Below are 72089 nucleotides of genomic sequence, written 5' to 3' on the forward strand. Positions count from 1 at the left end.
GGGTTTAATTTACTCAGGAGGTTATCTAGTCATAACAGGAAATTCCCGGGGGTGGTTAAAGGATTTGGTGATTGGTAGATCTGATGTACGCTAGCAAAATCGGGGATGAGAGGGATTTGGTGATTGGTAAAATTCGGACATGAGGTCATGCCGAGAAATTCCCTGGGGGGGTTTAATGTTATCGGGGGTTAAGACATCAGGGGGTTTATTTTACTCAGGAGGTTATCTGGTCTTACCAGTAAATTCCCGGGGGGGGGTTAATGTTACCGGGGGTAAATGACACACTGGGGTCTATTTTTGAGGGTGTTGTGTCTGTGAACAAAACAAAACTTCACTCTGTCCATATCTACTACTGACGCTTAGCTAACGCTCAGCTAATTTCTAATGTGGGGTTGTATTCACTCGTTAACCTAGCAAAGCAAGTGCAGTCTGAATCTGGAATGAATTACACAAATATTTATCGCACATAAATTTAAAAACTCAAAAAATTGCCAATCCCACGACAAATATTTTACCATTTATAGAGTTTTCCAGGCTTATTAAAGGATGTAAACTAGGGTGTTTGCCTAATTAAGGGATAAGAGTGGTTTATTGATAGGTAAAATTCGGACATGAGGTCCTACAAGGAATTCCCAGGGGGGGAGGGGTTAACGTTACCAAGGGTTAAGACATCAGGGGGTTATCTGGTCATCCTGGGAACTTCCCAAAGGGGGGTTAAGAGATTTGGTGATTGGTAAAATTCTGTCTAGTTATTGAACATTTAGGATTTAAGTTATGACCAATGGTTCGGCTGCTACTGCCTCCAGAAACAAAATGTTCATCTAAAAATAATAAAACATTTCCTTTTAAACAGGTTTTTAGGCCAGACCACTTAGGATAAGGCAAAAAGTTACTGGACTTTTTTTATAGAACACGTCGTTTACTAAAAGTTGTTAAATGACGTGTTTTGAGCTACGACCAACCGTTTAGCCGCTATCAAGGCTGGAATGAAAATTTTTAGGCGAAAATTTCCAAATATTTTCACTTAATCGCGTTTTGCGGTCAAAATAATGGAGATATAGTAAAAAGTAACTGAACCTTTTTTGTAGATCATATTATTTACTAAATCTAACCTTTGTTTTATTTTGACCTCCGACCAATTGTTTCGCCGCTATCGACCCCAAAAACAAAGTTTTCACGTAAAAAAAAATTACATAAATTTTGCACATAATCGCGTTATTGCGGTCATACCGATGGAGATAGGGCAAAAAGTCACTAGACCATTTCTGTAGATCACGTAATTTGCTAATTTGATGGGTCAATCAGATTTGAGCTACGACCAACGGTTCGGCCGCTATCGGGCTCGAAACATTATTTTTATCAAAAAAATCTCTGGAATGTCAAATGTTCGAGCGTTTTGTCGCTTAACCATGGAAGATAGAGCAAAAAGTCACTGGACCTTTTTTGTTGTTCACTTCATTCCTGACTAACGATTTTTCGTCAGATCGAAGCTAGCTCCAACGGTTCGCCCGCTATCGGGCTTACAAGAAAGGCTTGCAAGGGTAAAGAATGCGCGATTTTTCGGGAATTTTTTTGAGGGGTTTAAAAGTAAAAATTCCCGGTTTTCAGACTTTTCCTGTTGGTTATACGGCAAAAGGTACCTGCGTGCAAAATTTCAAGTTTCTAGCACTTCTAGAAGTAGGTTAGAATTTGTATACATATATCAGTCAGTCAGTTTCACATGCGGCTGTATATATAATAGGACTCGCCTTCGGCTCGCTGGGGGCTACGCCCCCAGGCCCCCATTTGGGTGTTGGCTAAATTCGGGGATAAGCGTAGTTCGGTGATTGGTTAAATTCAGACGTGAAGTTTCCAAATTTTATGTATCCGTTCTCGAGAATCTTACGGGTCGTAATGCTTCGCTAACGCTCAGCCAAAAGATGTGTGGTGTATAATATTAATCAATTGATGTGGTAGAAGAGTTAAGTTATGTGTGTGTTTGTGAAATTTGGAGACAAGAAGAATTTGGTTTTAACCAAAGTCAGAGGACGTATGTATACCATAGTTTAATTTTCCGGATTTACCCAAACTTTTGACTTTGAGGGCGTTTTGCGGCTTAAACCGTTAGAGATACGTGAAAAAAGTGACTGGACCTTTCCTGTCGGAAATTGAATTTTGTCTTTCGATTATGCCATCAGATTTGTGCTACGAGCTCTGGTTTAGGAGGTACAGAGCGTGGTAGTAAAGTCTGCACCTGTCAACTATTGTAAATTATTGAGTGGAAATATAGTAAAAAACCTACCCTAAGTCAACATTTTTAAATTGTTTAGGGGGTTTTATTTGCTCAGGAGTTTATATAGTCATGCCAGGAAATTACCAGGGGGGAGGTTAAGGTTACCGGAGTTTAAGACATCAGGGGGTTATCTGGTCATACCAGGAACTTCCCAGGGGGGGTTAAGAGATTTGATGATTGGTAAAATTTGGACATGAGGTCATGCCAGGAAATTCCCAGGGGGGTGTTTTAACGTTACCGGGGGTTAAGACATCAGGGGGTTATCTAGTCATACCAGGAACTTCCCAAGGGGGGTTAAGAGATTTGATTATTGGTAAAATTTGGACATGAGGTCATGCCAGGAAATTCCCTGGGGGGGATTTAAATGTACCGGGGGGGGTAACACATCAGGGGGTTTAATTTACCACACTTTTGCCTCTTAGAGTGTGTTTTGTGTTTGTAAGCAAAAATAATAAAATTCACTCTGTCCCTATTTACTCTTGAACTTCGCTAACGCTCAGCCAATTAATGATGTGCTCTAGTACACGTTTACTAGTCACTCGTTTACTTAGTAATACAAACTCAATCTGGAACTCATAACGAATTACACAAATTTTAGTCAGAAAAAAGCAAAACCCCTATAAATGCCAAATTACAAAAAATATTTTGCCTTTGAGAGCGTGTAACAGGCTTACAGTAAGATATACAACAATAAGCTACTTTTTTGTAGAACCTACCAATAGCTGTTTATAAATGTTTTGATATTTAAGCTAGCATAATCGGGTCAAACCGCTATGGACTCCAGTAACAAAATTTTCACGTCGAAATTACAAAAAATATTGACATTTATTAACCAAACCGATGGAGGTAGAGCAAAAGCTTACTGGACCTTTTTTGTAGAACGTAAAATTTTGTATTAAAAATCACATTTTTAATCCGGACTATAACTAAGGTTTTGTTTACAATGGAGCCCAGAAAACAAAAATCTCACGTAAAACTCAAAAAATCAAAACTTTAAAACGCGTTATGCGGCCAAACCGTTGAGGATAGGGCAAAATGTTACCAAACCTTTTATGTAGATCACGTCATTTCCTAAATCGCAATGAGAATTTGTTTAGAGCTACGACCAATAGTTTAGCCGCTATCAAGCCCGGAATGTAAATTTGTAGGCGAAAATGTCCAAATCTATTCACTTAATCGCATTTTGCGGCCAAAATAATGGAGATAGAGTAAAAAGTCACTATAGGTTTTTTGTAGATCACTTCATTTCCTATATCTAACCTTTGTTTTATTTTGCCCTCCGACCAATGGTTTCGCCGCTATCGACCTCAAAAACAAAACTTTTCACGTAAATATTAAAAAAAAATTGCACATAATCACGTTTTTCGGCCAAACCAATAGAGATAAGGCAAAAAGTCACTGGACCTTTTCTGTAGATCGCGCAATTTGCTAATTTGATGGGTCAATCAGATTTGAGCTACGACCAACGGCTCGGCCGCTATCGGGCTCGAAACATTATTTTTATCGAAAAAATCTCTGGAATTTCAAATGTTCGAGCGTTTTGTCGCTTAACCATGGAAGATAGAGCAAAAAGTCACTGGACCTTTTTTGTAGTTCACTTAATTCCTGACCATGAATTTTTCGTCAGATCCGAGCTAGCTCCAAGGGTTCGCCCGCTATCGGGCTTACAAAAAATGCCTGCAGGGGTTGAAAAATGCGCGAATTTTCTCGAATTTTTTTGAGGGGTTTAGAAGTAAAAAAGTCCGGTTTTCAGACTTTTCCTCCGGGTCATATTGTGAAAGGTACCTGCATGCCAAATTTCAAGTTTCTAGCACTTCTAGAACTATGTTAGAATTTGTATATATCTGTCAGTCAGTGAGTGAGTGAGTGAGAGTCGTTTCACATGCGGCTGTATATATTATAGGACTCGCCTTCGGCTCGCTGGGGGCTACGCCCCCAGGCCCCCATTTGGGTGTTGGCTAAATTCGGGGATTAAGCGTAGTTCGGTGATTGGTTAAATTCAGACGTGAAGTTTCCAAATTTTATGTATCCGTTCTCGAGAATCTTACGGGTCGTAATGCTTCGCTAACGCTCAGCCAAAAGATGTGTGGTGTATAATATTAATCAATTGATGAGGTAGAACAGTTAAGTTATGTGTTCGTGAAATTTGGAGACAAGAAGAATTTGGTTTTAACCAAAGTCAGAGGACGTATGTATACCATAGTTTAATTTTCCGGATTTACCCAAAACTTTTGACTTTGAGGGCGTTTTATCGGCTTAACCGTTAGAGATACGTGAAAAAGTGACTGGACCTTTCTTGTCGGAAATTTAATTTTGTCTTTCGATTATGCCATCAGATTTGAGCTACGAGCTCTGGTTTAGGAGGTACAGAGCGTGGTAGTAAAGTCTGCACCTGTCAACTATTGTAAATTGTTGAGTGGAAATATAGTAAAAAACCTACCCTAAGTCAACATTTTTAAATTGTTTAGGGGGTTTTATTTGCTCAGGAGGTTATCTGGTCTTACCAGTAAATTCCCGGGGGGGGGGGGTTAATGTTACCGGGGGTAAATGACACACTGGGGTCTATTTTAGAGGGTGTTGTGTCTGTGAACAAAACAAAACTTCACTCTGTCCATATCTACTACTGACGCTTAGCTAACGCTCAGCTAATTTCTAATGTGGGGTTGTATTCACTCGTTAACCTAGCAGAGCAAGTGCAATCTCAATCTGGAATGAATTACACAAATATTTATCGCACATAAATTTAAAAACTAAAAAAATTGCCAATTCACGACAGATATTTTACCATATACAGAGTTTTCCAGGCTTATTAAAGGATGTAGAACAAAAAGTTACATGACTTTTTTTGTAGATCTTATCAAGGGTTAGTCATAAAAACTTTTACATTTAAAATAGGGCCAACTGTTTGACCGCTATCGACTCTAGAAACAAAGTTCTTAAATACAAATTACGAAATATTTACATTTATTAACCGAACAAAAAGAGATAGAGTAAAAAGTCACTGATCCTTTTTTGTAGATCGCTTTATTTAGTATTAAAATAAAATTTTTATTCTGTGCTACAATTAGAATTTTGTCCGCAATAAAGCCCATAATCAAAATTCTAAAGTAAAACTCAAAAAATCAATAGTTTAAAACGCGTTATTCGGCCAAACCGTTGAGGATAGGGCAAAATGTTACTGAACCTTTTTTGTAGATCACGTGATTTGCTAAATCCAATAGACAATTTGTTTTGAGCTACGATCAATAGTTTAGCCGCTTTCGAGCCCGGAATGTAAATTTGTAGGCGAAAATTTCCAAATCTATTCACTTAATCGCATTTTGCGGCCAAACTAATGGAGATAGAGTAAAAAGTCACTAAACATTTTATGTAGATCACTTCATTTCCTATATCTAACCTTTGTTTTATTTTGCCCTCCGACCAATGGTTTCGCCGCTATCGACCTCAAAAAACAAACTTTTCGCGTAAATATTACAAAAAAATTGCACCATAATAATCACGTTTTTCGGCCAAACAAATAGAGATAAGGCAAAAAATCACTGGACCTTTTCTGTAGATCGCACAATTTGCTAATTTGATGGGTCAATCAGATTTGAGCTACGACCAAACGGTTCGGCCGCTATCGGCCTCGAAACATTATTTTTATCGAAAAAATCTCTGGAATTTCAAATGTTCAAGCGTTTTGTCGCTTAACCATGGAAGATACAGCAAAAAAGTCACTGGACCTTTTTTGTAGTTCACTTCATTCCTGACCATGAATTTTTCATCAGATCCGAGCTAGCTCGAACGGTTCGCCCGCTATCGGGCTTACAAAAAATGCCTGCAGGGGTGAAGAATGCGCGATTTTTAGGGAATTTTTTTGAGGGGTTTAAAAGTAAAAATTCCCGGTTTTCAGACTTTTCCTGTTGGTTACACGACAAAAGGTACATGCATGCCAAATTTCAAGTTTCCAGCACTTCTAGAACTATGTTAGAATTTGTATACATCCATCAGTGAGTGAGTGAGTGAGTGAGTGGTTTCACATGCGGCTGTATATAATATAGGACTCGCCTTCGGCTCGCTGGGGGCTACGCCCCCAGGCCCCCAAAGTAAACGCTTGCAAATTCGGGGATAAGCGGAATTCGGTGACTGGTTAAGTCCGGACATTAAGTAAATGACAAGGGATTTAAAAATTGACCTTTTTCATAGATTTTTTCCGGATTCGTAAAAACTTTTGACTTTGAGGGCATTTTGCGGTTAAACCGTTAGAGATACGACAAAAAGTGACTGGACCTTTCTTGTTGGAAATTTAATTTTGTCTTTCGATTGTGCCCTCAGATCTGATCTACGACCTATGGTTTAGCCAGAAATGAGCTCGGGAGAAAAGAAAAAGTCTGCACGGGTCAGCTATCTTGAATTGTTTAGTATAAACATAATAAAAAACCGACCTCAAGGCAGTATTTTAAGTCGAACAGGGGGTTTAATATCACCAGGAGACTATCTAGTCAAGGCGAGAAATTCCCTGGGTGGGTGATTAATGTTAAGGAGGTTAAGACAAGAGGGGGTTTAATTTCGTCAGGATATTTTCTGGTCATATGAACAAATTACCAGGGGGGGTTAACGTTACCGGGGGATAAGTCTCCAGGGGGTTATCTGGTCATACCAGGATCTTCCCAGGGGGGGTTTAATGTTACCAGGGGGGTTAACACATCAGGGGGTTGAATGTACAGGAGGTTATCAGGTCATACCAGGAAATCCCCGGGGGGGGGGTTAATATTACCGGGGGTTAATGACACACTTGGGCCTTTTTTAGAGGGTATTGTGTCTGTGAACATAATAAATATTCCTCTGTCCCTATCTACTATTGACGCTTAGCTAACGCTCAGCCAACTCCCGAAGTCACTGAACCTTTTCTGTAGATCACGTGATTTCCTAAATCCCGTTTAAAATTTGTTTTGAGTTACGACCAACCGTTTAGCCGCTATCAAGCCCGGAATGTAAATTTTTAGGCGAAAATGTCCAATATTTTCACTTAATCGCGTTTTGCGGTCAAACTAAGGGAAATATAGTAAAAAAGTCACTGGACCTTTTTTGTAGGTCATCTTATTTCCTAAATAAAACGTTAGTCTTATTTTGACCTCCGACCAATGGTTCCGCCGCTATCGACCCCCAAAAACAAAAGTTTCGCGTAAAAAGTTACAACAAAATTGTACATAATCACGTTTTTCGGCCAAACCAATCGAGATAGGGCAAAAGATTACTGGACCTTTTCTGTAGATCGCGCAATTTGCTAATTTGATGGGTCAATCAGATTTGAGCTACGACCAACGGTTCGGCCGCTATCGGGCTTGAAAACATTATTTTTATCGAAAAAATCTCTGGAATTTCAAATGTTCGAGCGTTTTGTCGCTTAACCATGGAAGATAGAGCAAAAAAGTCATTAGACCTTTTTTGTAGTTCACTTCATTCCTGACCATGAATTTTCCGTCAGATCCGAGCTAGCTCCAACGGTTCGCCCGCTATCGGGCTTACAAAAAATGCCTGCAGGGGTGAAGAATGCGCGATTTTTTGGGAATTTTTTTGAGGGGTTGAAAATGAAAAATTCTCACTTTTCGGGATTTTCCTGGTGGTTACACGTGGAAAGCTATCTGTGTACCAAATTTCAAGTCTCTAACTCATCTGGAAGTAGGTTAGAATTAGTATACGTGAGTGAGTGAGTGAGTCAGTCAGTCAGTCAGTTACACATGCGGTTGTATATATATTAGACTCGCCTTCGGCTCGCTGGGGGCTACGCCCCCAGGCCCCCAAAGTAAGTGCCTTAAATTCGGGGATATGATTGATTTGGTGATAGGTAAAATTCGGACATGATGTCATGCCAGGAAATTCCCAGGGAGGGGGTTAACGTTACCTGGGGATAAGACGTCAGGGGGTTATCTGGTCATACCAGGAACCTCCCCGAGGGGGGGGGGTTAAGAGATTTGGTGATTGGTAAAATTCGGACATGAGGTCATGCCAGGAAATTCCCTGGGGGGGTTTTAATGCTACCGGGGGTTAATACATCAGTGGGTTTAATTTACTCAGTTGGTTATTTGGTCATAACAGGAAATTGCGCGGTGGGGTTAACGTTACCGGGGGTTAACGACACACCCCAGGCTCCCTTTCGGGTGTTGGCCAAATTCGGGGATAAGCGGAATTCGGAATTATCTTGGACCTATGTTATTTAATTTTTCAGTTTTAATCAAAGTTTTGACTTTAATGGCGTTTTACGGGTTAACCGTTAGAGATACGAGAAAAAGTAACTGGACCTTTCCTGTCGGAAATTTAATTTTATCTTTCGATTGTGCCCTCAGATTTGATCTACGACCTACCGTTCAACCACTATCAGGCAGAATGTTAAAGGGGGTTAAGACATCAGGGGGTTTAATTTAGTCAGGATATTGCCTGGTCATATGAACAAATTCCCGGGGGGGTTAATGTTACAAGGGGTTGATGACACACGTGGGCCTATTTTAGAGAGTGTTGTGTCTGTGAACGTAATAAAAAACTCTGTCCCTATCTACTTTTGAAGCCTCACTAACGCTCAACCAACTCCCGATGTGGAGGGGGGTTTTAGTCACTCGTTAACGTATTAATACAAGGTCAATCTGGAACCAGCATGAATCGCACTAATTATAGTTGCAAGATTTAAAATCCCTAAAATTGACGACAAAGAATTTGCCTTTTAGAGCATTTACCTGGCTTACGGAAAAATAAACGATATAAAGCTGCTGAACCTTATTTGTAGATCCTATCAATAGCTAGTTACAAAAAATTTTACATTTAAGCTAGGGCCAACGGTTCGGCCATAATCGAGCCCGGAAGGTAAGTTTTTAAGTGAAATTTTCAACATAATCACGTTTTACGGCTAAACCATGGAAGATAGGGTAACAGACCACTGGACCTTTTTTGTAGATCGCATTATTTTGTATTAAAATAAAATTTTTAATTTGGCCTAAACCTAAGGTTTTGTCTGCAAACGGATCCCAGAAAACAATATCTCACGTAAAACTTGTAAAATCGATACTTTAAAACGCGTAATGCGGCCAAACCATTGGGGATAGCGCAAAATGTCACAAGACCTTTATTGTTGATCGCGCTGTTTTCTAAATTTCATTGAAAATTGGTTTGACCTACGACCAGCCGTTTAGCCGCTATCAAGCCCGGAATGTAAATTTGTAGGCGAAAATTTCAAAATATTTTCACTTAATCGTGTTTTGCGGTCAAACTAATGGAGATATAGTAAAAAGTCACATAACCTTTTTTATAGATCAGTTTATTTCCTATATCTGACCTTTGGTCTATTTTGCCCTCCGACCAATGGTTTCACCGCTATCGACCCCAAAAAACAAAGTTTTTACGTGGAAATTAAAAAAAAATTACACATAATCACGTTTTTCGGCCAAACCAATGGAGATAGGGCAAAAAATTACTGGACCTTTTCTGTAGATCGCGCAATTTGATAATTTGATGGGTCAATCAGATTTGAGCTACGACAAACGGTTCGCCCGCTATCGGGCTTACAAAAAAAATGCCTGCAGGGGTGAAGAATGCATGAATTTTCACGAATTTTTTTGAGGGGTTTAAAAGTAAAAAAGTCCGGTTTTCAGACTTTTCCTGTTGGTTACACGACAAAAGGTACCCGCGTGCCAAATTTCAAGTTTCCAGCACTTCTAGAACTATGTTAGAATTTGTATACATCCATCAGTGAGTGAGTGAGTGAGTGAGTGAGTGGTTTCACATGCGGCTGTATATAATATAGGACTTCGGCTCGCTGGGGGCTACGCCCCCAGGCCCCCAAGGTAGATGCTTAAAATTCGGGGATAAGCGGAATTCGGTGACTGGTTAAGTCCGGACATTAGGTAAATGACAAGGGATTTAAAAATTGACCTTTTTATTGATTTTTTCCGGATTCGTCCAAACTTTTGACTTTGAGGGCATTTTGCGGCTAAACCGTTAGAGATACGACAAAAAGTGACCGGACCTTTCTTGTCGGAAATTTAATTTTGTGTTTCGATTATGCCATCAGATTTGAGCTACGAGCTCTGGTTTAGGAAGTACAGAGTGTGGTAGTAAAGTCTGCACCTGTCAACTATTGTAAATTGTTGAGTGGAAATATAGTAAAACACCTACCCTAAGTCAACATTTTTAAGTTGCTTAGGGGGTTTTATTTGCTCAGGAGTGTATATAGTCATGCCAGGAAATTCCCAGGGGGGAAGTTAATCTTACCGAGGTTAAGCCATCAGGGGGGTTTTAATTTACTCAGGAGGTTATCTAGTCATAACAGGAAATTCCCGGGGGTGGTTAAAGGATTTGGTGATTGGTAGATCTGATGTACGCTAGCAAAATCGGGGATGAGAGGGATTTGGTGATTGGTAAAATTCGGACATGAGGTCATGCCGAGAAATTCCCTGGGGGGGTTTAATGTTATCGGGGGTTAAGACATCAGGGGGTTTATTTTACTCAGGAGGTTATCTGGTCTTACCAGTAAATTCCCGGGGGGGGGGTTAATGTTACCGGGGGTAAATGACACACTGGGGTCTATTTTTGAGGGTGTTGTGTCTGTGAACAAAACAAAACTTCACTCTGTCCATATCTACTACTGACGCTTAGCTAACGCTCAGCTAATTTCTAATGTGGGGTTGTATTCACTCGTTAACCTAGCAAAGCAAGTGCAGTCTGAATCTGGAATGAATTACACAAATATTTATCGCACATAAATTTAAAACTCAAAAAATTGCCAATCCCACGACAAATATTTTACCATTTATAGAGTTTTTCCAGGCTTATTAAAGGATGTAAAACTAGGGTGTTTGCCTAATTAAGGGATAAGAGTGGTTTATTGATAGGTAAAATTCGGACATGAGGTCCTACAAGGAATTCCCAGGGGGGGAGGGGTTAACGTTACCAAGGGTTAAGACATCAGGGGGTTATCTGGTCATCCTGGGAACTTCCCAAAGGGGGGTTAAGAGATTTGGTGATTGGTAAAATTCTGTCTAGTTATTGAACATTTAGGATTTAAGTTATGACCAATGGTTCGGCTGCTACTGCCTCCAGAAACAAAATGTTCATCTAAAAATAATAAAACATTTCCTTTTAAACAGGTTTTTAGGCCAGACCACTTAGGATAAGGCAAAAAGTTACTGGACTTTTTTTATAGAACACGTCGTTTACTAAAAGTTGTTAAATGGACGTGTTTTGAGCTACGACCAACCGTTTAGCCGCTATCAAGGCTGGAATGAAAATTTTTAGGCGAAAATTTCCAAATATTTTCACTTAATCGCGTTTTGCGGTCAAAATAATGGAGATATAGTAAAAAGTAACTGAACCTTTTTTGTAGATCATATTATTTACTAAATCTAACCTTTGTTTTATTTTGACCTCCGACCAATTGTTTCGCCGCTATCGACCCCAAAAACAAAGTTTTCACGTAAAAATTACATAAATTTTGCACATAATCGCGTATTGCGGTCATACCGATGGAGATAGGGCAAAAAGTCACTAGACCATTTCTGTAGATCACGTAATTTGCTAATTTGATGGGTCAATCAGATTTGAGCTACGACCAACGGTTCGGCCGCTATCGGGCTCGAAACATTATTTTTATCAAAAAAATCTCTGGAATGTCAAATGTTCGAGCGTTTTGTCGCTTAACCATGGAAGATAGAGCAAAAAGTCACTGGACCTTTTTTGTTGTTCACTTCATTCCTGACTAACGATTTTTCGTCAGATCGAAGCTAGCTCCAACGGTTCGCCCGCTATCGGGCTTACAAGAAAGGCTTGCAAGGGTAAAGAATGCGCGATTTTTCGGGAATTTTTTTGAGGGGTTTAAAAGTAAAAATTCCCGGTTTTCAGGACTTTTCCTGTTGGTTATACGGCAAAAGGTACCTGCGTGCAAAATTTCAAGTTTCTAGCACTTCTAGAAGTAGGTTAGAATTTGTATACATATATCAGTCAGTCAGTTTCACATGCGGCTGTATATATAATAGGATAACCGTTAGAGATACGACAAAAAGTGACTGGACCTTTCTTGTTGGAAATTTAATTTTGTCTTTCGATTGTGCCCTCAGATCTGATCTACGACCTATGGTTTAGCCAGAAATGAGCTCGGGAGAAAAGTCTGCACGGGTCAGCTATCTTGAATTGTTTAGTATAAACATAATAAAAACCGACCTCAAGGCAGTATTTTAAGTCGAACAGGGGGTTTAATATCACCAGGAGACTATCTAGTCAAGGCGAGAAATTCCCTGGGTGGGTGATTAATGTTAAGGAGGTTAAGACAAGAGGGGGTTTTAATTTCGTCAGGATATTGTCTGGTCATATGAACAAATTACCAGGGGGGGTTAACGTTACCGGGGGATAAGTCTCCAGGGGGTTATCTGGTCATACCAGGATCTTCCCAGGGGGGGTTTAATGTTTACCAGGGGGGTTAACACATCAGGGGGTTGAATGTACAGGAGGTTATCAGGTCATACCAGGAAATCCCCGGGGGGGGGGGTTAATATTACCGGGGGTTAATGACACACTTGGGCCTTTTTTAGAGGGTATTGTGTCTGTGAACATAATAAATATTCCTCTGTCCCTATCTACTATTGACGCTTAGCTAACGCTCAGCCAACTCCCGAAGTCACTGAACCTTTTCTGTAGATCACGTGATTTCCTAAATCCCGTTTAAAATTTGTTTTGAGTTACGACCAACCGTTTAGCCGCTATCAAGCCCGGAATGTAAATTTTTAGGCGAAAATGTCCAATATTTTCACTTAATCGCGTTTTGCGGTCAAACTAAGGGAAATATAGTAAAAAGTCACTGGACCTTTTTTGTAGGTCATCTTATTTCCTAAATAAAACGTTAGTCTTATTTTGACCTCCGACCAATGGTTCCGCCGCTATCGACCCCAAAAACAAAAGTTTCGCGTAAAAGTTACAACAAAATTGTACATAATCACGTTTTTCGGCCAAACCAATCGAGATAGGGCAAAAGATTACTGGACCTTTTCTGTAGATCGCGCAATTTGCTAATTTGATGGGTCAATCAGATTTGAGCTACGACCAACGGTTCGGCCGCTATCGGGCTTGAAACATTATTTTTATCGAAAAAATCTCTGGAATTTCAAATGTTCGAGCGTTTTGTCGCTTAACCATGGAAGATAGAGCAAAAAGTCATTAGACCTTTTTTGTAGTTCACTTCATTCCTGACCATGAATTTTCCGTCAGATCCGAGCTAGCTCCAACGGTTCGCCCGCTATCGGGCTTACAAAAAATGCCTGCAGGGGTGAAGAATGCGCGATTTTTTTGGGAATTTTTTTGAGGGGTTGAAAATGAAAAATTCTCACTTTTCGGGATTTTCCTGGTGGTTACACGTGGAAAGCTATCTGTGTACCAAATTTCAAGTCTCTAACTCATCTGGAAGTAGGTTAGAATTAGTATACGTGAGTGAGTGAGTGAGTCAGTCAGTCAGTCAGTTACACATGCGGTTGTATATATATTAGATAACCGTTAGAGATACGACAAAAAGTGACTGGACCTTTCTTGTTGGAAATTTAATTTTGTCTTTCGATTGTGCCCTCAGATCTGATCTACGACCTATGGTTTAGCCAGAAATGAGCTCGGGAGAGAAAAAGTCTGCACGGGTCAGCTATCTTGAATTGTTTAGTATAAACATAATAAAAACCGACCTCAAGGCAGTATTTTAAGTCGAACAGGGGGTTTAATATCACCAGGAGACTATCTAGTCAAGGCGAGAAATTCCCTGGGTGGGTGATTAATGTTAAGGAGGTTAAGACAAGAGGGGGTTTAATTTCGTCAGGATATTGTCTGGTCATATGAACAAATTACCAGGGGGGGTTAACGTTACCGGGGGATAAGTCTCCAGGGGGTTATCTGGTCATACCAGGATCTTCCCAGGGGGGGTTTAATGTTACCAGGGGGGTTAACACATCAGGGGGTTGAATGTACAGGAGGTTATCAGGTCATACCAGGAAATCCCCGGGGGGGGGTTAATATTACCGGGGGTTAATGACACACTTGGGCCTTTTTTAGAGGGTATTGTGTCTGTGAACATAATAAATATTCCTCTGTCCCTATCTACTATTGACGCTTAGCTAACGCTCAGCCAACTCCCGAAGTCACTGAACCTTTTCTGTAGATCACGTGATTTCCTAAATCCCGTTTAAAATTTGTTTTGAGTTACGACCAACCGTTTAGCCGCTATCAAGCCCGGAATGTAAATTTTTAGGCGAAAATGTCCAATATTTTCACTTAATCGCGTTTTGCGGTCAAACTAAGGGAAATATAGTAAAAAGTCACTAGACCTTTTTTGTAGGTCATCTTATTTCCTAAATAAAACGTTAGTCTTATTTTGACCTCCGACCAATGGTTCCGCCGCTATCGACCCCAAAAAAACAAAAGTTTCGCGTAAAAGTTACAACAAAATTGTACATAATCACGTTTTTTCGGCCAAACCAATCGAGATAGGGCAAAAGATTACTGGACCTTTTCTGTAGATCGCGCAATTTGCTAATTTGATGGGTCAATCAGATTTGAGCTACGACCAACGGTTCGGCCGCTATCGGGCTTGAAACATTATTTTTATCGAAAAAATCTCTGGAATTTCAAATGTTCGAGCGTTTTGTCGCTTAACCATGGAAGATAGAGCAAAAAGTCATTAGACCTTTTTTGTAGTTCACTTCATTCCTGACCATGAATTTTCCGTCAGATCCGAGCTAGCTCCAACGGTTCGCCCGCTATCGGGCTTACAAAAAATGCCTGCAGGGGTGAAGAATGCGCGATTTTTTGGGAATTTTTTTTGAGGGGTTGAAAATGAAAAATTCTCACTTTTCGGGATTTTCCTGGTGGTTACACGTGGAAAGCTATCTGTGTACCAAATTTCAAGTCTCTAACTCATCTGGAAGTAGGTTAGAATTAGTATACGTGAGTGAGTGAGTGAGTCAGTCAGTCAGTCAGTTACACATGCGGTTGTATATATATTAGATAACCGTTAGAGATACGACAAAAAGTGACTGGACCTTTCTTGTTGGAAATTTAATTTTGTCTTTCGATTGTGCCCTCAGATCTGATCTACGACCTATGGTTTAGCCAGAAATGAGCTCGGGAGAAAAGTCTGCACGGGTCAGCTATCTTGAATTGTTTAGTATAAACATAATAAAAACCGACCTCAAGGCAGTATTTTAAGTCGAACAGGGGGTTTAATATCACCAGGAGACTATCTAGTCAAGGCGAGAAATTCCCTGGGTGGGTGATTAATGTTAAGGAGGTTAAGACAAGAGGGGGTTTAATTTCGTCAGGATATTGTCTGGTCATATGAACAACTTCCCAGGGGGGGTTAACGTTACCGGGGGATAAGTCTCCAGGGGGTTATCTGGTCATACCAGGATCTTCCCAGGGGGGGGGGGTTAAGAGATTTGGTGACTGGTAAAATTCGGACATGAGGTCATGGCAGGAAATTCCCTGGGGGGTTTAATGTTACCAGGGGGGTTAACACATCAGGGGGTTGAATGTACAGGAGGTTATCAGGTCATACCAGGAAATCCCCGGGGGGTGGTTAATATTACCGGGGGTTAATGACACACTTGGGCCTTTTTTAGAGGGTATTGTGTCTGTGAACATAATAAATATTCCTCTGTCCCTATCTACTATTGACGCTTAGCTAACGCTCAGCCAACTCCCGAAGTCACTGAAACCTTTTCTGTAGATCACGTGATTTTCCTAAATCCCGTTTAAAAATTTGTTTTGAGTTTACGACCAACCGTTTAGCCGCTATCAAGCCCGGAATGTAAATTTTTAGGCGAAAATGTCCAATATTTTCACTTAATCGCGTTTTTGCGGGTCAAACTAAGGGAAATATAGTAAAAAGTCACTGGACCTTTTTTTGTAGGTCATTTTATTTCCTAAATAAAACGTTAGTCTTATTTTGACCTCCGACCAATGGTTTCGCCGCTATCGACCCCAAAAACAAAAAGTTTCGCGTAAAAGTTACAACAAAATTGTACATAATCACGTTTTTCGGCCAAACCAATCGAGATAGGACAAAAGATTACTGGACCTTTTCTGTAGATCGCGCAATTTGCTAATTTGATGGGTCAATCAGATTTGAGCTACGACCAACGGTTCGGCCGCTATCGGGCTTAAAAACATTATTTTTATCGAAAAAATCTCTGGAATTTCAAAATGTTCGAGCGTTTTGTCGCTTAACCATGGAAGATAGAGCAAAAAGTCATTAGACCTTTTTTTGTAGTTCACTTCATTCCTGACCATGAATTTTCCGTCAGATCCGAGCTAGCTCCAACGGTTCGCCCGCTATCGGGCTTACAAAAAAATGCCTGCAGGGGTGAAGAATGCGCGATTTTTTGGGAATTTTTTTGAGGGGTTGAAAATGAAAAATTCTCACTTTTCGGGATTTTCCTGGTGGTTACACGTGGAAAGCTATCTGTGTACCAAATTTCAAGTCTCTAACTCATCTGGAAGTAGGTTAGAATTAGTATACGTGAGTGAGTGAGTGAGTCAGTCAGTCAGTCAGTTACACATGCGGTTGTATATATATTAGATATATATATATATGTGTGTGTGTGTGTGTGTGTGTGTGTGTGTGTGTGTGTGTGTGTGTGTGTGTGTGTGTGTGTGTGTGTGTGTGTGTGTGTGTGTGTGTGTGTGTGGTGTGTGTGTGTGTGTGTGTGTGTGTGTGTGTGTGTGTGTGTGTGTGTGTGTGTGTGTGTGTGTGTGTGTGTGTGTGTGTGTGTGTGTGTGTGTGTGTGTGTGTGTGTGTGTGTGTGTGTGTGTGTGTGTGTGTGTGTGTGTGTGTGTGTGTGTGTGTGTGTGTGTGTGTGTGTGTGTGTGTGTGTGTGTGTGTGTGTGTGTGTGTGTGTGTGTGTGTGTGTGTGTGTGTGTGTGTGATATTATATTCTCTCAAAATTCCAAATTTAAAAACGCATGTTTAATGTGCGCAACGATCAATTGACAACCCCCTCGTCAAAAGAAACATAAGAGTTGGACAGAAGGTCCGGGCCCGAGATCGTGAACCCAGTTTCCGCCTCTTGAAAAGTATATAAGAAATGGCATCGACAGTTTCATAACAGTCACCCGCTCACCCCACTCCCTCTGACCAACGGTGTACAACATGTGTCTGTAGTGGCCTTAGTTCTGTGCAGTGTTATCGTTTTGTTTTATTCTCTCCAAACTGAACTTACAGATAAATGATTGGTTTTATGATGTAAAGAGTATTCTTTCAAGTGTAGTCATATGAGAGTTCCTCATCACACATTTTAATCCTAAATGTTTGGATGTATGTTTAATATTATGTTTCAAGGATTTTTGACACTTTAATAAATTAGATAACTATCTTAAAACGAAAGGTAAATTTGGATCTAATTATCTTAAGGACTTCAATATAGTTGGAACATCATTGCTAAACAAAGTGCTAGTATGTTCTGATTTATAAAATGAGGAGTTCGTAAAGAACTATTGCCACACAATCGTGACTGTATATTAACTTTTACACTTAAAATGGTACACTTAGAATTGTAAAAAATATTGTTGTAAATGTTTTATCCTTCTCAAGAACCAGAATAGGTTTTGTACTTTAAGACTTGATGAAATTAAACAAACCTAATACCACTTTAACATACATGTAGAGTTTCAGAACTCTGTACCGAACTTATGGGGGTTTATGTATTTCTGAAATTTATCACTATGAAATTGATATATTTTAATTGAATGTACCACTCATTCTGACACCACACTTCAGATACGGATTTTGATATGACTACGTCATATCACGAATCACGAAAAAAACTTCACGATGTTTGCATGCAAAGTTTCAAATCTATTGCTCATTTCATTACGCTACATGCATTAATATGTTACATGTTAAAATTTCATGGTTACTCATGTAAAAATCTTCACGAACCTACAGCCAAAGCTCATGCAGTGAGTAACATGCACAGTTATTGAACTCGATGATGCCCAGACGGAAATGGAGTTTCAAGTATATAGGTCAATCCGTTCGTGAGTCAACGTATGGATAGACAGATACAAATTTAATTTAATCAGCCTCTCCAGTGACAGGCTAAACTTTAACCCAAAATAAAAAAATGATTAAAAACCACTGAAATAGATTGTTATTTTAATGAAAACAATCAAACACTCGTTACATAGTGAGAGATTGAATCTGGATGTGACGTAGGATTGTATGAGTTGATTATCAACAGTCTACTACCAAATTTCCTCAAAGAGTGTGAAATAAGTCTTAAGATTCGTAATCCTTTTACAAATGCAGTTGGTTTCGTAATACGATACATAACAAAACTGAATCTAACAACAATAAAGGCTTCTAATGTGTTTAATTAATTTTTAACAATAAGTAACTCTACCTATTTCCCATCAGCAGTTGAATTAAGAGATTGAAAAGATGGAGGATAATGAAGCGATTAATTTTCATGGACACTGTAATAGGTTTACTGACAAATTGAAAAATTATAATGCGTTTCTGAGCTACTTTGATCTCATTAGCTTTCTATCAGTTGTTTCAGTTCAACTCATTATCTACTGATGAGAGCGCACCAATGTTTCAATACATTTACAGTTTAATCTGAAAAAATTCTTAATCTTAGTTTATTTAATATGTAATGTACAGTTGACAAACTATTTACATACTCGTAACTGTATAAAAACTTTATATAAAAAAATGACAAACAAAATATTATGGTTTTAATGTTAATAGTAGTGATATTTTTTTCCGTGATCCTTGTAGTGGGAAACAATAAGGAATTAGTGCAAATTTGAATGAAAATGTTTTACGCACACACAATATAGTAAACGAGTTTCTTCTTCTATTTTAGCTTGAAATTTTGGACAAAAGTAGCTTCTAATCACAGTGGATAATCACCCTAATATTGAAAACTCCCGTTACATAAATACTTCATTCATGTACTAAGGTGGAGAATCAATAGTGGAACGTGTAGTATCCTGAATATGACCGCCATAGCCAGAAATGTTAACGCCTCCCATTAATTAATAAGCGAATTGTCGTCAATTTAAAATGAAAGACTATTTTAGTAAGGAGTATTTGTATTTACTCAGTGTCACTACTTGAGGTGATATTGCCATTTTCAGAACTGCAGGGCAGTGACTGCCTAAGCCTCTGGCAATAAAGTATTAAATCTATAAATGCCCTGGTACTTTGGTTAGAGTGGGTGACAATCAGTGAAGGTGTACTTGCTAATCTAACATCACGCAGAGAGTCATCAAGCAGAGAGTTCTGATCTTCTCACAGACTGTCAAATTCTCTCCAACCTCCATACCCTCTATTAAAGCGTGTGGTGCTGTGTGTAGAACCTTGTACTTGCCAACATTCAGTCAGTCCATTGATAACCGACCTTTCGAAAACTCCCTCTGTCTTAGTTCACCTGATCTCTTCCATCTGCCAAGATTCATAAAAAATATGCAATTGGGAGTCATCTGCATATAAATGAGCAGTGCAACTCTGTATGAACACTGAAAAGTAGATGTGAACAAGTTGTACAGAGTTCGTCTCAGACCTTGCTGAACACCTTTTTTCTCATCAACTGTCCATATATTTCACTTCCTAGCCTGGTAACCTGCTGCCTGTCATTCAAGTAAGACTTCATCCAATCGACCACGTTATCACACAATCCATAGTAATAAAATTTTGCAAACGACATCTCACAGTGAATTGAGTCAAAACCTATAGAATAATTCAGTGGTAATAGAGAACTAAATCTGCGAAGCATATTATATAATTAATCTTTTAAATAAAAATGAATCACTGATATTGCTAAGCCCTAATCTCAAGAACGGCTAACAGATTTGGCTAATTATTTTTTATATTTGTATTTTATATAAAAGTTATGAGTCTTTTCACATACAGAACTCAAATCCGGTTGGTTAACTTTGGAATGTGATGCTATGTGGCATGTAAATGTTACTTTCAAAGAACATGTGGATAGACACTAACATGCCTCAACGAACTCTTTTTCCCCAAACTACAATCCGAACAGAATCAGACTTCTGTCACTTAACAATATTATTATAAACGATTATTTTGAAAGTTTTAGCTTAAATTGAAGGATTTTTAAATCTTTCCCCTATACCGAAATTGCAAGTGCCGGAAGTATATTTGATTTACCTCGAAGTAATCTATTGAATTTTATGTATTGGATTTTTTTAGGCGGGTATAGAAAGCAAAATGAACCTCGTACACTAGAGGTAGGTGTTTTTCAATGTAAGTAGATTTTCGAAACCTACATAAATTAATTTCCTGGTGCAATAATATAAAATCAACTGTGGAACTGTAAATAAATTAGGCCAAGCGAATTTAAACTGTAGGAACTTATACATATTGACCGCATTAACTTTTCAGTCTTAGGTAATAATGTATATGTTATTGATCGGGTTTAAAAAGCCATCTCTAACTATAATACTTAAAATATAATTAGACCAAAATTAAGCTAAAATAGCTGAAAGTTGGCGTTTTTGATCGAATAAATATTCCAAAATTTATATATAATATTTTATCGAGGCACAGGGCAGGAACACTGAACTGTCCGTAAATGTAATTTATGTAAATCAGAAATGCATACTCCTACAAGCGTATTACATACAATTGACAATCACGTGTAACATACAGTTAGTCCCTTAGCCATTGATACTGAAATAATATTTACCTGATATATGTCTACTTCTGTTTCAAAAATATCTGAAGGTTCGACTGTATTACATCATAAATACTTTCACTAAAAAGGCTATTTCCTTCAATTCGGTAACAGCTAGTTATAAATAATTTATGATTGAAGTAGATATTTTGTTGAAAATATTCCCTATAACGAATACAACTGAATATAAGTTGTTACCATGGTAAGAACAAAAAGTATTGTAATAAAAATAATACTAAACACGTGGCCTAATCAATAATGTGGACTAACTTATAGTCTGGAAGCATGAGTTCTGGAAAATATTTCAATAATTTATAAACATGACAACATTTTTATTGTATAGTTTATTGGTATGTTCTAGGATAGAATGAGTTTATAAAAGTATTAAACTGAAGCATCACACCTTTTTTGAATGAAAAAGTGATTCCCTTTAGGGAATATTCAAGAAAACAAGATTCTTTTTCTTCAGAGATTGGAAGGAAATGAGAGATCTACAACAAGAAAACATGTAAACAGGGTCATTTCTGCTTCACGGCAGAAATAAGAACAACATCATACTTTTTGTAATAAACTAGTAGGTCGGAACTTTGTAATATTTTAACTCAATCAATAATGTGTACTGTAGAGTGTGTGAACATATATACAACTCTCGACAGACTGGCATAATTATCGCGCTCTTAATACTATAAGTGTTTTTACAATTTAAACTTAAATAGGAAATGTATAAACATTGAAAATAATAACTTCTATGATTCTGTCGGCTTGATATGATTTATACAGCCCGGATTATAAATTGCCAAAACACAAACAAATAGTTGAAATATGTTTTCAATAACTTATTTATACTTTACATAACTATTAGTTGCAGTGAGATCACAAATATCAATTGAAGTGACAAACATAAACATAAAATTGTTAAAAGAATTATTTTTTTTAGGATTGATATTGTTTCTTGAAACACAATATTAGTGCTACATCCTTATAATATACGCCGTATATCTAAATATGAAGTGTACCATAGAAGGGCACAGGATCTTGCGGCGATATGCCATAAGTTAGTGACACGAGAAATCAGTATTAAATATCTGCAATCTAATATCTTCCTCAGATGGTTAGGCTTACTTAACTAAAATAACTATAATCAATTCGTACGTAAAATGAACAAAGTTTAAAAACGCGGGTTAATTACACATAAGTCAGAAATAACTATTTTGTGTGTTGTGTTATTTAGTGAATGGCAACTACCACTAAGTCATGCACTTAGAAAAACAAACAGTAACTATTAAATATATATTCAATGTAGCTCAACCTACACTATGGAAACCATACTTAACTACTACACAAGTTAGTATACCAATCAGAAAAACCAATTTGTTGGGAAACATGAAATCTTCCTGCTCTACTGATCAGTTGTTATACCTGAACGAGTAGCAGTGGAGTATAGTAGTCAGTGGATATCGCGGTAATTATAAATAAAAATAAGATATTTGATTTATAAAGAATATTGGAGTTCATAAGCTTGATATAATTTATAATATTCACAATTAATTTGGTCACTTTATTCAGTGAATTATTTAAATCTATTTCACTTAAAACAAGTTTTTCGAGTATTACTAACCAAAAATTATATTTATGGTTTACAAATTAAATTATTTCAAATATTGACTGATTTAAAACCATTAATCTTCTTTGTAGTCAATGAAAACACAGTTTAATTAGTGTTTAAATCAATTCTACAACAAAAGGAATTATTTTAAAGTAATTTAATTAAAATAGACTTAAAAAGTCTTTTTTTATCTAATTTAAAATTAGGTTAAGAAATTCTAAATTTTTTGGATCGCCTAGCATCGTAATGTTTTCTAGAGACGGAGATAAAACTATGATCAGTAAACTTTAAATGTGAGAAAGAGTAATTAGTTATGTACTTTTGTTTGTAACGGCTGTTTAAACCTATTTTTTAAATAAAATCATAGTATATATGAAATACATAACAAAAATGTTTCGAACATTATTTTACAAAGAATCATATTTTGTGCAACGGTGTCTAGTGGCATCTCTGACTTGCTATTAGGTAAAGAGAGTCTGTTTATATTTTTCTGTTAGATGTTTTCATTTTCTCAATAAGTGAGTTTAAATTGTTACATACCTTAGGATCGATGTAGTTTTCTTTTAGTATACAGGTTTGGCTTAGATCATTGAGGAAAGCAATTAACCTATCCTTTCTTCGACCGAAAGTTTGAATTGATTTTGGCAAAATTGCAAGCGTGTACTAAAATATTAATAGAATGAGTTTGGTTACACATAAATTAGTCAATTTTCAGGACATTTTTTTCTAGTTGGTTGCACCACAATGTTGTTTGTTGCTAACAGTTTTCAATATCAATAGCCGACACAAACACGTGTCCCTCATATAAAGCGAAATGATATGTTTAGCTTTGTACCTTTGATGGAAGGGTTTAATTATCCATGCCACAAGTGATGTACAATTGTGTTACAAACAATAGATGACACCCGTACGTTGCATGTTATGTTGCGGTCAAATGAACCTTCATTAGCAGCAGCTGTTCTCTTTGTCCTCTAACATAGCTTTAGCAGATTTTCGTTACCTTTTAATAGTCTGACATAACCTCAGCAGCTCTAAGCATCGAGTTGTTTTTCCTCTGCTCGGTCGTCCTTTGTTACTGGTTTTTGTATTAATATTTGCTCAAGTACAGACTATGATTTCTTATGAATATATAATACATCAATTGTCAATCAATATATGTATACGTTTTTTTATTTGTATTTCAAAGTGACTACCTAAATTGCGTTTCCCAAAGATATCCACAACAGTATGAAAGTATATTGGAAAATTCGTAATGTTATTGTACACCATTTCAAAGGGATACAGAAATGCGAGTATAACATTTAAAACATATTTATTACAGTGTGATTTCTTTGAGATTGCAATAATTTATATGTCATGAAAATTCTTTAATAATACTTTATATAAAATTACTACTGTTTTTGTTTTAATCTCCTGTATTATGTTTAATGTCTTTTCCTATAGATATAATGATTAGTGGTAAAAAAATTCAATGGTTGGCTAAAACTATGCTGTTGCACAGGACCTGTCTGAGAGTGACGAAAACGGCTCGGAAGACCAGCGATCTAATTAAAATGAGACTGGCTCTTGACATTCTAAAAACGCACAAGGACCCCATAAACTAAGGATTGAGAAATTGATGTTGAACTTGTTGACTGACGTTGGACAGGTTAAAATGTGTTTGTAAGCAGTTGTTAAATATTCTCTAATTTACTGTGCTATTACACGACTACATACATGTAATCTAACATATAAACGTGAAAATAACCCTAACATTTCACACACAAAGACAACTACATGACGCAAAGGGAGGTTGCAGACTGATGCTACATATGTCAAGTACGGACATAGCGGGGAAGCAAGACTACACGCAACTCACTGTCTGATAATTTACTTTCTGTTGCTTGCTCCATATTTATTATTTAAGTAATTTTTATTAAATTATTATTGGAGTAACATTTTTGGTATTTGTTGAATTGTTTTAGATTAGTGGTTTTTAAGTAATTGTGAATATTGAATTGATTTAGTATCCTTACGCAAAGTTCTTGACCGATAACTTTTTGAAAGCCAGGATAACTGAGATAACATAAGCGCACCTTCATTTTATTAACACAAGAACAACGCATCGAGTTTTCACTTGCGCTTAAAAATACGTCCGCAACCAATTTTAAATGTTCGATATTACATTCCAAAATCTGAAACAAGTGTACTTGAAAAGGACTTGTAATGTTTCACATCCCGCACATTCATAACATCTACCGTCGGTCTGAAAATCGTGGAAACAGCCGTTCAATAGAGAGGCGTGTCTGTTAATAACCAAATTCAGTTTTCTGAAGGATACGCTTTTTAATTGAAGTAAAAGGAAAGTTTATGAATAACCATTAACGTTTTCAGCTACAAAATGATATGCTTCTACTCTAAAAGTATAAGGTTTTGCTAGAATTTATTATGAAAACAAACAGAAGAATACCCTTGAGATTATGCAAATATAAACATATGCTTTTTTCTGAATACGACCAAATATTAAGCATCTCTATATTGTTCCTCTTTCATTGTTGTATACCAAAATATTGCCTGTAGCACTTATTGGTTGAACCATGCAAAATAGACTAATGGCTATGGTAGCGTGATGATGAAACGATCTAGCTAAACATGAGTCGGTCAAATTCATTGACAAGGATTCAATAATCCAACACAAACTCACAGTTACATCTCCACTCTCTGTTTGTTGGTGCAGCAGCTGACGCCTGAGGTCAGACTCAGGTGCTCAGTTGTTGGTCGAGGAAGTTCTTTTATACATTACACTGTCCGGCTGCTACTGTTGTTAACTGCAACACTTTAAAGGGAAAATAAAATTCCTTTAGGCCAATTTGTAACCAGACATTGTTCTATAATTTTGTTCCACGTAAACTAGATTCATCCAGCTTTCATTTACCCTTAATAAACTTCATTAATGTTGTTGATGTTACATGCAAACACAACTTCGAGATAGCTTCGTGTATTTGAACCTCGCCTTATGAACTGTATTTATCTAAATCGATTCCCTACTTAGTAGAAGACAAGGTAAATTTATAGTCTCGTGACAGTTAAATACTTTTAACATCTCCAGAATATAACAATTTATAAGGTCTTTACATTGACGCAGAGTAACATGGTGGCAACAAAATGAAACGAAAGTGGGGTTTTCATATTATTAATTTATTGTAGATGAACTGAAAATCGTATTGTTACTCCGCATTTTTGTGTTACAAATCAGTGATCTGTTTGATACTTTATGTTTCATTGTTAACTCATTTTTAAGAATTAGTAATTAAAACGGCCTAATTTCGACTGATAGTTCACTGATCGTATGAAATATGAAGCCTCTATTAATTTCCTTTTGATGAAATGAAGTTCCAAATATATCACGTTGACTTCATCATTCATATGATGTTCTTCGAAATGAAAATTATCTGGTTTGTCCGAATAAACACCAACTTTATTCAGCTTTCAACTATAATCTCAAATTTCCTAACAATAATACAAATGCGAAAGTCCCTTTGTTTGTTTTGATTTCACTCAAATTATTCTATCCATAGTAATGAAATTTTACATGGACATTCTTACGGTCCTAGGGATGAATACAAGCCTATTCTTATTTCGAAAGTACCTCTTGGCTACTCCGCACTGGCCTTTTAAGTAGCGAAAAACGCCATCTTGGTAATTGGTCTTAAAGTTATGAAATATTAATTGAGCCAAAACAGTGTAGTCTTTTTTTACCACACATTTAAACACTATTATGAAACACAAATTAGTTATCTTTTGACGAGTTCAGAGCTGTGTAGCCTAACTATATATTTATTTTTATCATCGGGAATGAAGTAAAATCAGCTATGGACCAACACATACTAAGGTCTGAGTAAATTAAAAAGACAATACATATTCTTTTTAACATATCTTCTTGATCGTGGCAACAAAGCAATCTTAACATTGGCGTCGATAATACAATTCCATTGAACCAGAAGTGCTCATACAGCTACAAAACCTACGAATTTGCGAGAAGCCGAGGATAACGGCTAGTAAAAATATAAATAATTACGCAATGTCTGTGTTTAAAAGATAACATATTTTACTGAAAACCAAGAAAAGAAAGTTAATTAACAGTAACTTCTGAACTTCTATACATGAGATCCTCTGAGTCCATCTCGTGTTCATCAGTACTAACTTTAATTTTAATATAAAACTTACGTGTAGGATAGAGATGGTATACACTATAAACTAAATTTAAAAGAAAAAAATGTGTTAATTTTTTAACCACTAGAGTATACGTAAGACGAAATAATTTTAAGATTTAAAGAAAAGTAGGAAGTAAAAGAATTTAGGCAATTTCAAACTTGTTTGTCTTTGCTGGAAAGATTACGCCTCCATTCGTTGACTTTACCAGTAAAATCCAAATCTTTTGTACTGATCAAGGTGTTTTCAGTTCAGATAAACATATATTTTCTTGCAAACAGAGCTACTGTAAGCAAAATTCAACATGTTGGTTTTCTAAATTACAAGTTAAGTAATAATTTATATTTGGAAACAAATTCTAGTAGAACAAATTCAATTAACTGTCTTGTTAGTTACATTAAGTACATATTGATTACTGATGCATACTATGATGGAGATTACAGATAAAAATCAAAATATAATTCCAGAAGACGCTTCACAATTCAATATTTCAAATGTAGGTATTTACAACTTATTCTTTATATCTAAAATATGATTTATAACTAAGATATACTCCACTACCTAGTATTGCAGTACTGGTACATAAATGTATAAATCTGAGCAAGGAAGAACTTTAATAGCTTATTTAATATATATGTGGAGGGATTGTGATTTAACCTACGCAGTGTTTGAATGTTACGGTCTATGTGGCTCTAGTGGTCAAAATCTGTTTCTCCAAGAATTCAGGTTCAATATTATAGTTAGTTTGTTAGTTCTTGAAAGTCTGTCGACTAAAAAGTTTCAATGCCAATTTTTTATGTTATTTAAGTATGGTATCAAACTCATGATTTTTATCGTGTCACACTAGCTGTTAAAGTGATCCAATAAATAAATAAACAAGCAATTTTATGATATTTCATTCGAAACCCGGTGTCCTCTGTTGACAAACGCACACTATTTAGATACTCAATCAAGTATGTCATGTATAGTGCAGTTCATTATAGTTTTAAAATTTTTATTCAGAATTATTTTTAGAGAACTTTATCATAATTATCTTATAATAATATAGTTCTATTTTAGCAGCCAGATGCATTCCAAAATAACGGCAGCAGAGACACAACCTATGCTAAGACCATGTTAAAGGAATTGCTGAGATTTGACGTTCATCATCGAAATGAAAAGGACTTACGGGAACATGTCTCTCGACTTCACTGTTTGGTTAGAAAGGTATTGTGTCATCTCACAACTGTTATCACTATAATTGGCCTATTTTATTATTAAAGGGACAGGTTCGTCATTTACAATCCAATTTCATGCTTACAAAGATTTTTGGATCTTTGCTTACAAAATTGAGTTCAATTATACACAGGAATATACAGGATTTTCATTATTATTCTTTGTAGTAATTAAGTTATTTCCATTATAAAGTCCAAACAAGCCAAGAATTTATTATTATGAACTGTTTCATTTATAGGGTATTAATATATATTGATATTAGAACTTAATATTCTCATTCATGCAAATCTAATAGGTATATAAGTACAAACATTACAAGTATCTAAAGCTTGAAGATAGCTTCATACGCTGGTTTTAACAAATAGCTTAAATCACGGTCAAATATAGTGTACTGGTAGTTCTATAACGTTTAATTACGTAAAAAAAAGAGATTTTATTCATCTTACATTGCATATGATTTGCCCAATATATGTATTTTTTACAAGAGGTACTTATCTTGCAGGTAGTTTTATTGCTGCTGGAGAAAAGTTCTCTTTGCAAACATTTGGAGGAACAACGAACAGTCCTTACTCTACAGGTAGTTGTCGTACAAATCTTATTGTATTGTCTTGTCTTAAGTTAAATCAATAATTTTATTTAATATTTCATCTCTAAATTATTATAATTTATCAGCTTGCTTCATAATGATTATCTTTTCAAATTGAAATTATATTAAATTATCAAACTTTTGTTATATTTTTATATTGAGTAGTTAAATTTTTAGAATTTGGAAGGCTAATTTATTCATTTTAGTACGTCACTTTCAAAGCAGTTTGTTTTAATAATTATGAAAACAATGCATGGATGTTTGAAATTGCACGATGGTTTTGAGATATCATGTACGCATAAATATATGTCTCAAAGAATTTTGTCAAAACTCTTTAATCATCAGTTTAGACCAATTTCCAATTTTGTTCTATTTATTGAACTGTTTTCTGGATTTATTTACAGTTCTGTGATTATAAGAAAAGTAAAAGTCAAGAGATAAACATTTCAAACAATTTGTGTGTGCATATTTTAAATTAGAGCCTAATGACTGATACACACAGAAGCTGCTCGCAGTGTGTACACCAATGAAAGATGACAATGTGTACAAATGACTGATGCTATTGGTTTCCTGAGAGACTGGAAGTGACGTGTAGTGCATGAGCTACATAGTCTCTATTTTACAATTAATTCCTATCTTTTACATACCTTGATATTGTTTTGTTAGATTGTATACTTATTATCTAATGTTAGTTTCATTTGGATCTACTTGTAATATTTGTAAAATTGGTGTTGTACCGTTAAAGTAAAGAGATAAATAAATTTTCCCATATTTGAAATAACACGCATGAATACAACCTCACGTGATGTAATATAACTCCGCTTTGTGTAGATATATTTTATTGCATAAAAATAATAATAGTTTTGTTCTTGATGCTGTTTATTATTCAATGATTTTGTTTTCGTTGGGATTTCAGCACAACATGAGAGCTGCGTTACTGCATTAACTCTGTGTAGTGGAGTTGATTGAAAGTACTTTGTAAACTATAAAGCAATTTGTTTATTCCCTTTATTAAAACACACTTCCAATCATTTATTTACATACAGTCCCCTGTTTTCCTGCATTATTGGTAATAATTTTTATGATATAATAACTTCCGCAATGTACCTCTCTTTAATCGTGCAGTTTATTAGACTTGTTCATGTCGTTCTAAAAACGACGTCTTGTATTGTATGTGTAACATGATGATAATAGTATTAAGAGGTAGTTAATTATAAAACATTAAAGGAATAACTAGTTTTCATTTTAAATTTTCTACAGAACTAAGCTTTGTTTTAGAGGTAAACAACTGTTTGTTATAAACAGATGTTTATTGTGGTTTTAAATGATTTTAGTTACTCCACTTTTATTCAGGAAAGCATAGCGTTATAAATCTATTACAAAGCTATTTAACAAATCCATTGATACAATGAGATTAAAGTAGTGGTATGCAATAATAATTACTGGTTGTCAAACATTCATAATAATGTGTCTGATTATGATGCGTTATTGTTACTTACTGTCAAACATGAGAATATAATTGGATGTAATTACTGCTTGTATAATGTACATAATAACTATATTTTTGTCTCATTATGACACGTTATTGTTACTCAGTGTCAAGCGAGGTAATATATTGGCATATGTATTATTAATGATTTCACAGTGTACGTAAAAACCGCACATGTATAGTAAGCATTATCGGTACTAAGTATAATTAGAACATGAGGTAATATACTCTTATACTGAGGTATAATAAATGTTTTCACGGCGTACATGTGATGTAATTTTATGAAATATTTACGTCTAATATTCGAGTCAGTAGATACATGTTCAAAACATAAGATACATGAGGGATTTTAAATAAAAGTATGTCTTTAAAAATTCATTTTAATTGACTGTAGAATGAGTTTATTTCTATGAATATGTTATTTCCAATGTTAAAAATAACAAACAAAGGGTAAACATGGTTAATTTTTCAATTGCCAAAGAAACAATATATAAATATAAAATAATTTTTTTTCTTTTACTTATATGACCATACTTATTATTGCATTATTCATGTCATTTGGAGTCTGAACATTTACCATTAGTGAACAATCGGATTGCAGTGCACCTCACTGAAGAATCTAGTAGCTGTCACGAAGGACCTGTTGGCTTTGAGAAACACTGAAGTCGAGCAGCTATATGAAAATATGAACGATATGGAGGAAAGAATTAATTTGGAAAAAATAAGCAACAAAACATCCTTAACACTTTGTCTGAGTCTGCAAGGTAGGTACTGCATCTTGGAATTAAGAAAGTGTTATTAACTATTGGTTGTGTGATAAATATAGTATATTATACTTAGCGTAATCAAACTAAAATTAATAAGCGCTCTTAATTTTTCACTAACGCAATGTTAATAATTCAACTGTGAAACTGTATAGAACTGTGAGCCGACCATCAAGAATCGTTTTAAAAACTATATCAGAATTATGAACTCTTTTTTTACCTTTTATAACCTTTTTTTATTACAAAAATAAAATGTTGTACCAATCACTGAAGACAGTTATTAACCTTTTAAAAGTCGGCACACAGGTCTACGTATTGAAAAAAACCTACTTTGTCGTAAATTAAAATTAACTAAACCGTATATTTGTACCAATTTTATACTATTTTGTAGTCAAATAACGGCTAAAGAAAATTAATAAGTTTTGCTTACCATGATGGTAGAGAACTAGACGTGCCATTGCCCGTGCACTGCTGGTTGCAGCTGAAATGTTGCAGGCGCGTGATGGACTCATCGCATTGTCACTTAGCCGTGGCAGTTATGTTTATTGTTACTGATGATATATTTTTTGCTGTTTAAGGTGATTTAGTTTAATTTTTGTGCACGTGAATATTAATCTACTATAACGGGTTTTGTAATATAAGAAGGTTTTTAATTGGACGATTGTAATCTGATAATGGATATGATTTGTTTTGAACATTTTACAGTAGACTGCCTTGAATTTTCTTAAACACTCTTTAATGAAATACACCCAAAAATCTTACAGAAACCGAAATAATATGCAGCCGAGACAAGAAAAGCATTTAAAAGTCAGAGCACAGATCTTGGTATAAAAATAGAACTATTTATATCGATTCCGATGTTTCATGAGAGCTTTCAAATAATACCATACATGTAAAAAATCTAAGAAATTCGTTACAACACTGTAAAATGTATTGTTTTAAATTTCAAAATGTCCTTATATTACCCAAACCAATGTAAAGTTATTCTTTCACATCAAAATAAACGCCGTACAAAATGCGTTTTTTACATCGGCGCTTGAACTTTGCATTTACAATTGGGTGGTCTGAATTTCCCAGTACAAACAATACCTTATGGTTGAACTAGTAAGAAGATTCAAAGTTGGACTCCGTTTCTGTTCATAAGAATAGTACTTAAACATTTATGAGCACTGACCCACATCTACAATATAAATTAATCTCATTCTAAAACACTATATGCTTACTGAAACTAGTTTCTGGCAGCTACTCACCTCTAGGACCACTCAGCGTCTGGAAATTCCAGGTTAGTTTTATGAATGTTATTTATAGGTTATTTTACAGGTATTTGTAGTTTAAATTTTAGACACACTGTTTACATACTTGTATATTCATATATTGAAATTATAAAAATGCAGTTCTCCACAAATCCGTAACGGACTATTTTTTAATAGAGCCTGTTGAGAAAAACAAATTACAACTCATGCTCCAAATTAAATGAAATACAGAAAACCATTAATGGTGAAGAAAAATTAATGGAGTTTCACTTTTCCTTAAAAGTGCATCCTTATGCACAGCTTTTATTGGGTCTGACTCCCTTTCTGATATTGGCCATTACGTAGCACATATACATTGAGAAGTGGTGGCTTGTGGGAAACTTTTGACGATCTTTAGGCCAAAACACTGACATACGCACCTAAATAGACTGTAAAATTCCATTTAGTTCTTTATACTGGGCAACTCCCTTACACTCGCGTTACTAGATAAACTCTTACAGATATTCCATAGAGAAGAAATATTTTAATATAAATGTTGACTTGTTTATTGTGTACTTATTTTCAGTCGTGCATCTTTTTTAACTGGTAATATGAGTTTACGGACTCATAAATTATACTCGTAATTGTTATGAGATTTAAGAAGTATTTCTGAATACTGTGGAGTAATACTTTTTCACGCAAATATACATGAATATTTTGTATTAACATACACGTTTTAAGGCGAACAACAATAACGGTATAAGAGTAAATAAATAGTTACATGATTGTATTTGTCACAGGTTGAATGAAGACATTAAGGCCCAATACCATTGTCAAATAGAGATGTTTAACGACCTGCGAGCTAGGTACGAGGAGAAGGTGGCGCTCCTGGTGGCCGAGAACACGCAACTGTCAGGGTTGTTGGCGGAGCAGAACACTAATATGGTAGGAGATGGAAGGGAGGGGAGACATTGTGACTGTCCTGAAGAAACAAGAGAAAGTAAACAGTTATCTGATGTATTCGGTCAATGTGAACCACACGAGATAACTACTGATCTAGCAAATCACTTAAGTGATAGAAAATCGTTATGTAAGATTCTGACCAATGAAGATAAAAATATAGTACCGAAAGATCCTAGTAATGATAAGCACTCTAAATCATGTCCTAATGATGTCACCGATAAAGTAACGGAGAAACAAAAGGGGCACGGAGAGGGAGAAGTACAAGTAGAAGTAATAATGAAACTAGAGGGAGATAACGAAGAGAAGATTACCACATCAGGGTCGGAGATCATTGAATCTCAGGAACTCACAGAAAATGTTATGGACAAGGAAATAGCAGAACACACAAGACAGGGGGAGGGGGAGACGTCTTGTCTTACAGCTGATATATGACACGTTGGACACGACATGTTTACACTTATTATTAAACCCTTTGTTTGATTAAAAAATAGATGTCTTTTATCACCTACTAGCTGTTACCCGCGGCTTCGCACACAATCTTTAGAAAAGTCCTTATATTACTTAGTAAAAGCAGTTATGCGCGATTAGCCGCTAGTTCGTCAATACATTTGTAGTATTTTGTAACGAAAACTCTTGATTTTCATAAAATACCAATTACAACCAGATACCCAGTTACCCACGGCTTCCCTCGCGATTTCCTGCAGAAAAATTGGGACATAGGGGGCATATTTCTTTTGAACGTCCTTATTACCCTTCTGAGAAAAATAGTCACTGAAAGATACTTCAAGCTCATGAACTATTTAAGATTTAAATTTTAAAACAGTCTCAATATGCACTTGTGAAATAACTGGAATTTCTCTCTAATATTCTATGATTTTTGTATACAATTGAACTATATTAGCCCAGCGTGGACAGGAGTCAAAAGTCGAATTCATTTGCACACATACAATGTAATAAATTATGGCGCTCAATGTAATTTTGAAACGAAAATAAGCATATATTAGGTACATATTATTACAGTCTAATGATTATGAGCTCCAGATGTTAAACGAAATTGCATATGGTTTTTATTTTAGGCTTTGCGCGTGTATGACTTCTGGATCGAATTATTTATACTCATATATCCGATGCCATTATTGAGCTTGCTTTGTTGTCTCGATCGAGAGAATATGTATGCACGGAGTTCTGAGAACCATACTTCTGTAAACAAAACAAAACAAAAAAAAACTAAGGTGGGTTTTATAACATTCTTTATATTTGTAGCCAACGTAAGATAGTAATTTTGATATCTGCATTGCTCCTGATCAAGCACGACCATGGTTTATATTAGAAAAATATTGCAGTTAAAGGTGAATTTTTACGTAAGATTTGAATTTTATTATCTGGATAGTAAAGTCTATGCTTAACAGTGATTGCAGAAACAGTTGAAACAAAATTTGCTAATTCTCTTAAGCTTACTTTATGCTTTCAAACTATAAATGTAAAGAAATTTAAAATCGTAATTAAATTATATAAACATATTAGTTTGTTGCATTATATATGTTTACAAAGAACAGCTGATTAAATTTGAACAGGCCCTTTCACTTAATAACATATGTTTGCTGCAATGCATTTCTTACGGGTATTTCCGTAACTTTTAGAGACCAGTGGGGCGGAATCCTGAATCGGGAACGGGATAAAAATCCTATGTATCCTATGTCCTTCTCCCAGTCCTTAGCTACCTCCCTACCAATTTTCAGCCAAATCGGTTCAGCCGTTCTTGAGTTATAAATAGTGTAACTAACACGACTTTCTTTTATATATATAGATTACTCAGTTTTCTTATTTAATAATGTCTGACACAGTTTTAATTCTTAGGAATGTTATTGGAATATTTTTCTTCGTTCTATGCAACCTTACTTAATATAAATACTGTTATTTGCGGCAATCGCTTACAGAAAAACATCGTGGGCATATTCCGTTTAAACGACATTCTAAATTATTTTTTTTGTTAGGTGATTATCACTGAAAACTTTTCTTGGGATTTATTTTAGACTTTCTTTTAAAGACCAGTGTTTCGGGGTTCCTTGGAGAGTGAAACGATTTTTATAAGTACCAAAAAATAGCTAGAATGCTGGAGAGATATTTCATGTTATTAGACTACTTGAGTAACAATTAAACTATTCGAACAATTTAGGTCAGCTTAGAGATTTGACAGATGCTTAAGTCGAAGTCCTTAGCTTTTCAGTTAACACACTCATGACGTAATGAATAATAGAGTTCTATGTTATTTTGAAACGGAAATTGATTTTTCGTTAATGCCTCTATCTAGAATATATACACGTCCGCGGATCAGAGAAGTGTATTTTGGGCCAAACATGTACACCTACAGCCACACAAATCAGCTGACTGTTATTTTTAATTTTACCCAAAGGCTTACAAAATACAGCCAGTGCGTAGAGAAATCTCTCCCACGTTGCACTGTGAAAATTATAGAATAATTAAATAAACCGTTTTACGGTAATTTAACAAAAACGAACATTTCGCACAACGTGATAGTAGTACTTTAATGTGGTTCGAACATATCTCACAGCGCGATAGTGGCGCTTGGAGGGTTAATTATTTAAAAAATAGTATATTAGTTACTTAAGTTCAAGAAACAGATATAAAAGTACATCTGTTGTTTGTATATATAAAGAAATGTTTCTAATTTCAGATTAATGAGTAACATATATTTAAAAAATAGGCTACATAAATTAAAAAAAAAGTGCAAACTTAATAAATAATTAAAAAACGTCTGTCTAAAGTTCAGGTTGACCTCTTTATTTATGGCACAATTAATATCCCAAAAACGACTAAATTTACAGGAACGTTTATCGTTATGTAATATACTGACCAACCTTAAAATTAATCAAACATTCCTTATCCTCCGTAAATATAAAATGGAAGATAGTGTTTTGTGTCTAATCCCGAACTCTGAGCAGCTATATTTCTAGTCCTACAGTTTTAGGATAAATTATTATTGTTTATTAAATTTGGACAAGAGTTCTCACCTTTAAGTAACGGAACATCAACTTTGATGATTTGTGAGATCTTTTGTCTTTACTGTGCAGACATTCTGAATATGTTCAGGTGAATGTTTTCCTTAGCATCTTTACAAAAAGATGGACTTTCAATTTTTTTAATTTTTATTTCAGTTTTCTTTTTCAAATAGAATGTTACTGTCTCTTTAATTACATTAAAATTAATATAGAGATATCAGTAAAAATGCTACAATAATTCATAATCATTTCGAGTTAATCCTTATTGTGAGGTGAACGTGACTTCTACCCATGTTGGAAATATGCATTTTATGTTACGCCTAATATTGTCATAATCACTAACATACAACTAAATTTTAGTTGTAAATGAATATTACAGTTTCTGACATGTGAATGTTGTTATTTGCTAATGAAATATTTTCAGTTATTCAATAATTAATAAAATTCGCTAAAAATATTTAATCCAAATTTTTATTGTGGCATCACGCAGTATAGAGTAATTTATTTGTTTAAATTTGTTTTAACAAAATGCACTCTCATTTATCATTAAATTTAGATAATTCTTCCGAGAAGTTCTGCCAGTTTTTACGAATAAAAGGCCAATAACTAAAAACATATAGTAATTTCTAGATTTTGTAATTTAAAGGAACATGTTTTCTTATGCGTTGACGGATTTAGTAGAAAAAAGTATAGTTTGCATTCTTATAAGAATTTCAACATTGTTGATATCTCGTACATTTTTTATTACTGATGGAAAACAGCTAATACATTTCAATCAACAGAATTTTGGTTAATTCCGGGATTGTGCAAGCATACCTCTAAAGTGATTGTGTTCACATATGCGTTGGAATGGTAATACAAATTGCAAAGTAGTTGGTATATTATAAGGTTTTAATAGCTATAGTAGGTGTTTTGTTACTTCACCTTGTTATTTTTATTATATTATAGAAAATTACACAGTTATTGTTTGAGTTCTCTTAGTTGTCATAGCATATCTGGAAAGTTTGGTATATGTAGCTTTACTACTTCAAGAAATAATAATTTGTTTCAATAAAATACAAAACGGTCGCCTAAACGACAAACTTTCCGACCTTTTTTTGAATAATCTTCTTTTTGGAATCATGAGTACTTTCAGCCACAGAATTTTGTGGCACACTTTTCTAAACACTCTGTATATCTTTAGAGACGGAGTAGATTTATTTTAACCAGAACTTCTATTACCGTAGAAAAAATTGTTTTAAAATCAAGATATGACCCTTTCATATTGTAAATGCACTCACTAAAAACACTACGCACTTTGTTTTTCCTCCACACTGGCCTGTATATTTCAACTCAAGTAATCTATAAAAGACCATGGTATGTTGCAGAGACATTCTATTTATTTCACTGGTAAATTCAGGCCCTAAAAATCCTGTAATTATAACAAAAAATGAAGCATTTACTACTTGCTAAAGTAAAATTTTAGAAAATGGATCAGGAGATTAGAATATCTTCCATTGCGCATCACTTATCATATGGGTATTTGGTGTGTCATTTAAAAACGATAAGCTTATGATGTCAGTTGTTCAGCAGGAAACTGTATTCGAAGCCACGGCTTCCTACCATTTACTTTCTGATATTGTATCAAGTAATAAATTATTTGCTTATTGTTGAGTGGTTTACTACTGAAATACTGTATAAATTGGATCTGAATTAAAATTGATTCATTTGCTTGTCGCTTGCATTGTACTGAATATATAGCCGTTGTTAATTATTATTGCGTAAATAACTTGTTTTTTATTGCCTAATATGAAAAGGCTACTTTTATTGAACAATAATTATGTATATATTTTTTGGCAATTTATACTCCATATTTGCCTTTATTTTACTAAACTGTATATACTGCATTAATTCTATATATCTTTCTGCGGCCTAGTGCCTACAATACCATTCCTTACTGGATTAAAATATTCACGTACAGTGACAGACCAATGAACCATTGTTTCACGAATCAGCTGTTTACTGTACACTCACCAACCAATCACAACGGTTGACTTATCAATTGCCCACCTTGCAAGCGTAGGCACGCTTGCTCATTATACTCTCGATCCCGCCTTTGGCACTTATGTACCCTCTAGCCACTGCTTACCATACTTACTCTCTCCCCCATGTATTACTCTCTCACTTAAAATATTAGTTTATCTCTATTTGTTGTACATTTACATTAACATTAAAGTCAGTGCTCTGAATTGGCAATCTCTACCAGAACGTCTCTGCTCCCGGACACCCGCGTCTACCGTGCTCTACAGGACTGGCCACAGTGTTATGAACTATTCGTTTGCGGTCGTATTGTGCGTGAGTGAATCCGTGAAGGACATCTTCCGTCTTCACGCCTGCCTACAAGACAGCAGCCTATTTCCACACTTACTGATTTCAACCTGGCCCTCAACAACAGCAGACTACGATTAGGTACCTCTCATGAAAACAAAGGTAACTGTTTATTTTCTGCACTTTATTTGAATATGCACTGTTCATAAACTCATTATGTGTAACCTAGTGAACTCTTGTTAAAATCAGTGTGTTCGGCGTCTTCACTGCCTAGTGTGAAGTGGTCCTTCTTAATCGAGCCTCTAAAATATTATCTCACGGTTCTCATAACCAAAATTCATTCTTTTCAGCCGTTTTAGAATACAAATGATATATACATAATCATTATAGGTAAAATCAAAATTTTAACAATGACTTGTATTTTTTCTAAATTAAAAAAGTTATTATAAATTACTTAGTATAACTACACACCAAGGCCTTTCTTTATACTCCTCAATCTTCAAACCATATATTGATTATGAAAATAATAGAGGAGTCTGTTTACAAAAATTGCCTCAGTTTATTATAGATAGATTATAGCTGTGATAGAGCTGTTATTTATTTGTTTTTAATTAAGAACCTTTTTAATGGCTCTGTATAAATGTGTAACGACCGAAAAAATGCATTAATTTATACACAATCAGCGACATCGGTCAGTTATGACAGAAGTGAGACAAGTGACATTGATATCAGATGGAGAGTCTGATAAAACTAACATTATACATTTACGTGGGCATTCTTGTGTATCGTTTTGCCGGTTGAAAATGAACGTCAAAGTTTCTTCTTAAGTTACAGTGTCCGTACATAATACAGGTAAGCCAACACCAGTCACTATCAAGTAATAATTGTATTATACTTTCTAGTTATGCTGATTTGTTGCCATCATCACAAAGTGGGTTACACAGGTTAATGTGAAAACTTACAATAAACAGGAAAGTAATTGTGAACTTGATATTTATAACTATACCGGTTCACTAACATTTTGGAGTACAAAATTAATATTTTTTTATTAACTATCAGTTGTATGCTAACTTGACTTTTAGTTTTCATTGTAAAGTGGTTAATAATTATTCTGCTTAGTATCAGGTTAGATATATTATGCTGGTCATGATTTAAGACGGTTTTAATATTTGTATTACAAAATAGAAATTTAAATTTGGTTTGAAATGGCTTATTGTTTTAATTGGGGCAAAGTAAATATTACACATCGTTCTACCATATAAGAAATTTAATGTTTGTAAATATTTCTAAACGTTATGTAATAAAATATAAAACATTAATATGATAGCTATTTCGCATTTCTTGAAATAATACTTTATTTTTATGAATTTTTAATTAGGTTGAATCCAGGCTTTACTAATAAATTTTACTGCGTCGAAAGTTTTCGTAATATTATAGTTCTTATGATGGATTTGGCCAAGAATTTTTGTTTATAATAAAATTGTAAATTCCTGGACTTTGTACTAACTTTAGACCAATATTTAATAGAACTAATGAAAATAAGTTATAATTTCATATAACGTATATATTTGTTGAGTTCATTCATTTTCGTAAATTAAACGAGAACGTGATATATATTTCTATAAATTTTATATAAAAACTATATTTATCATAATAATGCATTATCATTATTCATAGGACTTATGTCTATAAGCCACGAATTGGGCCTTTTAAAAGGTAGTCTACTGCACGTAGGGTAATGCTTGTCACATCAGTTTATAATGAAAAAATTTGAAGCTTCATTGCAATATAACATTTGAATTGAACAAAAACACATTGAGACTGAGAAAGTAGAAACTTGTTACAATAATAAAATTTAAATGTAATAAAAATTATATGGTTGAATGAATATGGAAACTTTTACAAAAATCACAGAGCTTTCACAATACAGTATAGAATATGCAAGGTCATGGAGCAATACAAAACGTTTCGGTTCATTGGCTGTAGTCTTGCGTGGGCTAACTGCTGAATTCATAACAATAATATAATACCTGTTAAACCAAAATAATATCTGACACACCAATATAGTAGTACTAAATGTTAATAACACAACAGTTTTCCAAATAGTTTATTTTTTGTACGAGGCCTTTCGAAACAAAAGTTTTCATCATCAGGCGAGTCCACAAATAAATATTTACATTATTTTTTCATAATTAATATTAAAATACTTTATGCCAATATTTTTCTATAAACTCTGTGTAATGTTTTGTATCGCACACTGTTCATCTGTTAAATAGTTTAAAAGTCCGAAAATATTTAACAAAAATTCTTATATATTGAAAACATTTAGTAAAATTAATTTCAATGTGCCGTACGCAATAGGTTGACAATTTTTCGATCTATTTAAGGTATATTCATAAGTTATACTTGCGTATTGTTAAGAAAAATGAAACGTAGTTTTAAATCAAATAAATTTGCCATTAAATCAATTAAGTAAATTATTCTACCAGACAAATCAAGATAGGCATAAGACAGCCGAGCAGGAGTCAGACACACGTGACGTAGATGCTGCCCGGAGCAGGAGTGACTGTCTGTTTAGCGCTTCCAGCACTGCTGCTAGCTGCCGAGGACCTGGACTCCAGCACCTGCCTCACCCTCGACCCATTCGACAGCGCGCTGCCCCAGACCACACCCTCGCCCTACACCCTCTCCTGTAGCAAGTCTGGGAAGATCACGAACCAGGACTCCGTCATCTTCACCATAAAGTCCTCGCGACCTCGGGTCGACTTCCGACGGTTCGTGGTGCAGGCACTGGACCGCGAGAGCGGTGTGGCCGTGGGCATGTTCGTGGACACAGGAGACGCCGACATCACCGTCGTCAACTGTTTTGGTCGTTCTGAGGTAATGTCTTATTGATGTATGTGGTACTGAAATACAAATAATAGGTTTTACTGAGGATACCAACAAAGTGTTTAGCAATAACTTATGGCTTAAAATATTATAACAGTTAATGATCACATCTATATTACAGCTGTTATAATATTACTGCTTGATATAGCACTAAGAAATTGCTTTGGAATTTTAAATTTAACCCAAATAAACCAAAGAAAGATACACTAGCTCATTCAGTTAATGAAACAAATTTCCAAAGTTTTAATTATAGAGCATATGGCCATGTAGTTGAACATTGTACTGGAACACATATGTATAATATACTTCGGAGAAGAATACTGGTCTATAACTCAACCTAATTGCCTCAGCAATAATTCTTTTATCTTCTCCGTTTTAGATTAAAAAAGTCTTGTTTAAGTTTTACGATGCTGAGCCAGTACACGATGTACAGGCTGCTACATAACATGTCGGTTGGACTAATGGGGAAATCCTCACTAGTACGAATTGGGACGCTAAAACCTATCAGGAAATTTAGTGGTTCAGAGCGAGTTTTGTGTGTTAGTTTTATTCTCACATCACGGTTATAATTACAACAAAGTGTTTCGTGAGACAGCTGTGTGGTATACTGACCATATGATAACTACCAGAGCTGAACATGTAACACAGAGGCAGGTGTATGATCTGTGATTATTGCCCATCGTATGTAAGGCGAGCACAGCCACTGATGGGATTATTCTAACGTGACAAGTTATAATTCGTCTTCAAAGTTAGTTTCTTACCTAAATTTTAATGGAAATATTCATCTTTACTGCAATTTTAGCAATATAAAAAAATGAAATAATGCATGCAAACAGTATAGGTGTACGTAGTTAAAATACGAAGTATTGGCATTAGACGTAGATTGCATAAACTAAAAAAAAAACTAAATAGTGTAATATTTGCACATTGTTTCTGGATAAAACTATGTGCTTATGTTGGCTGAGAAGTAAATACATTCACATAATATGAATAAGATTAATCAAGTGTGAGGCTTACATGGGACCAGTATATAAATAGTATTAAGCTAGATGTTCTATCATGAATTAAAATCCCCCTGTATGTAAAACAGTATTAAGTGGTAACTGCACTAAGTGGTATTGTGTTACAGAACACTGCGATAGAGTTCGATACAGAGCCGAAGACAGAAGCGCGCATGAGATGGATGCCTGACTTTGACTACGCAGGCAATATCACATTCTTGTAAGCGATTCCATGTAATCTATTAGAGAGTTAAACAAGCAAAAGAGTTATTGTGCTCCATCTCACAATAAACCCAAGCTTGAGGATGAAATGTTTCCAGACCATAGATTATGGACTAAAGTTTGAGTTGTTGCGAAACTTTATTAATATTGCATAGAGTAAGCTTGCATGTTGGCGTGTAAACCCAAAAACTATATCAATATTTTGTCATAGAGATAAATAAATAAAATGCTATCAAATTTGTAATACATACCAACTGTACAATTAAAATATGTTACCAGCACACTAAACACCAGAAACACAGATGAAATAAAACTAGCTAACAATATTGAGGCATTAATTATTATTTTAATTCACAGGGTTTTCAATCACCATGGGCCAATTTTAAAATTACCATTATATGTGACAATTTTCAATCAATGGTAACATTTGTGTAAGTCGGTAATTAGCTCCCCCACATAGAAGTAGGCTGCCTTGTCGCTTAAGTAACTAACTATTCAATTTATTTCTTAAGAGTCAGCTATGCAGGCACTGCCGTGATTTTAGGCCTATAAGAACTACTTTAAACTTCAAAATTCTAAACACTTGTATGGATTTATTTTCTATCGTATACGTATGAGGCATGTCTCGTTTTATATAAATTATTAATATCCATATGGATGCTGCGTTACTTTTACCAGGTTTTTATTAGTTATTTAAACAAAATTCTAATGTTTTGTAACTTATCGGTTAAATATTTAAAAAGTATAAACTTTACAAGAAAAACAAAAAACCGTTTGGCTACGTACAACTCTCTTCCCGTTCTGATTCTACAACCAAAAATAAGGTTGTAAAGTGCTTAAAGTTTAATATTGTTTTATAAGGTAAAGCTCAAGGTATTACTACAATTTGTTCCTAAACTTATGTTCCACCTTAATTAGTGAGAAACTCGCCGATAAATCGCTAACAAAAAAACATCTCTGTGTGACTCTCACCAGCGAAAGTGAAATCCCGTAGAGATTGCAGTGTCCCACTTTAGCTGGTGCGTATGTAACGTATTGCTTGTGCTCTTGACTAGTCCTAGTTTGTACAGTGAACTCGCTTGGGTACATTTTTTATAGTCTGAACTTCTTAGTTAAAAAGTTTTTGAGTGACAGTCCATTGTTGCACTTTTTATGTTTTAAGTGCATGTTTATTTACTAGGTGTTATCCATTTCAGAAATTAGATGATTGCAAGCATACCCGAACTCCTCAGGAATTAAAAATATTACAGGAGTTTTATTAAATTCTGTTGCTAGATTCTTCTACATTGAAGTTAGAATGGACTACGATACATGATGAATGTTGGAAAGTAACATTGTCCCAGCAGTACAAGTAATTACTCGGGACACTTACAATATTTACCTCCAAGCCAGTGTATCACTACATAATTCTTATACTGGATATGGTTAGGTCGGCATGGTGCTTTGGACTAACCAACTCGCTCACCCGATCTTACCTCTAGAATTTTCTTTTAGGGGTTTTAGAAAAATGAACTAAACCAGATTAACAAAATCTAATGAGTTTATGCTGACTCAACACTAGCCTATAACTAACACCATAACTGTTGTGTCATCTGAGTCTTGTTGGGCAATCTTTAGAGTAACTAGCATATATTTTGAGTTCAGAAAAGGTTCAGGTATGATTTTGAATTTTGTTGTGATTATTTATTATTAAGTTATGATAAAATTACTAAATATTCAACAATTGCTGAGAAAAGTATTGATTTTAGTGTTTCTTAAATTACAATTACTCTGAAACACCCCGATTTTTAAACTGTATTGGGATAAAGCCCTCTAGTTTATGGCACTGTTCCTATTTTACAAGATCTGTTATAATAAAATGTTACTCGGAGTTTGGTTCGCGACAAAAATATTTAGGAGGAGTGAATGTCTGGTTTAGTTATTGTGTACAGTACAATAAAATGGAGTTTCGAAGTACCATATGTAATTTAAGGACAAAGGTATCACACATAAAGACATGGGCGGATGGGCTACGCTTTTACTTTTTGGTCTTTCAATGAATAGAGTTCACCTTTGGAACTAGAGAAACTATTGTATCATGTTACGAATCTCTAGGATCCGATCTCTTGTTGCGGATCTTGACCTTCTTATCAAGATTTATCTCACAGTTGAAGGACGGGCAGAAAAATAGACAGATAAAGTATGCATTCAATTTGATAGCATTTGAGAGCGTTCCTCTTTCCAAGGCAAGGAACCGGAATTTTGTAAAAGTTGGAAACGGACTATTAAAGGGTGTTAGTGGCTATCGCACGGGTTGGATGCAGTGCTCCAGCTGTTGACTGCCTCCATGATCAGGATTTAAAGAACTCAATAATTTCACTTTAAGTTTGCTAGTTTTAATATAACTCGTATAATGGAAGGAACTAATATTATACTTGTAAAATATATACCATCTTTCATGGAATCCATGACAATCTTTAATTGCATTACTTTAATAAATGAAGTAATTAAAAATAAACTCTTATGTTCTATTGTTACCATTTTGTATTAGGATTTGTCCATAGTAATGCGATATATCTATAAAAGTGTACGGTAACGGCAGCAGGTTTATTAGAACCGTATAACGTACTTAAAACTATTTCAATATTAAAGGCATGCAAATAATAAACAAAAATTAAGTTTATTCCAACATTGACTTCTTGTAAGTTACTTTAATTTTATAGCATATATATATATATATATATATATATATATATATATATATATATATATATATATATATATATATATGCTACTGAATTATCCCATTCCAACTTTATATTGGCAAGTAATATTGTGCTATAGTATTTTTATTATTTTTCTGTTTTAGGGCCACAATAGTCCAGTCCGGAGAGATATTCTGGCTGAGAAAAAAGGGAGATTCAATCTCTGTATACAACCCGTGGTAGAAATTTACATATTATAAGTGATGTTTGTAGATTTTCTTGACTGTAAGTCGTACTGTTTTATTATTTTAAACCCCTCTTTCACGCTAGTCAAATTTCGTTCACGAACAATAAACAAGGAAGAAATCTCTTAAAAGTTATATTTCCACATTTGTAACGAAATTGTTTTACTTACCAAGTTTTAGATTGCAATGCGGATAGAAAACACTAAGAACTGTATTTACTAATGATATCAAAACATACTGTATACATTACAATACGGGGAGACTAGTTAAGTGTTAAAGCAAGACCATCTTTTTGTAGCTCCCCGAGTGCTATATAAAAGATTTTTACATTACAAAGTTTATTTTTCAGTGAATAATAAACTAGTTTCCAATATGTTAAAAATCTATTATATTTTGTCGTCAAAGAGCAATAAATTTGTAATTTTAAATAATTAATTTTGTCCGGTTAAGTAAATTTTTCGACGAGTTGAATATACAGTGGGGAATAAACAAGTTAAGGAAAAAAACAGGATGAGTCATACGTCTATAAAGTTTACTGTAAAATGGCATTTTATGAGTAAGATAGATATTTTATTTCAATTACAATATTTTACTTGTATAAAAGTGGTTTATTGATAGTAAATGTATTATAAATACAAATATTAGTGTTATTGTAATAACATTTTATACATAGTAGAATTTGTTACATAATTATTTGAAAACTGAGGATATTACTTAAAGAAAACAACGCAATGTTATAACGAGGAAACTATATGAATATGGATGTATGTGAAGGCCAAGTAGATCTGCAGTATCTATTAAATTCATCGAAGGACCAAGATGTGTGTTCAGATACAAAGTTCTATATTAGAGAAGTTAGTTGCGGCCCGCTATGGACCCTGCAGTTCCTCTGTCGCAGTATCGCTCATATGTTACATATCTAATTTGCGGTGGAAATATCTACATGGCAGGAACTTCTTCAAGTACTTTCTTGGATACAGTACCGTATAATAATCAATAACACTCGTCACTTCTTAGATTCAATATTATTAAATGAAAAGAATTTTACATAATATTAAAAAATATAATTCTTCAAATATGTGTGATTGTGGGCTTGTGTGATAATGTGTTTATATTAATAGTCTTTAATAATGTTTTAAGCACCGACCGTAACAAAATATTAGTGGTTTTTGAATTTAGGTTTTTAGCACAATAAAACAAATTATTTTGAAAGTTGTGTTTACTAAGTAATGCTTTCCAAAATAATAGCCCATTATGTACTTCAAAAATACCATACACTAAATTTTTCTAAACGTTTTCTCTAAACACAAAACTGTCAATTTATATAGAACACAATACAATGAAAATTGAGAAAAACCTACACACAAAGTGTGAATCTAATACCAAGCTTTTCGAAATCTAATTTATAAATGTCTTTAAAACATATTCATTTACACAATTTTGTTTTCAGAACACAAAAAATATGTTTAATGTTAATGACTTATGTTTAAAAGAAGTGTTAATAATTCCAGGGATAAAACTTAGCACATTTATACTGATGTTTCGCCACTCAAAGTCAACTACTAATGCGATTCGACGTACAAACTATCTGTCATAGTGATCCTCTTTTAGGAAGATTCATTTCTTCGATCATTTAAAAGTGCAGTGTTGTGAACGGTGGTCCAAAGTCAAAACTGTATTTTATGGAAACGCAATAGTATAAAAAGAGACAGAGTTTGTGCAAGATTTTTTTCTACTTTTTGTGTTATTGTAAGTTTAATATCGTTTAGTAATGTAATACCGCATATTTTTAAATTTTACTTCTCAGACCAGCTCGTTCTATAAAATGAAGTCCAGGGACTGTAAGATCAGATACCGTCCTATTGGAGTGAAATCTTTTAATAAGCAATAAAACCTGTTAAAAAGTACAGAAATTGTGTATAGTTAACAAACCTTTACACAATGTTACATTTATAATTTAAAAAAGAGAAATATGTTAAAAATGAGCAGTTTTATTGAAAATGTATGAAACTGTTTGTATGCTACACACAATGTGAAGGGACCAAACCTGTAAGTGTTGCTGGACAAATGTGACATTTACCAGCAGAACGTCACCGAGACACTTTGTGCAATTTATTGGAAATGTAACTAACTGTGTCCGTAATGTACGTGACATTTCAATTACCTACATTACATTATTGTGTGTCAATCCAAATAAAGGACATGTTTAACTTTTAAGCCATTAATATACAAGCATTTTTATTGAGGCTTTAATAAAATGAATGCCTTCAACACCACACTCAAAAGTCTCCACAACATCATTCATTACTTTAGTAGATAGTACAGTAGTATTAATCTATGTTTTATTTGATAAAAATATATTTTCAAAATTCTCCATTTAAGTAGCGAAAATTATAAGGATTGAGTTAAATTTTGATAATTCTACAACTTCCTAAATTTAGAACATCCGATTTAAGAAGAAAATATTTTTATGTGATTGAATGGTAAATATTCAGATACCTTTGTAATAAATATTGATGAAGGTTTTTAAACTATGATATAAATTACTATAGATTTATGAAATAAAAAAGGATAACTATATTATTATATAAAGGAAGATTTTAACGAATATTAAAAATAAACAGTAGTTATTTTGAATTAATTTGGGTTTTTAGAACCAAAATAAATACATTAAAGAAATTATAAATTTAAAACGTTTGGCATTGAAATTGATTGTCATTTTGCAGAATCTAGTTTTGAAAGTCAATCTGTACATATTTAACTACATAATGCTTTTGAAATATTATAGGTCTCACCAAACTTTCCTTTAGGTCAAACGTATTGAAAAACAAAATCAAATTGCTTAAATTTCTATTAGAATAAATAATGAGTCATTCAAAATATTGTTTATCTATTCCAGGTTTTAAAGGAAATTTGTAAAAAAAATAATTAATGTGACTGTTTATTAAATATAAGATTGATATAAATATAATTTCTAGATTTAAAGAAATATAATTGAGGTTCATCAAAATAAATCAGCAAAAATTATTTATTTCTTTAGTAATGAATCTTTAGTAACAATTAATGTGGTATTTATATGCAACGGAAAAATGATTAGTTACACATTTCATATAAAAAAATTACATATATACAAATATCCATTCAATAACAAAAATACTTAAAGATTGTTGAGAGAAATAATGCATCTTGGATCAAAGCCATGATGTTCTTGAAATGTATAAAAGTGAAAATAAAAACAAAATGACACAATTTAATTAAATGCTGACAACGATGGTACAATTTTGCATTTAGAATTAAATAATAAGGGTTGTATTAATATAGAATCTTTATAAAAAGTAGCGCCTACAATAATACATAAACACACTATGTTTATTAATGAATATGGAATATATCCTCTAATTTTAAGATCAAACAAAAATCATTTTTGAGAAAACCATTACATTAGTTAAAAAACTGAAATAATATCAAAGCAAAGTGTAAATATTGAGTTAATAACCCTTACTTAGTTTGTAAGTAAGAGTCTAATGAAGATATTGATCACGTATTCATCCAAAGTAAAATGAATGACATGTGGGAATGTAAAGTAATCAGTGTTTAAATAGAGACATATTATTAAGAGAACTTAACACAGATTACACCTAATTTTGCAAATTTACTAAGATTAGGTGATCTACACAGTATAAAAATGTCTATAACAAAATAAACAAATCTGAAAATATTATATATATACAATAGATATTTTTTTTAAACAAATAGAACAGAATACCTACTTATTCATCATATAGCATTGAAACTTACCACATTTTTTATATTTATCTAAGTAAGCTTTAAACAAACAATTATAAAAACGAGTATCATAAATTGATATTATTTATGATTTTTTATAACTAACGCAAATAAACCCTTAAGATAATGGCAGACTGAATACAATAATAACTTTTTAGTCAGTTTCTGCCGAGTTGTTTATAACTAGCTTCTAGTTTAAATTATGAATTCAGAATTTATAATAGCTTAGTAGAAAAAAATATGTTACCGTAAATAAACTTGAATTATGTGTTATTATTTTCATGTTATTTAAGATTTATAATAACATTATTTGAAATCTAAATATTAATGTTTTTTAACAAGGCACTATAATAAACCATGCTTCACCAAAATGTACTGTTTAGTGTTGCATGTTACATGCGTGCTTGTTGTGTGTGGATGATTAATATAATTTTGTTTTAATTACTATTAGTATTTAATAAGAAACCTAAGATTTTACTAAAGTATGTGGTCGTTATCTTAGTATAACGTTATACCAAATTTTAGTAAGAACTTCAATAGGTGCCATTCTAAAACAATTAAAACCGAGTGTAATTTAGTTACATAAATGTATGTAGCACACACTCTGTACTGCCGTAGACAAGTGCCGCACACAACATTAGCAGTATTACCACCTATATCGGCTCGCAGTGTAAAAGTAACATGGTTAACGAGTGTCCTACATGTAGAGGGTCTTGTTATTGCTATTAGTCCCATGTTGGGCCGGGACAAGTGTGTGTTATGGACTCGACTATCGCTACACAGTATTTCGGAGTCATCTTGTTGACTGGATCTCTCACTGTTTACTGTACCAAAAGCTTTAATATGACTTTTATAAAAACTTTGATTACTTCAAATAATAATGAAGTCTGGAAAAAAATGTTTAAATATAACAGCCCAAAAGGATAAATGCGACCTCAATATTGAAACTTAAGAGAGAAAGTTCTTTATATACAAGGCTGGACTACGTCACACCATGTACAACAGGCTAGTCTGAGGTTACTTACATCTCAGATCTAGCTCAGTTTTCCTATGGAAAAATATCTATTTTGGACATACAAAAACCAGTCATTACGATGTGATAGACAGGATCTTTAAGCACGGTGGAGCAACCGAGCTTACAACACATTGGTAGGAAGGGTTGATTCAATTGAATTTGAGTTTAGCTCCAGTTCATCTTCCTTTTATTACAGTGTATGGTATCTGAGGCTGTCTCATTTTTGCCTCCTGGAATTTGGAGTCATGTTCGTCTGAATATGAATCCAAAGAAATTCTACGACAAAACAAAACAAAATATTTACATCGTTTCGACATCAGAGATACCTATAAATAAACACCTTCAAATATAAATTGAATTTGAGGAAGGTAAACTAAAGCTAAGCATAAATTCAATTGAATCAACCCTTCCTACCATAGCTAAGTCATGTATTCAAAACAGTGTTTAAATAATTAAAGTTACAGTGAGCTAATGAGGATACTAACTAAACGTAAGTTTGTGCTGATATCACCTCTGGTCCCAATTTATAACATTAAATATAACATTTTTCTTTTTTCTTTTACCTCTACAGAGGTAAATACAAATGCCACATTTTGAAATCTCGTACGCTTTTCTCGTTTCAGTCATGGTTACCCTTGAGACCAATGTAAAAATATTTACCATAGAACAAAGCCAAATCCCAGAGAATGACATGCGCCATTATCGAGCTCAGCGTTACTCATATATAATATGAAGCTTCGTGGAAACTCCAAAGTATATAAGCCAGTTAAACTTCGCGATATCGTACGGGCTAGCAAACAAATACACGTACGGGCAGAAATGAAATGTTTCCAGTATATGTAACGCTCGCCTAACCATGTAGGAGTACATATCGTGTCGCGTAACATACTTCTTTGAGATTCGATGCAAAATTTAATTGTAAAGTTATTACTAGATATGACAGAAAATCATACAAAAAATGGCATTTTTATATCTCCCAGAAAAATATTATGTCAACCTAGTGAGTGATAGGCTTCAACGAGGTTCATCAAATTGTTATCGTTAGACATGAAACATAACATAACTCAAAGTTTAATCAGTTTACTAAAGACTGATACATATTGTAACAGTTTATTTAAAAAATTAATTTCTAAGTCGCACATACAAGATTTAAAATTAATTTTCTCCACGGTTCCTGATTACTGATAAGAATTTTAAGTCTCAGGATGTAAGCATAAATCAATTAAAAAATATGTTCAAGGTTACAGTAAACAAAACCATTATATACAGATAAAGATTAAAAAAAGGGGTGAATATTTTAAGTATTTGAGTATTGAAAACTAAATTATACATATTAGATTGATACAGTAGTGAACTGATACAATAAATTAAGTACAATGAAAGTTCACGCAGGTGCCACACATGAACTCTCAAACAATATGTTGAGGGAACTCTAAAAGCTCCACATTATTTTTTATTTGATTTCAATTTGAGGAACAATAATTTGCACCATACATATTCTTATTTATTTTATAGTCTAACTTTTAATTCAATTTCATTTATAAAACTATATGTGCTGCATAGGTATAAAACATTTTCTACTTTTTTTTTATTTGCATTAATATTATAGCTTATGTCCTTTTAATATTTTTAAATAATATTTTGGCCTGTAAATACATATAATATTATAGGTAATTAAAATTATACTAACATAGAACATAAGTTATAATTTAAGTAACTTTTACATTACTAATATTTAAGTGACCAACACACCGAGAAGGCGACGAATTATCCATGGGGCAAAATATTAATGAAATTAAAACATAATAACATAGTTGTGTAATGTTAAATGTACAAGGATATTAAAAAAATCGAAAATGCAAGATTGTAGAAAAGAAGCTGGAATTACTAAATTAGTTTTGTATCGATAGGGACAAATAATAGGTTAACTAGAAGTGTAAGGATGCATACGGTATGTGTCTATGAATCGAAATAATTGTATAAGTGTAGGTTTTCAATTGTCTTCATCAACATGAACAGAACGTATAAAAGAGATATAATGCTATGAAAGGCAACAATACTACTGCTTGACATATTTTTAAAACAATACGTCGTATATTATTATAGGCTAGTCATTTGGAAATCATGCAAAAGTAGTCTAAACAAACGAACAGTTCAGGTCCATACAATCAGAGCAGCACCGGTGGTTGCACTCAGTTTGCCATCTCGTACCGCTTGGGGTGCAGCCCCGGGTTGTGTGGCTTTATTTCACGTTAAATGGAACCCATAAAATAAATCTTGATATTTTCACCAAAAATTGTAATCGAGACTCCAGATGAAAACATGCAATACTAACATACTGTATATCACAATGTCGTACAAGTGCGTCGGTTGCCACTTTGTGACCGACGAAGGAAATGTATTACGTACGTATGACTGAGAAGATACAGCGGTCAAAAAGAGTTAGTTTCGGCCGTTTGGAATCACACCCTAATTTAATTATGGACCACAGTTAATTTTTTGTTGTTGCTCTGGCTAAGAAAATAAATACTCTTTCGGATTTGTGGGAATGTAAGTATATATTTTTTACAGTATATTAAAAAATGAAAAAATCCACAATAATTATTGAGTTTTATTCCTGTAAAACTTTACACGAAAACTACACTGTAACAACAACTTTGATTTCAGATGTGTGGTTCTGATGATGTTTTCATTGAATACGATAATGGCCTTACACAAATAAAATATAAATATTATAAACCTTTTTATTTATAAATTATTTAATACCAAGATTAATAAAATAAAACTTACTATACCAATTTTACGCAAGTTGTTAAGCTCATCCATCTGTTTGATGGGGTTTTAGCTAATTGAATGAAAAATCTACCCACAATGATTACATAGAAATTATGTTATGACACACTGTACACGGCACGAGTTTCTATAATCCATGCATTATACCTGTCCACCAATACTGTTCTTGTTATATTGGACTACTGAGCACCTCTGTGTTATATAATTGTGAAGCCCAAACTGCGAGTATAAGGAATGGCTACTCATAGTGTTATCAGTCAACCATCAGATAACGACGTATCACGTCTTTGTGAGACCATCCGTACTTAAAAGTTAGAAATAAGTCCATACCGCGCTTACCTACGACAACTTACCTCACCATAAGTTACGAAAAGAAATCGTTTGCTATTAAAATACCAAGTTATTTTAAGTAACAATTATGCATAGGTAGAGTGTATAATTAGTGTAAACATAGTGTTTACTTAGTTAATTTCACAATTAAAGTACAAATATATAAAATACAGTAAAAGATATCATGTGAAAACCCTAAATAAATGTAGTGCCTGCAAGATTTCTCGTATAATTAAAATTTAAAGGCTCGTAATTAATTATAACCCAGTTTACAAAAAAGATTTCTTAAAATATTATATTAATACTGTATAATTTAATGCTCTAATGGAATCCTGAAAGTATTCGTTAAATATCCGCGTATGCACCACAAAACTGATGATTTTTACAGTCGATGTTCTGTGGAACAATTCCCAAATGGAGCGTTAATAATGTATTAAATCTTCCAGCTCTAAGTGATTTGGACAGTGCAGCTTGTCCCTGGTTTCTTTCTGTGAGCACTTTACTTCAACCAGTTTACTTTTTACATAGCGGTTTACTTACATTAATCTGATTATATAAATATGCAATTACTCAATTGTTTTGGAAAAACAAAGTCATGCGATTCTGTCACTGCATCATTAATTACTTACACATTTATTTAACGGCAACTATTCAGTCACAGGCATCGCAAGGCTGTAGCTCAATTTGTACACACCACCCAACACTAGACTGGCCGCAGAAATTATAAGTAACCCCGGGGACTGGTTAACAGCGCACTGAGTGTTAACAGTTGTCACTGCATCATTAATTACTTACACATTTCCTTAAGCGCAACTATTCAGTCACAGGCATCGCAAGGCTGTAGCTCAATTTGTACACACCACCCAACACTAGACTGGCCGCAGGATTATAAGTAAGCCCGGGGACCGATTAACAGCGCACAGTGTGTCAGCAGTTGTCACCGCATCATTAATTAATTACACATATCCTCTTTTTCATGACTACATTTTCAGTTGTCAAGTATAATGAAATCATTCGGCAGCCTTTTCAGTTCTTGTTAAAAATAGTAAACCGTGTCGATAACATGTTTGCTGTGAATCCCTGAGTGGTATTTAATAATTTTAAATTAAATAAAGGAAATACGTATTAACATGTTTCTAGCGTAATGAGGTCAGCGAATGTCATGCTAACGCCAATGGTATTCCTTTATAATAAATATTCATAAGAATAACTAATGTTGTTTTTTAGATAAATGATGTTTCATATAATATTTAAATTGATTGTAATTATATGAATATTTATAAATTATAATTTATAAATAATGTTTATAAAATAAATTAAGAACTTTTCACAAGGCTTCACAAATATAGTACACATCTGCCGTAGTTCATAACAAACTATTGTTAAACAGAAAAATGAACCACCTAGAAACTGAACAAATTGCTGGTCCCTTACAATACTGTATCCGATACATCTGGAGAAAGAAAAAATCTAGGATTCTAAGATTATCACAACTCTAGTCTGGATACAGAAACAGCCAGAATCCAAAAAGCTTGTTGTCTTTAATAAAGCTCCTAATCTCTCTTCATAGCTACATGGAAAGCTGGCAAAGTATATACTGTACCTTCAAAAATAATCTGACAGTCCCGATATTTTTACTCTAATGACAAAGAAATTACTGAATTGTATGTTAAAATCCTCACCTAGAATAATGTACATAAATATTGATGATAGTAACAATAATAATTTTTGTTGCGTAGAGACAATTAACAATGCCATAGCATTCGTCAAACAGAATATATTACGAAAATTCCTTTATTTAAATTATATTTTATCAATATTCGTAAAAAAACGTATAATTCTTGTTCTATATCAGAATCCGGCGGAGGGAAGAGTTTCATGTTACTCAATTATTTTAAAAATGTAATGAATTTTTAACCCAGCAGCTCATTATGAATTGATCAACATAGTAAAACGCCTTGCTCCAAAAAGTGTTACAGACGATCTTTGAATTTTGTTGAATCATTGAGTTGTATGAAATAATCAGGGAACCTATTGATTACTCTAACACCAACTTGAGACAGGGATATTTCAAAAACTATCCTTCTGTGTTGCTCCCTTCCACAGTTCTCCTGTCTCTTGTTCTGTACTGATGGACATTCTTGCCTTGTACCAACTCACATTTGTGCCGACAGACAGGAAAACCTTGAAAATGTAGAGGCAGAGTAAAATTTCCCTCTAAATCCAAGCTCCCTATAGGTATCATGGCACGATTCTCTGGGGTTTAATTTTAAAATAATTCTAATAGTTCTTTTTGTGATGAAAGAGCTCTTTCAAGTTTTTATTTGGAACTGCTGCCCTTTATTCATACCATATCAGACCATTTATAATATATATCCGTAGAACAAAGTGTTGAAAGGTTGCACAGGACAGAACCGCAACCTTAAAGCAAATGCTTTCATTGTGATGGTCCCATGTCAGCCATATATCTAGGTTCATTTCAAAGAACTTAGTGGAATCAGGTTCTTTTAGAAGAATGTAGTCCACCATTGCGGTGAGTCGAGTTATTGCTTTTGTTGCTGGCGAAGGCAAACATGCATGACGCGTGATTTTTAACTGTAAGTTTTGAAATTGATTCTGTAGAGGTGCTCAATGCACGATGGATGATTTTAAGATGTTAACTCTGTTTTGATTTTGATCTGATGCAGAGACTCGGCTCGTCAGCATATTGAATAACTTTTCTATTACGGATTGATCAGTTCAACCTGACGTTAATAAGGAAAAGAACTGGCCTAATATTGATCCTTGAAGGACACTATATGGAATTTTGACCTCTGTCTGACTGAGCATCCGCAATCTGCGCGCACTCCTGTCTCTCCGTATTTAAAATGTAATCATGCGGCAGACCACGAATAACTCGTGGAACAATGTTTCATGATGTACACAATCAAAATATTTGGATAGGTAAAGGAATATACGTAGCACACATGCTTGCTTTTCCAGGCCATCAGCAAAATTAGGAATAAAATTAGTAACTGTTAAACCACTACTAATCCCCTCCAGTAGTCCCATTAAAATGTACGTAATTTAACAGAGCAAAATTACTAAAGCATTTATTGGTAACGTTCCGAAAGTAATTAAACTTCTTCCTATAACCCATTGTATTAATCAATAATATTAACTAAAAATTTTTTGTTAATAAATTATTTAATTTATTATAATACTACCTGTATCGCAGAACTTCGCACATAATCTCTTGCAGTTTAAAAGCTTGTCGGAGCCATTTCCTTAAAAAACGAACATGTAAAACATATGTTGATGTATAGTTGATTGACTGATAGGAAGATATTCCCAGCGTACGATCAACTCTCAATAATTGGATGCTAAAGGTTAAAGGAAACGCCACTGAGGTTGTAAAGCTTAATTGCTTTTATGGTGCCGAGATATCGTGTTCCTTATATGAAGTTCTATAATATTTAGTTCATTCGTATGAATATTATTGTTACATTGTATTATTATACCAGTTGCTAAGATTTTCAAAGCAGTGTTTAATTAGAATAAAATATAAGGATGAGGCTGCCCACTTTTTTGCTCCCGAAAGAGATAAAAAAAACTGTTCTTGGTTATGATGTGCCCAATATTACATTTATAGAAATTTCTAGTCTTACAACGAACTTTTGTAAATGTATGGAACTTATATTTAATAAAGGTATTTATATACTTATTGGTATCCTAAGTAATCTATAAAAAAAACCGGTTAAACCTAATTAAGGTAAGTAACATTTCTTAGAAAATCATGTAACGATGAAAGTGCACCATATTGAGTGACACATGTTCATCACGATTAAGTTCCTCTTCTTGTCACAAAAGTAACGGAGTAACTATCCACCTTTTTTGTTTAATCTATACTCTCAGTATGACCAGTCCATGTTTAAGAAATAAATAGTTAAATTGCATAGGCCCGTTGATTTAGAAAGGCTGTTTTTGGATAATCGAGTTTCTCTTAGGCACTCTTGGCTACTCAAAATACTAATGAAATATCCTGAAATGGGTTTCAATGTACTATTACCTTACGCAGGTGATGAAATTTTGCTAATTAAGTATACTGAAGCAAAAGTTTGATCTAATTTCTTATTCATTAAGCCACGCATCCTTATGCCTTTTGGGTAGTACATGGGTTAGACCTTATACTCCTGTCACACCGAAGTATTGCCAAATTATGGTTAATAAGCTCCAAAGATGTGTCTATAGCTACTGCTTAGAAATAGTTTTCACTCTGAAAACCCCACCTCAGCACTCAGTCTGTCATAAATTTCTCAATTATGCAGCCTGAATTTTTTTAAGATTTGTTCAGAATTACTTAAGTAGTCGTGGTGAAACACTGATATATAGAAATCTATTTATATAACCGTGGTGAAATATTGGAATAAAGCAAAGAAGTTTACATTTCCAATACCAGTATTGGAAAACGTTTTTAATCTGTTTAACTAGAAATTACGGGCAGTTTTATAAAAAAAGGGTTTTCATAGTGAAAGCATTTATAGTGTAATATGATAAAGCTCTATGATATTTTCCAAACAGAAGCAGTCATATCAGGTACAAATTATTTCAGTATCCATGGTTGAGAGATTCAAAATTTAATAAACATTTGTAAAAAAAATTTAACTTTTGTTTCTACGATTGTTAGGAAGCTTTAATGTTCACATAATATTTGTAAAACCTACTTTATTAACTGGGTAGAGTTTGATAATGTTCAGTTCATAATAAATGGGCAAGTAATATAAAACTAAACGTTTAAACCTCTTTGTACATCAAAAAATATTTCTATTTGAAACCGGTCATCGCTTATTCATAAGAAGAAAAATTTTTTTACATAAAAACAGATCTGGTAAGTAAAAATTGCATCAAAATGGAAATTAAGCATGAGCTGTGTGGCGAATCTGAACACCTAACACTGTCAACATTTTCAATGTTAACAACATAACGTGTGTTATGGGCTGATCACTTTGATAAGCTATATTACTTACCTGGCATTAATAGAACACATAAATACATGCACCTAAAGTGAATAGATACGAATTTAACTACATAAGAGCTCTATATTTGTAGTAGGATTAAAGATTTTTTTAAATTTTCTTTGAAGTTATTTAGTTTAAAAAAGTAAAAGATATATTTTAAAAAGTTTTGAAATTAGGATGAAAAATATTAGATTAATTATTACACAATATCTGAGTTTAAAAGAAAGAAAATTTGAGGTGAAAAATTCAAACTAATATATTAACACGTGTGTTTTGTTAACATTATTTTGTGTGTAACATTGTTCTAGAAATTATCTCAGAACTTACGAAAAAAACACGATTTATTTCCATTGTAAGGAAATTTGCGTTTCAGGCATTTTGTATACAAAATAATCCTATTTTACTAAGCCCTGAGACAGAATCATTGTATAGAGGAGTTTACAGTAACAACGCAAATCCAAATAGGTTACGTCGATTAATAATCGCACCACGGTGATCGAGGCTAAATTGTGCTGATCTTGTTTGCTTACAGTAACAGCAAATCGATTTCAATTTATCTTCAGTTATTCCATTCGATGAAGTTAAAGCGATGTTCAAATTATTGCACTGTCACTCTTACGGATAGTGCTATTTGTATAATATTAAAACTCTAAAGTTCATTAAAATTGCATTTCATTGTATTATATTATTATATTGCTCCATGGTTATGGTTCAGTTATACGCAAACCATAGTTTGGTTTAATTTTACTCTAGTTCTCAACATGGTGTAATAAAGCGGACGCGTGTACCTTTGTTCATTCCAACACAATCAAAATCTATTCCAGAGGCTCAACATCTAGCAGTCATTAAGTGGCTCATACTGTGAGATTAATACATTATAGATGGAAAAAAGCAACGTGCTTTGACAACGCAACTTGCGTTAACAAAGGAGAAACAAGTAAACAGCTTGGCGAGAAAGTATTCCAAGTTATAAGTTGGGATAATCCATCATATTCTCCCAGCAAGTATGTCTTCCGTTGTGTTAATGACGAAATATTATAAGATATAAATAACGTTCTTTATCCTTGACGAGTTAAATATAGGAAGTGTATTTCTTGGAGGATTTGAACACCTAAATTAACACGTAAAATCATAAAAAAATCACTTAAAGCTTTAAATATATTGCCTGAGCATTAGCGAAGTTTAATTTTTATGTAGGCAACATTAATTTTGATAATTGTGTGTGTTACTGTATGAGATTTGGCTAATAAGCTTAATAGCAATGCGAAAATCAGAATAAACCACGTTATTAACATACATGAGTACAATCAGACTATGATTATTTCACAAGTGGAAGTTATTGGATATTTATTTAAAAACGAAACATTGTAACACACGCAGTCTACTTATCCTCACGATATCTAAGAAAAGTAAATTCTTCAATCTTGACATTAATTTTATTTATTCGTAAACAAGAAAGAATTCTATGATAGGTTATGTCCGTCTATTAGATTTAACCTAATGTTATATTATAATCACTCAGTAGGCTGGGGCAATCTCTTTTTATCTGCTAGGGGGTTGACCTTTCTTTATATATTGTCTGTATACACGCAGGTTATCTGAAAAATTTATACGACATATAGGTAAGAACTTTTGCGTGCAACCTCAGAGAATCCTGTTATGCGATATTTCGCTTGGCGTACTCCCATCTTGTCTATTTTGATATGCTTATATAATAATCAAAACACAAAGTAAATAAAAATCCCATCAAATCAGGTTATAAGCAGAAAAACTATACAAAACGGCATAGTTCTGACTTATTAATAATTTTATAACTGCGAAAGTGCCTTGGTGCGTGGTATATAAAAAACAAAGTTACTATCGACTTGTACTTTAAATCTTTCGACTGTTTTTATAACCCATCTTCGTTTTATTTTGACAAATTATGTTTCATAGATATTTTTTTCTTTTCTTGATTTTCATTATCGGGAAACAAGGCAAAATCTATGGTTCTATAGTTGAGCAAAACATACAATAACCGGAGTAAATAAAATGGCCGTAAATATACACATTTTTACGGATTCTATTGACCGCAGCCTCAACATTGGTGTAAGAAATATAATTCGAACCAGACGAGCTCATCCACATGAAAAGCTTATTGAATTGTGAGTAAAGTAGTAGGTAATTGTTATTTAATTACAATAATCGTCAGTAACAAACTATATTAGCAGTGAACCAATTTACTTTTTAAAAGCCTAAAAATCGTTTTTCGTGCCATTTATAAAGATAATGATTCTCCTTGTGTATTTAATTCGGTAGTCGTATGTAGGTCCGATGAATTTGTCTGCCTTGACCCACACCATGCTACAAATGACAAAACATGATTTGTAACCTTTTTCCAAATTTTTAAATACTTCCAAGATATACATTTGATTCACTGAACCTGCATGACTTTCAAAAACACAACTTATCTATTATTCTGACTAGTTTTATAGTCTGAAATACTATATGACTTTTCCGTTTCATCCAGTCTACTTAGAACTTCATTTCGTAAGCTAAACAATAATTTGAGAAAACAAAATGTCGCAAAAATAAACCCGATCAGTTAAGCCATGTCTTTAACGCTGGCTCGTGGCACTTAACTAGTTTAAGTACACTTTTAATAACATAGCAAAAGGTAGAAATTTAAAACTGTTTAGATAATAGAGACAATAAAAGTTCATTCTTTAAAACTGCACAATTATTATCACTCACCATCTGCGCAATATCAAGAACCATTGCCCTTTGTTGACACTCATTAATATTCAAAGTTTCAGCTAGTTTTTCACGTAACACTAGTTACTTGAATTCAGCATTTATGTTACATATATATTTTATCTAAACTTTGTCCATAATTTAAAAGGAAAGTGGGCATTTTGTTGTTTTCCCCCTTTATATTTTACACAGGTATAGTGTTATACTTACAATGACTGTAAAACGTACAATGCCTTTTAATTTATAAAATGTATAATTTATCCGTCATTGATAACAATTGGCATGTATTCCGCCAAACAGTATGTCTGCAGGCAACAATGATATTGGTAGTGTGTCTGTGACATGTGGTATATTAATGGTGTTTCGGCTTAGAGATAGAGATGTATCGATTGGCTACAACTTGACATCGTTTGATTACACTCAATGTTACTCTCAAGAGAAACTCATCCTCAATAATAATCCTCTAGTTTCGAAAAAATAAACTAATACTGTTTCAACTGATAGTCTACTATGACAGTTGTCCGCTCTGATATGGTTGGTGAGCCTAAGTGAACCATCGTTTAGAACTGGAGAGGCAGGAAGTCTCTTCCATCGTGTGTTACATTCGCAGTGGGCATAAGACCTAAGAAGTTTTTAAGCAAAATTAATGAGGTTGGGCCAACCGTACGCACCTTTTTATAATAGATGTTTCGAAAAATGAGGCCATCATTATCAATACATTTTGCAGCACGTTTGTGTATTATTTAACAGTTAATCTTGTTTTCTCAATTTATCTCATCATTAAGGAACAAACATTCTGTTTTTGTTTAATTTAACTAAATACCGTACGGTATTTCTTTACAGCTAGTAATGTATTATACTGAATAAAATCGATTTGTTGGTACTTATTTCTGTTGTATTTCAGACTTTGATTATATCAATTTTCTCAGAATTAAATTCTCTACAATTGATGTTTGTTGATTTTTATGTATTTATTACCAATTTAACAAAGTTATTGTACATCAAAATTAAAAAAACATTGTTTCGTGCCCCAATTTTTTGCATTTTAACCCTGAATCCCTCAAAAACTACTACAGGTACAGTTCTGAAAACTATTTTATTAGCTTTATCAGGTAAAAATACATAAGAATCCACGATATTTCGTACTTAATTAACCTTTCCAAAAGTTCAGTATGGCTTTATTTTACTCTTTACCCAGGAATTCAGGCGAAATCTTTCGCTAGCTGTAACTCGCTAACGAAAGCGTTTTCGGACCTATGTTTATATAACATTTTTTCATTATTTTTACTAGTACAATGTACTGTAGAAGTGGGGGGAGAACTTCATGAATCACCCTGTATATTTAACATAGTTAGTATTTCTTATTATTACGGGTTTACAAATATCATTAGTCTACATTAGTTCAGAATGTAAATCTTTATTAGATAGTATGCTTTTTATCATATTATATTTTTTGTTTTTATATATAACAGAAATGTAATTTAAATTACTTATTAATAATGATTCACAAAAATCATTAGTATCATATTAAATTTAGGATGTTTGCTTTCATATATATATATATATATATATATGCAAAGAAATAATTTATTTACACTGAGTTACTTCAGGATGGAAGTTATGTAAAATTTAGGATGATTGCTGTCATAATTTAACCCCGGTAATGTATACTTAACATTTAATGTATATTAATTTGTACATTTTATAATGATTTATTGAGTAAAATAATAGAAAACCCCAAGATAGCTTTACATCAAGTTCAAATTAGACAACCTCCTACATAAACTAAAATTGTTTTTTACTGTTACTTTTTCTTACATAACTTTCTCCAGTTATAACTCATTAAACAGCAATTGGTTTTTGGGTTTGAGTATTTCTTCTGTATTTAAGGAATATAATCTAAATTTAGGATGATAAATAACGCAATATGAAACACGTGGAATGAGAGGATAATAAATATAATTTGTACTGATTAGGAAGCCTTCCTATAATTTAATATCTAAAAATTATAGACAAAAAGTTATTAACATTGAACAAGCAGTATTTTGTTTACAAATTTTGTAGTTAATAATATAATATGTTTTATGGATTTAAAGAAAATGCATTTCCGGCTATTTAACGTTTAAGAGTTTTTATTATCCACCATTATTGTGCGTGAAGAAGTGTAATGTTGGAAACTAAAAGAATGTATCGAAAAACAGTATCACTTTTCCTACCAACTTTCGATGTTCAGGAAATTACAGTCGATGTTTCTGTTTTGCTCAAGCAAACACAACATTCGCTTCCGTGTGTATTTTATTGTTTGGCAAAAATAAATTCTCCAAAGATACACGAAAAGTGTGAAGCTATAATGCATTAAACATTGATAAAAGTACGTAGTTTTGAAAATAGTTAAGGTTATGCACTTCAATTAATTTTAAAAAAGTATCAACTTTGACAAAGACGACGAGGAAATATAAGTCTTTAAATACTACCTTCATATTTTCCAGTTCACGAGTACAAATTGATTGTCATTCTAAAAACTTTATAATAAATTTAATATGAAGATAATTAATTAGCAAATAACATCTTTCCCCATCATGTAAGGAAACTTATATGGATGATATTCTTAATTAGGAATTGATATTATTTACCATCTCCATCCTGTTCTAAGGTAGACATGTGTTGCAGATGAAACCTACTGCTTTAAAAAGACTCTTTGTCTGGAGAGGCGAATAGAGGCCGAAACAAGTTACTATGCAAAAATTGACAAGAGCTTGCGCTCATAGTTTTGTTTGCGAAAAGCGTTTACGAAACGTGGTTTCATCAAAGTCACACGAGTAACAGTTCCCAAAATTGTAACCGATCTCTTTGTGACACATTCATTCGAGTAGGATCCCAAAAGGGTTTTTGATCTCTTTGTGACAAAAGTCACTAACTGGTCCCAAAAAAGTATCCGATCTCTTTGCGACAAAGTCATTTGAGTAATGGATTCACAATCTTTGCATGTAACGGTTCAGTACTTGGTATGTAGAACTCAGTTGATTTCCAATTCTGGCTCTCTGCAGTGAAATTACAAGATCTAGCAATTATTTCTAGGACTACAGACACTTGAGCCCAAACTCACCTAAGCCACAGATCCACTGCGTATACACAAGTTAACCGTTATAACGGAAGACATAGTGGAGATTGTATAGACAAAGGAGGGCAAGTTTAAAGGATTTTGTATGAAATTATTTTTATTACAAGTGTTTAAATGTCGCACAGAATGTCCACCTGCCGTGTTCTGTGCCTGGACACGAGACTCGGTGGCTTGGGTTCAACTGTTCTTTCTGACTGCAAAAAATAGACCAACCTCGTACCTGCTCTTTCTTTAGCTTTGTATATTTGACCAATTTTTAAGTTTGAGCAGGAATACACAATTGTATTTATTGGTTTGAGCTATTCAATCTGAATCTAGTAAGCCGAAGCAGCATTTTAAATTAAAGGGATATAATTTAAAAATAAGCTCATCTAAGTAATAAATTAATACTAATTTAAAAGTCCTTTGTTTGCAGTTTGTAATTAGTCAAGGAATGATTGCAAAGGAAGCAGGATTTTTTCCGGACATTTAGTATTGTTAAGTGATTAAAAGTACAAGATGTGATTGTAATTCAGAACCTTGCTTTATTTTTCAGTTGTAAATTTTTTTATGGAAAGCTATTTAAGCTTTTGCTTTAATTATAAGATTTTATGTTTTGAATAAATTTTCTATACTTAATTAACAATGGTATTTTTCAAGAGAGTTGTCATCGTCCAATGATAAAATAATTCATCAAAACTACGTTCCGAGATTTATTGCAATCTGATCTCTTTCTTAGGTAGATAACTGACCTAATATTAAACAAATAATACCAGAGCTTTGTGTTACACACAAGTCCTCAGATCAACAAACGATTCGGTGCCCTCTAGTATCCTATATTCTGTGAGTTATCGAGTTATGCGTCTCGCAGTCTTATCATACGGAATAATATTAACTCTCGGTAAAGTGACGTAGTGGTATTATTTCTTAAACTTGACTTGAGAAATACGTTTCTTAAACTTCATTTAAAAACTCAGAGAGTCTTAATGGCAGTGTCTCTCTTTCGATAAAGAAGCCTCTGAATATTTATAATTTTTATACTGAAATTTGAGCTGGTTGCAGAAATGAGGACCTGATATAAAACATGTATTGTTTGAAATAAACCATTTTAATGATGTAGTCCGTGTTTTATCTAACATTAAATTCGAAACTTTTATTTCCATTATAAATGGGTGTCAATAAAATTGTTCTTTTACGAGAAGTTTTTCAAGAGGAATTAAAATATTAAGATTTTGATATTAAAAGTTATAAATTCATTTGTTTTCTAAAACTCCATTCCAAATTCCAGAAAAAAGTTTTACATAATTTAATAACTCATGTTATGGATATAAACAGAACGTCAAATATGTGTAGACACGAAGCTATAAGTAGAGTGTTACTTGTCTTGTAAAATAAAAATCAAATTCTAAATGTTCCCTGTATGTTAGCACATGATAAGAGAATAATATCTAAGTTTACTTGAACACAGCCTGCGGTCTGATAATCTTTGTGCTCAAGGATAATCTTACCCTCACGTATATTATAGACGATTCTGGTGCAGATACAATATCATAGAAAGACATCAAAATATAAGTTATTGATTCTACATGACTTGATTTTTGTGAACCAAATAATATAATTGAACTGAGGGAACTATTAAAACAACTTCTTCACTATTCTCAACTTGACGAGGTAGGAAAGTAAAAATTAACAAAATTTTGCTATTACACGATAAATAATATGCAACAGTTGCAATGCAACAAAAGAAAGTAACAGAACAGTTTGGAACAGATCCCAATTACCTTGTAGTAGCCAAGCATATTGAACAGTCTACTTAGTCTGCCTGAGTGCCAAGTTGTGCAATAGGTTGATCAAGAACAACACTGCCAAGTCGACATTAAACATTTGAGCCCTGAAATTATGTATACTTGAGCAGGCGGGTACTACTTGCAAGGACAGGATTGCTCAACGTTTACCCATCTAAGGAGCAGCCACGCTCGTCGTTAATTCCCTTGGTTATCGTGCGATAACATACGTATCCGTTTCACTGCGTCATTGGCAGCGGTTATGTGTTGTTTAAGCTCCATTGACGTTATTTGTGGGAGATAACTCACGTATACACGGATACTTTGGTCTTGTCTTGTTACATACACGAGGTAGGAATACGCTACAGTAAGTTTCGCTTAACAGGATTTGCTGAGCTCGCTTGCAAAATTTCAAATATATTCTTAATTGTATTCTTAAGATGTCCTGCGGACATATGATAGACATACTGAAAAGAAATCTCCAAATCCTCGCAACTGACAAAAGAGAAAGATTGTTAGTGTCCTGAGTTGCTGGCTTCAATATGTGTAGCCAAATTCTGGTTAGACATGCACAAACACTCTTGTCTATAGAGTTATTGAAATGAAGTTCCAAGCAAAATTATGTTTACAGAAGAAATGTTTCCCAAGATAACTTGCCACATGATCAGTGGCGAACCAAAAAAATCGTCTAGGGGGTGAGGGTGTTATAAACAACATAGAGTAGAGGGTATGAAAACATAGTCATATCGGTAGCGAGGTCTAGTGGCCATTGCTCCGGAATTTGTTTTATTAGTTTTGAGAATGAAAGTCTTTTTTTGTGGCAAGGAAACGAAAATTTATTTGATGACTTAGCCTTTTAAACATAAATACTTTGATTTCATATGTAACTAGCAGTTGAACTCGGCTGGATAAACAGTTTCCTCTTAAATAACAGTGATAAAATAAGCATATCTTTTTTAAATTTCGTTGCGAGCACATCTGAGAAAATTGAAGATTACTGATATATACTTCACTATTTTGACCCATATCAGATTTATTAGAACATAAGTTTCAAGACTGAGGTTTTGGATCCCTGAAGTCAGAGACTACAACAGTTTTTTTAAGTACCTTTTAATTACTCAGATCTTCCAGCATCATTATACGAAATTAGGCAGAAGAGCTCCAAGATTCAGTAACACTAGAGTTAGGGCAGTGTGCGGATTTTGAACTATTACATTCTAGAATCATATTAGTGAACACATGTATGATGCAGTGTGATGGAGTTCCATTATAATGTGAGGCTCTTTAGGATTTGCCCTTGTGTGAGCTCAGTTTGTTCGACATAAGTATACGTATTTCCAACTTGTTCTCACAATCAATAAATTATACGACATTGGACTTAAAAACCTACTTCGGTCTAAAAGCGTCTACTTCAGGCCATTAGAAGTTCTTTCAGATTTTAATGTATTTTCAGCATTATAGTTGAGTTTATGCTATTATCATGAAAATATATACTAATTTACTATACAAAGTATTTGAAAAGTCTGAGAAGCCTACTTCAGAAGAAAAACATCTACTTTCAGTGCTTGTATTATTCTTCTTGTATAAGTGCTAAAGTGACAGATTTTTAACTTCCTTACCTTACAGTAGAACACCATCGATGCTGGTTTTGTCCTCTGCACGTCTTCGAGTTGAAATGCAGACTTAAACTACGTGGACATACACTAATATATCTAAAATGGACACATGATACAACACCATATACGTAAATTTTTACCATTTGTAGTTCACAACTACCCTATTCCCCTAAAAAAATTTCAATAAATACACCATTTTATAGCTTACCTGATTAGCATCGTATTTTCCATTACAATTATCATCACATACGCTTGCTTGTTTCTGAGAATATGACATCGGAAAGAATAGCCTGATCTGGCTGCTATAATGTTCGACCATACAAACACTGCACATTGGGTACATTTGCGTTTGTCACGGACTCGCAGCGCTTAGCTTGTGTTTTTCTAAAACGTGGTTCGTTGAATTATTATAATGGGCGGTCTATTTTTATTTATACTGTAAATATGTTATTACACAATAATAAAGGAATACAATTTTATCATAAATACATTCGTGTGATAACCATGTTTAGTTACATGATAACCAGAATAAAATAAACAAATTCGTCAATGCCGTAACCTGCAGAAAAAAGTTCAGTGAAACTTCTATTTTAATGTTTCTTAAGTTGCTATTTTCTGAACACTGAAACAGCTGGCTTTTTGTTATACAAATAGAAAATTGAATACCACTTCCAACGTCTCAATTAGCTGTACAAGTGTTAAAGCAATTAAAGTCATGTTTACTTGTTCTTTCAATTATTTCTTCACAGTTTTAATGGCAGGTGTTTTGGATAAGCAAGTTTTGTATTGATTTCTATATTTAAGCGATGTACAAGCTAGATTTGGTGTAGATCTATCAATTTAGTTTTGCGTTATTGGGTACTCAACATGCAAACACTTCACAAACTGTTTTATTTATAATATTGATAGCAGTAACAGTACTTAACTCAATTTTGTAACAGAAAAATAGGTGATTTCGGAAAGAGTAAAGTTATAGACTTCCAAACTGTAAATAATCGAGATTAAAATACACGACTTCTAGAAAGAAAAGTTTGTTTTCCGTTTCTTGAAATTAATGTTATATCGGTGCCAAGTTTCCACACGAAGCCAGTTCAGTTCTTTGTCTTTCAAGGGACACGAGATTTTATCGAATTGTTTGGAAATGTAAACACTCTGTTAAACTTTCCGTAAAATACTTGGTCATTTCTTCATTTTCATTATCGTGTATCAATAAAATTTACCTGTATTTAATGTTATCACAAATTTACAACTCCGTTACATATTTCTTTAATAAAATAAAATCATCTATTATTGTGTCTGTAATTATTGTGTGTGCAGATAATTACACGCCAGAGATAAATCAACTGTAAGAGCTCCATAACAAGACCAGTATCAAATCAATTATCAACCACCGGTCAAGAAATACGGTTAATATGATAAGTTAATAAGAAATATGTTCAAATAATTTTTCAACACACATTCAAAAAAATACTCTTGTATTTCCCTTGTATAAAAACTTAGTCTTAAATTGAATCATCAGAGTTATGAATTATAAAATTTGCAGTACTGTTGAAAAGTACCAAATACAGTTTCCTTTTTCGTTCTTACCAACTCAATTCTCTGATTTACTGTTTATAAATTATTTAATTTATTGTTCAAACGCAGGAATAAACAAGCAAAACTTATGTGTAACTACCAAGTTAGGTTGGGGTCAAGGATTAAACTCGGATATCTATACTCTTGATCCGAAAGTAGGTATTTACGAAATATAAAGTATTGAAATATGCATTATTGCATTGTTACATTCATACTCATTATTGGTAAATGATACCTTAGATATTAAATGTACGAGTATTTGCACAAAATTAAAATTTGAAATATAATTCTCGTAAGCAGAACTGTAAACATTTAAAAATAATTTTTAAATAGTATATAGTCGTTTTATACAACAGTCTAGCTAGAGAGTAAAATGTACTTAAGCTTAGCACTAAATCGTAAGTGCGATCTTTCCTTTCTCAGTTCAGCTGAGTAGTAAACTTCGATATCAAGAAGGAAAGTTCGTTTAGGAAGTTAATCTAGATATTTATAAAAGTAGTTATTTTTATTAAACTTGTTATAATGTATATAAAACAGTTAATAAGTTCAAAAATATGTATTTTGAAAAAGGAGGGTGATTTAAAAAAAATAGAAGTCTATATGATGGACAATTTTCAATGCCCGTTTTTGCCCTAAATGCATAGGAGTATCAATATAAGTTTCCCAAAATATTATTTAATAAGGAAAAATAAGAGTTGTAAGCTATAGCATTTTCATTAGCTATAGGGCTGAGCTGCCCGAGAGAAAAAGAAGCCGAAATGGGTTTAGGAATTAAAGTATTAACATGTCCTTTCCAGTTTAGAGTACAATCTACTATTTGAACTAAGAGTAATAAAATTCTATTTATACTATTAATAGGTAAAGTAAAATTTCTGTCCGAAGGAAACTGGTGGAATAGAAGCAAGGAGATTCCCTCCCGAGTCTATTGTCTAGGTAGGAGTCAATGAGTGAAAGGGCTGGGCTACGCGCTTATAAAGGTTTAGTTTGTTTGGAAGGTTTTTTAATTTACAAGACTAAATGCCTTTGTTAGGTTTGCAAAGTCCCTTGGACATTCAATCTATTGTTCAGTTCAGTCAGTATTTTTCTGTACGCACAGTACGCTGATGACTAGTTATTATCGCATGTATCTACAAATCATAAAAGTCTTTATGACCCTTTTTGTTATATTTTTGATTTATAAAGATTTATTTTAATGTTATAGTCACTAATATCGAAACAGCCCTCTCTCTAATTTGATAAATAAGATCAAGTGTTTATACAATACACCGTAAGATTATTATTGGTAAATATGAAAATACCTCTGTAGTTTAATTTTCTTACATATTTTCATTTTAAATAACGTTGTAACTTTTAATATCTTTTACGTTATTTAAAAAATGTCAAGAAAGTTACATATTGCTCACAAACAAATCTTAAATATAACAAACAGGGTCCTCACTGGATATCGTTACCTCTATTTTGTAGAGACATGTGGCTAAGTATTATTCCAAATTAGTTGTAGTCCCTGTTTTAAGTAAAAAACTGCATTGTAAGTTTAATATCACCTCGTCTTCGTCTTTGACTCTACTTCATGGCCAGATCAAAGTAAATACGTTTTGCAACTTATGTAGTGAAATATTGCACTTGAAAGATAAATTCTTTTTTCACTACCTTTTAAAACATGTTCACAAATGCAACTATAACGATCAAGATACAATTTTCAGGTGCATCTACTATAGATACCGGTGTCATAGATCGATGGACTCGTCAACATTCGGCCGCCTCACCAAAACTTTACCATTTCTCACTCACAACCCCCACACCATTTTCAGATGCTAGTACTTATAGGCTTGATGCTAATGCGATGTTACTATTCCGTTGTACGTGAAGAGAAGGCCAATTATTTGCTGTTCAAGGAATCAGTGTGCTTCTACTTTTTTTCTGCTTCATCATGGCAAACAAAACAAAGACAATAAATTAACCATATGTGTGTTCTCATATTGCTTAATATGCACAAACAAATGTCTATTTTAAATTTCTTAGGAATCTTTATTTTATATGTGCTGGTGTACTGTTTAAATACTGTGCTTTATAACTATTGAAAACTGTTGTATAATAACATTTTACACTAAGGAAATAATTTGAATTTATTTATCCACAGTTAGAAACTATTATAAATTACAATAATGCATGCAATAATAACTACAACATATGAGTAAAACAATTACAAAAGAAAAAGATGATTAATGGTTTTTCTAAAATAAATTTGATTGTTTATTAAATGTAATAATGTACTCTAATGTATCAGATAACATGTAATACAAATTAAAAAACTTAAACCAGAAACTGCCAACTTTTAATAATTGGCGAGTCTATAAGAACCTTAATAACAATAAAAGTACAAACCTCAATCTAAAATGTGTGCAATAGTGAGTTATGTTCTTGCTGCTCATTTTGTTTTAACACTTTACAGGATTACATTTAAAATTCTTCACCTCTAGACGAATTTCCGTAATTGTCCATTTATGCTTATCGTTTTATTTTCTTAGAAAAGTAGATTAGACTAATATTATGCTAAAAAATTATATATTCGAAGTATAAATATGTTTATTGAGATATAAAAAACGAGCTTATGAATAAAATTATGTTTTCAATTAGGTATACAACTAGGTATAAGATTCAGGTATTATATTTTTGTAAGATCGTAAATGTTTTCGAGGAGATTTAAAATATACAAAGATTGAACAACTTAGAAAAGAGTAAAATAATTAAAAAAGAGTATTAGTTATAAAATATTATAGTAAATTAAATTCCGGCTTGATATAGTATCCATTTTATACCTAACAAAATCAAAATTCCTTATTTCCATAAAACAATTTCTTGTATTGTTAAGAGTCAATTTCCAATACTCTAATTAGGCTCTAGATTAAGAAAACTTATAATATATTGGTAAACAAATGTATACTATACAAACAATAAAGTTATAAACTCATT

At 33.5% G+C, this 72089-nt stretch overlaps 2 protein-coding genes across 2 annotated transcripts; both read left to right on the forward strand.

Annotated features, from left to right (window-relative positions):
* The first annotated feature begins 27091 nt into the window (after nt 1–27091).
* On the forward strand, nt 27092–32861 carry LOC124370393. Its single transcript, XM_046828678.1, has 4 exons — nt 27092–27266; nt 27830–27976; nt 30662–30824; nt 32857–32861. Exons 1-4 carry the CDS (start codon nt 27189–27191, stop codon nt 32859–32861), a joined length of 393 nt encoding a protein of 130 aa, XP_046684634.1. The 5' UTR covers nt 27092–27188.
* Nucleotides 32862–39085: 6224 nt separating this feature from the next.
* On the forward strand, nt 39086–45433 carry LOC124370392 (putative defense protein 3). The gene is made up of 4 exons (XM_046828676.1): nt 39086–39198; nt 40836–41226; nt 42365–42456; nt 45307–45433. Exons 2-4 carry the CDS (start codon nt 40891–40893, stop codon nt 45383–45385), a joined length of 507 nt encoding a protein of 168 aa, XP_046684632.1. The 5' UTR covers nt 39086–39198; nt 40836–40890; the 3' UTR covers nt 45386–45433.
* The last annotated feature ends 26656 nt before the right edge of the window (nt 45434–72089 follow it).

This window comes from Homalodisca vitripennis, unplaced genomic scaffold (genome assembly GCF_021130785.1).
Source record: "Homalodisca vitripennis isolate AUS2020 unplaced genomic scaffold, UT_GWSS_2.1 ScUCBcl_147;HRSCAF=1385, whole genome shotgun sequence".
NCBI classification, from domain to species: Eukaryota; Metazoa; Arthropoda; class Insecta; order Hemiptera; family Cicadellidae; genus Homalodisca; species Homalodisca vitripennis.

Coding starts and splice junctions, on each gene's coding strand:
- LOC124370393 (XM_046828678.1), top strand. CDS start 27,189: ATGCATACTATGATGGAGATTACAGATAAAAATCAAAATATAATTCCA. Junction 27,267..27,829: donor CACAATTCAATATTTCAAAT/GTAGGTATTTAC, acceptor GTTCTATTTTAG/CAGCCAGATGCATTCCAAAA. Junction 27,977..30,661: donor TTCACTGTTTGGTTAGAAAG/GTATTGTGTCAT, acceptor ATCGGATTGCAG/TGCACCTCACTGAAGAATCT.
- LOC124370392 (XM_046828676.1), top strand. CDS start 40,891: ATGCTGCCCGGAGCAGGAGTGACTGTCTGTTTAGCGCTTCCAGCACTG. Junction 41,227..42,364: donor ACTGTTTTGGTCGTTCTGAG/GTAATGTCTTAT, acceptor ATTGTGTTACAG/AACACTGCGATAGAGTTCGA. Junction 42,457..45,306: donor GCAGGCAATATCACATTCTT/GTAAGCGATTCC, acceptor TTTCTGTTTTAG/GGCCACAATAGTCCAGTCCG.